At 40.0% G+C, this 72089-nt stretch overlaps 4 protein-coding genes across 4 annotated transcripts; 3 read left to right on the forward strand and 1 right to left on the reverse strand.

The window, feature by feature from the left end:
• Window positions 1–4145: 4145 nt before the first annotated feature.
• On the reverse strand, window positions 4146–11580 carry LOC104214465 (digalactosyldiacylglycerol synthase 2, chloroplastic-like). Its single transcript, XM_009764125.2, has 5 exons — window positions 11448–11580; window positions 9679–10048; window positions 8190–8453; window positions 7050–7399; window positions 4146–4922 (listed from the first exon to the last, which is right to left on the reverse strand). Exons 2-5 carry the CDS (start codon window positions 9958–9960, stop codon window positions 4433–4435), a joined length of 1386 nt encoding a protein of 461 aa, XP_009762427.1. The 5' UTR covers window positions 9961–10048; window positions 11448–11580; the 3' UTR covers window positions 4146–4432.
• Window positions 11581–44401: 32821 nt separating this feature from the next.
• On the forward strand, window positions 44402–44779 carry LOC138874927 (uncharacterized). The gene has a single exon (XM_070153727.1). The coding sequence runs from the start codon at window positions 44402–44404 to the stop codon at window positions 44777–44779; it is 378 nt and encodes a 125-aa protein (XP_070009828.1).
• Window positions 44780–48810: 4031 nt separating this feature from the next.
• On the forward strand, window positions 48811–49182 carry LOC138874928 (secreted RxLR effector protein 161-like). Its single transcript, XM_070153728.1, has one exon. It carries the CDS (start codon window positions 48811–48813, stop codon window positions 49180–49182), a length of 372 nt encoding a protein of 123 aa, XP_070009829.1.
• A 1482-nt stretch (window positions 49183–50664) lies between these two features.
• Window positions 50665–51496, forward strand: LOC138874929 (protein gar2-like). Its single transcript, XM_070153729.1, has 3 exons — window positions 50665–50685; window positions 50746–50954; window positions 51004–51496. Exons 1-3 carry the CDS (start codon window positions 50665–50667, stop codon window positions 51494–51496), a joined length of 723 nt encoding a protein of 240 aa, XP_070009830.1.
• The last annotated feature ends 20593 nt before the right edge of the window (window positions 51497–72089 follow it).

Genomic DNA, 72089 nt, shown 5'->3' on the forward strand with positions numbered 1-72089 from the left:
CATCCCGCGACGTTAAATCAGGCGCTTGTTGAGAGGCAACCCATCTTTACTGTTTTCTTTTATTTTTATTTTTTTTCTTATTGTTATTGTAGTATTTATTTTTGTTTTGTAGGATTATAAGAATAGGAAGCGCAACCATTGGAAGAGTGCAAAAACGAGTTAGATGGTGAGAACTAAGTGTGGGGTGCCACACAAAGGACGATGCCTGGGGGAAGTCTGAGTACCTCGTGAGCCGCAATTGCTTTGGCCTTTAACCTACCAGGGAATCTCTTTTACCCTCTTATTATTTATAAGGTGCATTGAGGACATTGCATAATTTTAAGTGTGGGGTGAGGAGATTGTTTGGGTGAGTTTCTGTGCTATTTTAGCTTAGTTGTAGTACTCGTTCTTAGTGTAGAGTTTTTGTTAAAAAAAATAATATATATATATATATAAAGGATTGAAATTTTCCCGATGATGGATATTCTAGACAACTTTTTTGAGGGATTTAAGCCTAAAAAAAGATTTTCTTTGTAGGTAGTGTATCAATTCCCCCTTAGTTTTTCTTTGTGCCGCGGTTCTTTTCCAAGAGTTTTGTTTGAACCGGGTGTAGTTTTTTTTATTTTTTTTAGAAGTAGGAAACCTTGTGCTATGTTTTGAATTGAAGCAATACCTTTTAACTTTGTCATGCCTTGAGAATAGTGAGTACTTTGGTTGTGACGCTTAGGCTCAGTTTTTGACTCTTGTATAATTACCTTAAATTGTATGATCTTAACTTTGCTAAACTTCTTTGACTAGAGTGTCTTGATGAGTCCAATCCTAAGTGAGTTATGTGTCATGTGTATGTAAGGTTTTGTGTTATTCCGTGCATTACATTTGATGTGTAGAACTTGCCCCGTGTGTTTGCAAAGTAAAATAGTAGTTTTGTTCAGTCTTGGAAGCGATATAGGCATTTCTTTGTTGAGCCATACATATATTTTACCTGCCTAATTGTTATGTATCATAGTTAACCCATTTAGCCTGTAATCCTGTTTCTTTGGCAACCACATTACAAACCTTACCCACTTGTTTGAATTAACCATCTATTTGAACCTTTTCACCTCTCATGAGTACTTGAATTGCTATGAACTTTGTAAAAGTTAAAGTGTGGGGTGGTTGGTATGGCTTTTGAGTGGAACTAATGAAATAAGGAGAAAGGTGAAGTGTTTTGACAAAAAAGTAAGAGCCACTTGAAAAGAGAAAAAAATAGTTGTATTGCTTTGAAAAATATTCTTTGATAGTGGTGACTCTTGATGTAATTGTGTTTAAAGAAGTGGGGAGTTAATATATATTGATGTGAAGGTGGAGTTCTGGTTTGACATAAGTGTGGGGTTTTCAATATTAAAGTGTATGTATTAAAGTGCTTAGGGAGGTGTAGTCACTATTATATCTAAATGTATCTGCAGCCTACATTACAACCAAAAAAAGTCCTACTTGATCCTAGACCGAATGAGCTCGATTAGTAGAGTAATACACTACGGACAACCCTATGGTGCATCTTTTGTGGCATATGAATGTTATTTCTGAGAGTGAGTGAATTCTTTCTATCTTGAGTTCCTAATTGTTCTTAATTTGTATTGTATGTGGAACTACTCTCTTTTGTTGTGTGAGGGCACTTGATTCATGAAGGAAAGGTAATTTCAGTGGCCTCTATGTTAGAGTAAGTGGGTGAGTTGTGAATAATGCGTGGTACTTGTGAGTCAAATCTTGAGGTGAAGATGCTACACTCTTGTGCTTAGTCTATTTTAAATATTCTTGGTGTGATGAGTTAGGAGAATTGTTTAAAAAGGTCGTGTCTATATAAATGTAGTTTGGTTGCTTGAGGACGAGTAATGGTTTAAGTGTGGGGTGTTGATGATAGGCTATAATTGCGTATTTTAGTCGCTTATTACACTCTAATTTACTGCACTTTAATTGAGTTTGATCTTTAATCGCTAGTGTTCTTCACTAATTGTGTATTTTATGCCTTGTAGGAGTGATTCCGATCTATGTAGGCGTTATGGAATGAATTCAAGTGATTTAGAGCTTTGAAGTCTGAGTAAAAACCCAATACATTAAGTCGGGATCTTGTTCGGAGGTCGTGTACCAAGTTTCGATGTCAAAAGAGGATGAAATAATTTCAATCTGAGAAAATTACACTGTCGCACCGCACAGTGCGGCGCAGCGTGCGCCACGCCTTTGGAATTCTTCTGTCGTCTGTCAGAATCAGCTCTCTGAACTTCCCCACAAGCACACCGCACACTGCAGCGTAGCGTGCGGCGCGCCTGTACAAATTTTACAGAGCCAGAGTCCTATTTCGCGTAGGAAAGGGTGATTCGTCTAGGCTCGACCCTACTTGGTATAAATACATATAAAAATACTATTTTGAGGACTTTTGACACAGCTGAGACCTAGGGATGCCACTTTGGAGAGAGAATACACACAAGAAACATCGAGGAGCAAGAACATCTCAGATTTCTTCATCTTTTCTTAGTATTTTCAATTATCCAAACTTATAAAATTATTTTCTAATATCAGGAGTGGCTAAACCCACTGTTCTGGGGTTGTGATTTAGCCATAAATATTGTTTTTTAATGTTGACTTAAAGTTGATATCAATTCATTAATATATGGTTGTTTCTTCAATTCTGTGATTAATTGCTTAATTGTCTGGCTAACAGTTAGGTTCTATTTACTATATGTGCTATGCTTGGGAAAGCCATGTTTAGATTAGACAAAAATTGAAGAGAGCATGATCTTAACCCTTAGGGGGGCGAATTTGTGATTAGGATAGGAATATACCTAGTCACCGTGCTTTATTAAATATCGTAATCTTAATGCGTTCATAATAGATTGATTTCACAGGAATATCGGCGTTAATCTATTTTGAATAGGCGAGTAGTACTTCGGGAGAAGGTTATGAGAGCAATTATCGATTAATTAGCAATCATGAATGAATTGTGTGAGAGGGAGAGTTAACTAGAACACAATAGGATTGGTGAATCGATCAAAATCCTAGAATATTTGTCTCTATTCAATACTTAACAATCATTTACTGCTTGATAATTTAGTTAATACTCAGAATTATAGTTTAGTATAATCACAATCTTGAACTCGAATTTAGCTTGACTGAATAACAATATTGGTGAATTAGTGGGTAGTTGATATAAGTCTCTGTGGGTTCGACACTCGACTTATCATTTTATTACTTGTACGACCATGTATACTTGCGTGTGCGTTTGAGAGTAACAATTATATAGCTTCAAGAACATTCAGTTACTACAAACGACAAACTCCTAACGCATTATAATTTAGGGCTTGTTGGCTTGTTTAATTCACAAGTTATACTACAAAATTCAAATAAGAAAACAAAAAAAAAGAGATAGACGCAATGCTGACACGCTCTTAGGGTTGGGCATAATACCGATAAAACCGTCCGAATCGAAATTTCGATTTATTCAATCTCGATTTTCCGGTTTATTCTGTCGGTTTACGGTTTATATATTTAAAAAGTTCGGTGCTCGGTTCGGTTATTGATTTTAAGGGTTCGGTTTTCGGTGTAAGTTTACTGATAGTGAGTACTTTTTAGTGGTGTGCAGTCCAAGACTCCAAGCAAATTAGATAGTTTTAACTAATATAAGAAGTATTGTCAGTTGCAACAAAGCAAAAAAGGCAAGAGCTTCGGGAGTAATTAACTAATAATGCATTTATGACAAATTCTCATCCAACAATATTACATCAAAACTAAGTTTTAAAGGAGAGACACAGCCTGCACAATCTTCGATACCAGAAGTATTACATATTAACGCAGATAATGTAATCCCTGTATTGTCAATTAACATATCATTTGTTTGGTTACAATTTTTGTCATGGCTTGAAAATCGAAACCGAAGCGATTAAAATCGAACCAAACATGAATAAACTGAATTGAACCGAAATTATTACGGTTCGATTTTGATTATTAAAATCATAAGTCGAAAACCGAAAATCAAATAAACCAAACCGAACTTCTGCAAACTTCTGCAAAATCGGACCGACCGACTCCCACCCCTACTATGCTCTCGTGAATTTGCAGTTCTGGGACAAAAGAACGTTCAAATACATTGTCACACAGGGGGAACAATAAATAACATCCTTAACTATGCATGATTGGACCAATAAATTGCACTGATTAATGTAAAGTCTTCATTACACTGTCAGTGGATATAAGTTACATCCTATATACAAGGAGTTGATTTGTCCTTTCTAAAAAACAAAGCTCATTTGGGAGCCAAAAGAGTCTGTACAACAACAACCAAACAAATAAAAACCCATCCTTGCAATAGAACAGCAAAATTCCATGATTGTCAACAGAAAGAAACTCAAATATTGTTGGCTGTCAAAAAGTAGAGATGTTAACAGTATTAATAGAGAACACAGCCTGCAGAGTATGCGCCTCAGATCCATCTTCCAGAAGAAAATCCCTTTTTCTTTGAAGGAATAGACAATCCCAGCTCCTTACATTGCTCTTCATCCGGTTGTGAACTCAGAAATCCAGTCCCCACAAAATGTACCCCCGCTGATGCATCCTCAAGTTTTTTCTTTAAACTTAAGGATGTCGATAGAAAAGACTTTGAAGTAGTCTTTGATTGTTTCCTTACTGGCGTGACGTCCAGCTGTGCTACTTCCAGAAATCGCTCGGTTGCTGCTTCCCAAGAAAGTTCATGCCTTTGTTTATCAGCCAGTGGAGCAGGCTCGTCAGACAATGCCTTAAGTGTCGCTTTAACAAACCCTTCACTGTCATCATATGTTCTGCAATTTGGGAACTGCATAAAGAATTCGTTTGACGGATGGTTGGTGCATACAACTATTTTACCCATCGCTAGTGCTTCAGCTGTGGTTGTACAAACTACATCCGTGGTGCTTGGATTAAGAAGCACTTTATAGCTGAAGTCAAAACAACAAAACGAATTGTCATTTATTGATGATATGAGAATGAAATACAATACCTACAGTCAAGGTACATAAATACACTGTCTCCAACGCTTCATTCAGCAAACTTTAATTATGTGCTAAAAGTAACTCAAATTGCCAAGGTACATAGAACATGTAAAGAAAGAACAAGAATTGATGCAGTAGGAACAAGAATTCGTTAGGTTCCCTACTTGCTACTATGCACACTGAGGATAGTAGGAGGCACTTTGGTAATCCTCTGCATCCTAAAAGTGAAAGTGATTTAAATTGGGAAGTTTCATGGGTCTACTTATGGTGTTAGCTATTCTGCAGCTTCCACCATTTATACGTTCGTGTAGCTTAAGACGTACTGCGTTCTAGAAGTTATTCCGAGTTCCCACAAGTTATCCCCTGTGGTTAAATTGCAATGTTTTCAAGTCGATGAATGTTGCACCTTCTGTTATGCTTTTGTCAATTTAACAGTGCAGCGGTGTTGTTCCATCAACCCTATTACACAAAAGAAGCCAAAAACCAGGATAAATTTGTTGTCCCAATACTTTCACATCAACCCTCAAACCAGTCCCCAACCTTCTTCCTTCTTCAGAATTTCCTGGGTAACGACCTGTTAGCTCATAAGCTGATGAAGCAGCTGTTGCGTCATACGACATGATCGTCACGAGGTCACAGTTCATCCAACACAATTATCTGCAGTGAAAAAGCATCTATGCAGGGTGAAATTCTGCCAATAGCAGAGATGTTAAGTCAACTCCTTGCCAGTTGTGGGGTCACGACCCATATCAGAGAGTATTAAGGAGGAGGAAGAAGTCATTTACAATGCCTTATAGACTTTTGGGGCTTCAGCTTTCTGAACGGAGATCCTACCATTCCAACAATCGACAAGAAGCATCTCAGAATACAATCAAAAGTAGCAGCAAAAGTTGCCCGTGATTCAATAGTTTTGTTGTTCGCTTATACAAGACGATTGGAATCCGAACAGTCAAACCACAGAGGTCATTCCTCATCCTCATTCCAATTAAATCTATCGAAGGTGTCCGGAGACGAAAGAAGAATTAAGGGATCAATCGACTAACTTGAATAGATCCATAACCTGATTCCATCTGTCCTAAGTGACGGACTTTTTTTTCATAGAACACAAGGAAAACAGCTTTAAAGAAAGCTCAAGTTTTTGAAACTTGTTCTATTCACTTGCCTTCAACTTGTGTTATTTTTTCAAGAGTGTTAACAATGTCTGATGAGAGTTGGGATTGGGTGGTGCAAGAGGACACCACTGTAACTGCCAAATTTCTTAAATTGTTATAGTGAAAAAATAACCGAAGAATCAAAAAGTACTAAGATATATATATACACACACACACACACATCTCAGGTATCTCAAAAATTATGTATAGACTAATTCTTTTTACGTGTTGAAAACATAAAGCAGAGGCATTAAGGATGATAAGATACTGGGAAAGCATAGCCACAGCCACGTCTAAAGCTCCTAATAGGTATGATAAGTCCACATAGAAAGATCATTATCTCCTCCTTCCTTGTTTATTACTCCCTCTGTCTCAAATTAGATGAGGTACTTTCCTTTTTAGTCTATTCCAAAATAAATGACACATTTCTAAATTTGGAAATAATTCAACTTTAAACTCTTCATTTTACCCTTAATGAGAAGTTTTTATAACCACACAAATGTCATGACCCCATAAAGCTTTTACCCCTTAAGCTTTTAAGATCACAAGTTTCAAAAGTTATCTTTTTTTTTTTTCTTAAACTCCGTACCGAATCAAACTACCTCATCTAAATTGAAACGGATAGAGTAAATTTTTTATTATATAAATCAATTTTATATCATTACTAACATACCAACAGTGTCAAAAGTATTTACAAAGTGACTGAGTGGCTCAAAAACATCTATTAATCAAGTCGTTTCGATCATCGATACGTAATGGTTCCTCCCGTTACACCAAAAGAATAAGTGAAAAAGAAAGATGTTTAAGTAGATACAGTAGATGCACACCCGTAAGTTGGGAAATCACCCCCCGGAACCCCTAGATATATAACAAGAGTGAAGAAAAAGCTTGATAGTAGTTGTTAGCTTTTGGAGGCACTTACTCGTGAAATAAAGGATCTGCATGGTCACGTGCAGGATGTACCTTAACTGCCAATTCCAACTTCTTAAAAGCTGCCTCAATTTGAGCAGAATCCTCACCACTACCGTGTAAATTGATCTCCAATCCAGTAAGTTCCTTTTGATGATCACGTAAGAGTCTAAGTAGCTCCTTGTATCCTTTACTCCACAACATTTTTCCAATGTAGTAGACACCTTTGCTGAAAGCTTGGTTATCCTTTTGCTGTTTTTCTCTTGTTTTCATCCCAATCTGAAGGAATTTTGGATTGACTCCATGCACATTACAGACCAGAGATCTTGGGAGATCCTGGGTGGCAGCAGATAACCTGATGACCTGCCATTTAGAGCAAGTAATTATAACTATTTGAGCCATTCCACATCAAGTACGATAAAATTATGATACATAGTTATAACCATAAGTAAGGCCATTAAGTCTCACAAAAGTAATTTCAGATTCGTAAAAGAGTTTGAATTTATCCATCAAGGTAAAACCAATATGTTTGCCACCATCCTATACCATATACTGGTAGAAGAGCATTAATTTCTCAATACCACTACATGTAGGCTGCATAAAAGCAAAACGCTAAGATGCAGATAGATGGATGACAATGACCAATTTTACGTATTAATATTAGGAACAATGTATGTGCTGCTTTTCCTTTGTTCTAGTGGCCTATCTGAGGAACTTTAAAGAAGATGACAGTTGTTTGGTGGCCTTCAACTTAACCAGCATTTCTAGCAGTTAAGTGGCCTATTTCTGGATGTGATCATATTTCAAGCGAAAACAAGGCATTACCATGTTGCCCTGTGCAAATGACAAATTAAAGCAGAGGCTTTTTGAACTCTCTCTAGGTTAAGAACTCTGTTTCTTTACCTTAAGAACTCCTTTCCTAGATAAAGGAAGTTTGCTCAGAACTCCAAAGTGGTATCTGAAACTCAAGGTAGTTAACCAAAAGAAAGAACATAAATAATCCCACATTAAAGTGATCTCAAAGAGTTACATTTCACCTAAATTAGCTAAAACCAATTCATACCAGTTACTGCCTTCCCCCCCCCCCTCCCCACACGAAATCTAGATCATCATAACCAACAAATGAGATAACTAAAATGAACTAGATTCATACCTTGTGACAATAAATATCGACAACCCAGCTATTTATCTGTTTTAAGAAAAATGCCTGCACGGCATTCCTTTCTCTCCTTACATATTCCAGGTAATTGGTGTGAACAATTCCTACAACCAAACGAAATTTCTTTTTCCATCTCTTTCCGTGATGAAACCATGTAAGATGCTCGGGCTCCTCAAGGACTGCAACATCTGCTTCATCATCTGGAATGATTACTGTGATGTCCCCTAAAGCAAGAATGCTCCTTTTTTCCAGAGAAAACTGCAGTGCAGAAATCCCAGTTTTTCCTCAACAAGTTTGCCAGAAATTATCATTGCAAAAGTACAAATACAGATAAATGAAAACAGATTGAATAGAATAATTTGCAATATGAAATGATCTTCCATGATTTCATATCAAAACATTATTATTGATGAAATAGCACTAATTTTAGAAGAAAATAAAAGCAGGAGGTTGGAAGAGATAACATAATGATTTGTTGCTATACAAAGTGAATACCAAATGCAACAGACAGTCAGTTGAGATAACAACAAAATTATCACGATGGATATTGTCAAGACTCAAGAACCAAATGATTTTAAAGCTAAAAAGCCCCTCTTTACCTATTCCAGAAATATGCACAAAAGGGAACTCAAATTTTCTTGCAGCAGTCTAAATTAACTATTCTCATACTACAGACATCATTAAATTACAAAAATTAAAAGAAAACTGGAAAAAATACAAAACAAATTTTAAAAAGGAAAAAATCATCAAGTTACAAAACTTCAATTTCTCCATTCCCCTAAGTACTCGAAAGAGAAACAATTGAAGATCAGAAGCTTGCAGTTTGTGTGCAACTTTCAAAGGCAAGGAAACACTAGGATGTTTTCTAAGAACTAACTGGGGGCAAATTGTAATTCTTAGAGAAACTTAAAATTTCCAGAAGGAAAAATATGACATGTTAAACGCTTTTAAAGCCGCTTCCTCACTCCCAATCTAAATCTGCTAGGGATGAGGGGAAGAAAAAGAGTAAACGGTAGAACAGAAGAAAGAAAAAGTGGCATGTTAAATAATTTGGTTGACCTCTACAAATATGCCAAATTAAACATCAGTGCAATTATCATTGAATAAATTCAGTAATTCCCAGTACTACATTGTATGATACGGACACACAAATATACCTATATATGTCACAAGCTGAAGTCCGTTTGGAAATTAATCGACATATTCTAAGAGCTCGGTGTTTTTGGTATTATAAGCTAGATTCATTCTCAATCATATTTCAGACTTTAGAAAATAAAAAACTACAGCCAAACCTCTCTATAACAGCCTCATTCGTTCCAAATTGTTTTGGTTGTTATAGTGAAGTGTTAGTTATAGAGATTGGTTCCATAAAACTTGGCTTTTATAGTGAATGGTTGTTCCTTGTTATATAGCGATGCTGTTATAGAGAGGTATGACCGTAAATGTTTTTTTTTTCGATAAGTTGAAATAAATCTGGATTTACCTTTCCAGGGTAAAAACGTATGCTAAAATTTGATGCAAAACCAGTCCTCTCTTCCACCCACTGATGGACACACTTTTCTTGCTCCAAGTGTGAACTAAATTTGATACCGTTCGGAAACACATGTTCCTGATCTTTCAATGGCAGCCAAGGAACCACCAAGGTAACCTTTTGCGCACCATCTTTCGCAAGATATGCAGCACGAAAGAGAGGATTGACGGAAGTTCCAGTTAGCCAAGGAATGCTTGCAGTAGTATATATGGCAATGTGATGTTTTTTATCCATTTATTGAGGTAGAGTCAGATTATTTCTGGCTTCTTCACATGCCACTTAGAGTCAGGAAAGGGAAATTTCATACGACTGACCTGCACAGCTGAATTTAAAGATACTAATCAGTACTTTATCAAATACATAAGGACTCATACATGTTGTAAATAAAGGATATTTGGAAGATATCGAAATAAATAGAGAAGTTTTTGAAAAGAAGAAGTACGCTATAAGATCTATATCAAATGCCAAAGACTTAAAAACATTATGAATGATGATTTCTTAAGCATAAAAAAGAAGATGGTGCAAAAGAAACGTGGTACAAAAGAGATTCAAATCATATATACTTTGTACCAAGCAGTAGTTGTTCTATCACCACTGACTTATGCTCCAATTTTAGGAAAATAGTTAGTTTCACCTTAGTTATTCAAACTACTGCATATTTTAGGTGAAATGATCTACGAGCAGAGGCGGATCAAGAATTTAAATTTGATGAGTTTAGCCTCTAAATTCTTAGCATTGAACTTATTGTGCTTTTGAAATTGTGGATTCAGAATTTAATCGTTGTTGAAGATTTAGTGAGTTTTCACATGTATATCTATATTCCATGTTGAAAATAATGGCTCAGTTGAACTCATTGCATAAACACTCCATCCCCTCTGACTAAGAGCACAAAACTAAAACCTCTATACTTCCATTTCTACCTTCCTAGTAAGTGTAAAGTTTTCTGATACACAACGCAATCTCAAACACATTGCTTCAACAAGAAACATCTCAAATCCTAACAATACTTGTTTGTACTTGCCATATTGAAGGGAAAAAAAGGTAAGATTCATAGTTAAAAAGAACTAAAGAAAGTGCAAAACTTCAGATAGAAATGTGTCATTGTGAGCAAGATAAAGCCAGCATACACTAACACCCATTAAAAGAAACCAAATCCTCTCTTTTCTCCAAAGATAAAATGCAGAGCTAGCACTTGCCATATTGAAAAAAAGCAAAATAATTCATACCATAAAATTTTTGAAAGAACGTTTAAACCTTCAGTTAGAAATGTTTCATAATACCAAAAACAAAGTCAATATATACAAAACCTCATTTAAAGAAGCTAAATTCTCTCTTTTCTACAAAGAAAATAGTCGAGGTGCGTGCAAAAAACACTAGGTGATTTCATCTGATTCTGCCTAACCCTTGGCCGGCAGAGTTACCCGGTACATGTGCTAGCTGGAAGCAACATGTGCAAGGTGAAATAGTGGAGGTGCACACAAGATGGCCGGACATCAACCTAGTCAAACGATTAAATATTTCTAGATAAAATGATAACCAAAAATTACACGCATATATATGTATAAACTTGAACCAATATGAACGAAAGGGGCAGGGAATAGAACAGAAGAAAACAGACACAACCCACATCATATTATTGCATTATAAGTTGTTGGTAAGCTGAAAACACCACAACAAAAGATATCCATGAAAATCTTGAACATGTTTTTTTAGAAAATTACCTTAATTTTCTCCAACACCAAGGTTGAAGAATTCTGCAGGTCAGGAAAATTTTGTTCAAGAACAATTAGAGGTGGGAGGTGGGGAAATGAATAAATTAAGATGTATACAATGAAAAGGAGAGACAATAATACTGATTTAAGAGGTAGGATCAGCTGAAAAGATGCGAATAAATAGGAGGAATAAAGGAAGTGGCAATAGTTGTACGAATACTAAATAAATTTTTTAACAAATTAAGGAAATAATGACGCACGCGCTTGGCACGTGGAGTGATGAAGGAAATGAAAGGGAAGTTAGCAAAAAGCATAACTAGGCAAAATTGTAGGAAAATTTCCGCACATATAGCAGCATTATGTCTTTTACACATCAGGCAAGCAAATATTTATATTCCTAGCCAAAACTCTTTAAACATGGTAACTTCAATCACGCATTTCAGTTACCTACTACTACTTAATTAAGATAATTAGTCATTATTGTCAGCAAATCTTATTATTTGTAACTGCCGCATTCCATAAGCCCTATAGTATTACTTAAACAGATGAGCAGCAACGAATAGGTAGCAAACAACTGAAAAATCTCATATACTTCTTCTGCCATGGATAACAGAATCACAATTTTGGTTCAACATAGCGGTGAATGGGATATGCAACACAAGTTTAAGAATTTTAGCGTCGATGGGGTATTGATCAGTATGGATTGGGATTTTAAATCGATTCGTTCGGAGATATCAAAGATACTTGGAGTCGACGCAAATACTGATATGATGGATATTCAATATTCCGTGAAAGAGTATTTTCCACCCATGAAATTATACGACGAAAGGAGTTTGGGCTTGTACTTGGAGTTGAAAAGCAAAAAGTTATCTTTCACGGATTATCCATTGTGTATAACGTTTAAAGGGCAGGGTAATGACGCTACATGCTCGATTCCTGTTGTTAACAAGGCAAACTCCAGTCATTTTCAGAATTTACCAATGGTTGACATTAATATGGAACCGGTTGAATGGAATAATTCCGGAAATAGAGAGGACAATGATGTTATGCATATCGTTGAAGAGTGTATAATCGGCATCAGTACACATCAAGAGGTTAATGAAGGGCAGTTGTACAAAAATAAGGATGTACTGCAAAATGCTATGAAACATCTTGCAATCCGAGAGAAGTTCCAGTTCAAGGTTGATCGTTCAAATAAAACAAGGTAAATGTAAAGTTATCGAATAATCTTATATAAATTTCACTCATTATCTACATATGGCCGGCTGAAGATACGTGTATATAGCTAATTGTAGAAAGTGTACTTCATGTCTTGTAAATTTAGTATCTAGCAATGGTATATTCCCATATACTACTGTTAAATGGTATAAATTTAGTATAATATTTGGGTAAAAAGATTAAATTGATGGTTTAGAGCATATGCACGAAATATATATGGAATGGTATATGTATGATTTATATGTGCCAGTATATATAATTCGAGTTTTTAACCAAGTTACTAATTTAATTTTTGTATTTGAAACCAAAAAAGTAACTAATGTATTTATACTGTAGGTATTATCTTGTATGTGTGGATGATCAATGCTCATGGAATCTTAAGGCATCAAGCCTAAACACCTCGAATATATTCAAGGTGAGAAAGTTTAAGAAAGTTCACACACGTGGAAATAATTCCAGATTATCTTCACAGCGGCAGGCTACCTCTAATCTCGTTGGAAGTTTGATAATGAACAAGTTAGATGATCCAAAGTTGGAGTATACTCCAGCAGAAATAAAACGTGGCCTCAAGAGGGATTATGAAGTTGATTTGAACTATATGAAAGCATGGAGGTCGAGGGAAAAATCGTTTGAACTGTTGAGAGGTAAACCAAGCGATTCGTATAATAAGCTGCCGAGGTTTTTGTATATGTTAATGCATACAAATCCTGGGTCAGTGACAAGGTTAGAAAGATCAGATGACGAGTGCTTCTTGTATGTATATGTAACACTCTACTCATCAATTAAAGGGTGAGAGTACTGCATGCCTAATGTTGTTGTCGATGGTAGCTTTCTAAAATCAACACACAGAGGGACCTATAACGGCTTGCACCCAAGATGCTACAGGTGAGTTGAAGTAAACATTCATTGAATATAATAATCATAATGGAAATTATTTCATGTATAATACATTTCATGTGTAACGTGTATAAATTATCCGACTATTTTGATGCTATAGCAGCTTTACATTTAGTATAACATGTATCTTTTTATTATATATCATGTATAATGTATCATATCGGCATACCTTTACAACAAATCTGCTTTGTTTGATATGTTGTATAATTTAAGTTTTAAACAAAGTTAATTTTTGCTATGTTCAATAAGGTAAAATATTCCCGCTCGTGTATGTTGTGGTTAATTCGAAGAATGATGCATCATAGGAGTGGTTCTTCCAGAATTTGTGAGAAACATATGGTATAAGGGAAGGAATGTGCATCGTATTTGACAGGAATAAAAGCATTTTGAAGGCAACGTCAGTTGTGTATCCAGAAGTGCCTCACTGTGTATGCATATTCCATCTATGGAACAACATAAAGTTGAGGTTCAAGAAAAGCCAAAAGAAAATAAGGCCCTTATTTTTTGCTATGGTTAAAGCATACACAAATGAGGAATTCAACCAATACATGTCAGAAATATGTAATATTGATGGGAGAGTTAAACCGTACTTATTCAACATTGGATATGATAGGTGGTCGGTAGCGCATTCAATCGTTAACAGGTCCATGGTGATGACCTCAAATATTGTGGAATCCATGAATTCTGCGAATAAGGCAGCGAGGGATCTACCTATCTACGATATGCTTGACTACTTGATGAAGCTGGTTGGGGCTTGGAATAATACAAACAGAAACGCAACACTGGCAACTGATACAACGCTTAGCACAAAGTATGAAATAATGCTGAGGGAAAAAATCATTGCGTCGAGAAGCATGACTGGAAGTTAAATTGACATACAAGGTACAATCTTAGAATATATAATGAAATTAGAGTGTACTGATAAAAACGTTACACTATTTGTGAAATCTTTGTGAATTTTTGGAATGATTGAGCAAAATTTCGTGATTTTTCTGAACAATTTGGGCGAATTCCGAAAATCCATATTATGGTACCATGGCAAAATTCCAAATATTTTGATAGATTGAGTGATTGGAGAAAAGAAGATGCTGGAAGGAGATACTATGAAGCGAGAGTGCATCTGATTTCTTTTAACGATGAGAGAGAATGTGAAATTGCAAAGATCCCATGATTTGTGCCTTTTGCCATGGTAATTAAAATGTAAAAAAATCTTTCCTTTATGTAATAAATAAAGATTGCTAACATTTTCTTAAATATTTTTTAAAAAGTGACGTGCCATGTATATTTCTCTAGTTTTATTTCCGTTGAGAAAGAAAGAGACAAATAACGAAGAGAAGGGGGCCGAAGAGACATGGGGTTACGGGTTCGGTGGAATCCAATAACTTTGGTCCTTATTCTATATTTGTCTAATGAAATTCATTGAATAAGTAGAAATTGTTAATTTAAAACGCGGTAACTTAAAGGAAATAAAATGTTGAACTCGTAAACTTCAAACTCTCACTCCGCCTCTGCCAAAGAAAGTATAAATTTATCCACCTTTAATATTTATATCAAATCTATGAATGAAAAATATGTATTTTTATACAGATATTTATTATTTAATTATAATAAAATAAAATTATTATATTAAATTATTTGATTTGATGTAAATGCGACTAAAAAATATTTTGTGACAATGAGCATATAAGCATTCGGTTGGTTAGTTGGTTTTATTTACCCGGTGTCCTACATCCACGCTAGTACCAGCGCAAAAAACAAAGTTGTACTGTGGCCCGCTGAGGTGCTGGATTTGTTTTCGGATGGACAAAATTGATTAATTTAGCTCATAAAGAGTAGGCGTAATGGCTTCCTGGCCACTTAAACTTGTATCGGTTTGTAAAGCCGATACATGAACTTATATTTTTCTCATTTAAACACTTCAACTTGACGAAATGAATACTAATAAACACATTTGACCATTGACCAAGCCTATGAGGAAGTGACACAGCTGACATGGCTAAATTGTGTGCAAATCACGCTGTCAAAGCGCGTGAATAATTTTATTTTTATTAAAACAATATTAGAAATAGAATAAAATATAAATAAGAAAGGGAAAAAAGATCTTTCTCTCCCCCCTTCTCTTTTCCCCTCCCCTCCCACCTCTCTCATCTTCCCAAGCAACTCCCCCGTCCGGTAAATATTTTTCATTTTCTATCCTACTTCCCCCCCCCTTCCCCGTTTCTTTTTCTCTTTCTCTTCCACATTCACTAAATGGCTCATGAACAAGGATGACAAACACAAATCTAAAAATAGTCCAAATTGTTATGCGATGATTAACTAGAAAAAGAAATGTAAGACCGGATATCTGATTCATTAGCATCATTATCATCTGGTTCTTCTTGGCCGTCACTGAGCTCTTCCATATCGGACTAGAGCTGTTTTGGGAAAATCTAGGGTTTGCAGGTGGGGCTTAGCGAAGAAGCCATCAATATGAGGAGGGCAGGGTTTGGAATCAAAGTCGAGTAGTTCTCGGGAGGGACTATCCATGTCCCATTGTATATTGGTGAGGTTTGGAGTTTGGACGAAGCTTTCTTATAGGAGGAAGAAGATGATGGTGGTTGAAAATGGCTAAGGTTTAGAGTTGTTGGATAGGCTGTGTATGGTGGAGAAAAAAGAGAACGAAAAAGAAATTAAAATTTTTAAAGATTAATTTTTTTTTCCTAATAATATAGGACCCATAAATTCACATGTCATATAATAAAGACCAAACATGTGACATGACATTCATGTCAGAGCGATTGGCGAACATGTTCAATAGAAAGTATTTATTAGTATTCATTCCGTCACGTTGAAGTGTCCAAATGAGAAAAATATAAGTTCATATATCGGCTTTACAAACCGATACAAGTTTAAGTGGCCAGAAAGCCATTTCGCCTGAAGAGTATATTCCGATGCATATACATTCATAGGAATTAGGATATCAGTATGCACATTTCTCATGTGGTATTTCCACTTTATTAGGAGCTGAATTTAAGATAAAAATTGTTACCCATCTTGTCTAATGGTTAATGACATCTATTGAGGATTTTAAATAGGAAACTTTACCTCCCATAGTGAAGGTTGACACCTTATACTCCTTTTAAAAAATTATCTCTTACAGCTATCTTTTAATTTTTATAGCAAAATATTTATTTATAGCCATTTCCTACCGTTAAGTCATTAAATACGCTGTATATTATTTTTCTCACTCCTTTTTCTATTTTTTTCTCTCACAAAATTACCAGTAAATTTCTCTCTCCACGATCTCTCTCTCCAATTTCTCTCAGCGCAATTCTCTTCTCCATTCCCACTATCCACGATTCTCCACTGATTCATCTTCATTGTCTCTCTCAATTTTCAATTTTTTTGCTCTAAAGAGTTGTGGTAAGTATGAAAGTTGTTAGATTTTCACTGGTACTGTGCTTCTTCTGTTTCTCTCTAAATTTTCAAAGTAGAAATTAGAAATTCACTACTTGGACGACCCAGAGGGTGCTAGTACCGGCGGCAACGCCCCATATGACGGCGGTCTAGATATCGATGGATTGGGGACGGAGTTTGGGGCTGAGGAACTTGAAGAGTCAGTTACCTGTCACGACCCCAAAACCGACCCGATCGTGATGGCGCCTATGGTAAAACTAGGTCAGCCGACACATTTCCAAGATAATTCAACATTTCATTTAAAGCTTAAATAATAAAATTTTCAACTGAAATTCCATAAAAGATTTAAAGTCAAAACTAAAATAAAAGCGAAAAATAAAACTCCCGACCTTGGGTGTCACTAAGTCGTGATCTATTCCGAAACATAACTAGACCAAAATAGTCTGAAAATATCCAACATATACTAGAGGGTAGATAAATAAGAAGAAAGGCGGGACTGCGAACATCAGGCAGCTACCTCGTTAACTCTGGTGAAATCCGCGTCTGGAACAGTCAACAGCCGCTACCGTGCCTTGAGATACCTGAATTTGCACACAAGGTGCAGGAGGTAACGTGAGTACACCAACTCAGTAAGTAACAAGTCCAAACTATGGACTGACAAGTAGTGACAAATTAAACCTCAACAGGTAACACAGTTAAACTATACAGTAAAGTAGACATGCTTGCAGTTCAAGTATTCAGCTCAACAGTAAGTAAATACAAATCTGAACAGTGTGAAGAATAAAGCTCAGCAAATCTCTATGTACCAATGCACACAAAGCATAAAGATGTACCATATATCTCCACTCTCTAGTGCTTAATCACTCGGAACTGTATATGGCCATCCGGCCCAGGGAAGATCCATCCCGGAATATATACTCATTACTGACAACAGTCACCCAGTACCGAGGAAGGCCATTCCAGCCCTATGGAGAAGATCCATCTTCTGGTATAAGTACTTCGGACAAGATCCATGTCCAGGAAAGATCCATCCCTTAATAATATAAACTCCGCTCACTGGGGGTGCGTAGACTACGGAGGGGTTCCTTTCATCCCAAGCGCTATAGCAAGCCAACGAAGGCATAATCAATATTCCGCTGCGGCGTGTAGCCCGATCCCATACTGTCACTCATAATTAGGCTCTCGACCTCACTCAGTCATCACTCTCCAGTCTCACACACACACGCTCACAATGCCATAACACTAGCCCGAAACAATGATATGATATGTCAAATGATAACAATCGAGACTGAGACATAATATGGTATGCATGAACAAGACTGAGTACAGAGTATCAATGAAACTAATGGTATGCCAGCAAGAAACGACCATTAGGGTCTTAACAGTATCGGCGTGAAGCCCTAACATGGTGATTAGCATGATTTACAGCTTATTAACTTATTCACATAATCACAACACATATATCAGCAAGAAAGAGTCACTAAGCGGTGCCATGGAATGATCCAGGCCGCAATTCTCACGGTGCACGCCCACACGCCCATCACTTGGCATTTGCGTCACCTCCATATTAATCATAGAACACATAGTTCGGGGTTTCGAACCCTCAGAACTAAGTTTGGAAGCGTTACTTACCTTAAACCAAGCCAAAACTCTAACTCGTGATGCCCTTACATCTCGATTCGGTCTCCAAATGCCCCGAATCTAACCAAAATCAGTATATTAACATTAATATATGCTAAAGGAATGAACCCACACGAAAATTATCAAATTAGACCCAAAATCCTGAATTTGGCTCAAACCCAGCCCCCGGTCCCACATCTCAGAATCTGATAAAAATTACAAAACTAGAAACTCATTTCACTCCCGAGTCTATACATTTGAAAACCATTAAAATCCGACGTCAAATGACCCCTCAAATCCTCAAATTAAACTCTCCAATTTCAAGCCCTAATCCCCCAAATTTCTTCCCTAATTTTCACTAATTTCATCATTAAACAATGAAAAAATCGTCAGAAGCACAAGTAATAAAGCTTAAGTATCTTACCCAACTGATAACCCTTGATCCCTCTTGAGAAATCACTGCCCAAGCTCAACACCCATTTTCAAAAATGGAGAAATTAGGCAAAATTCGTGAAGGAGACCATTTTATACTTTCTACCCAGCGTTTTCTGCATCTGCGATCACCATGTCTCTTCTGCGATGCTGCACATGCGGAAATTCCATTGCAGGTGCTATTTTTACTTAACCTCCAGATCCCGCTTCTGCGGTCGAACACCCGCATCTGCGGTATCGCAGGTGTGGTCCCTTGTACGTACCTGCAGCTTTCCTCGGCTTCCCAATTCTCCGCATCTGCAGTCTAATCTCGCTTCTGCGAGTCTCGCACCTGCGGTCCCCAATCCGCAGGTGCGGAAATGAAAGAAGTAGCAGCTTCAGCTACTCAAACCAAGTTCCAATCTTTCCATTAACCATCCGAATTCATCCCGAGGTCCTCGGGACCTCAACCAAAAATACCAACAAGTCATATACCACTATTCAAACCTTCGGATCACTCCAAACAACATCAAAACACCAAATCACCCTCAGATTTAAGCCTAAGAACTTCTAAACTTCCGAATCCCGCAAACGATGTTTAAACCTTTCAAACCTCGTCCAAATAACCTAAAATTTTGCACACACATAAAAAATGACACTATGAACCTACCCCAATTTCCAGAATTCTATTCTGACCTTGATATGAAAAATCCCACTGTCGACCGAGAAACGCCAAATTTACAATTTCGCCAATTCAATCCTAAATCTACCACGGACCTCCAAATTACCTTCCGAACACACTCCTAAGTCCAAAATTGCCAAACGGAGCTATTCGAATCATCAGAATTCACATCTGAGATCTTCTACACATAAGTCAACATCCGGTTGACTTTTCCAACTTAAGCTTCGAAAATAGAGACTAAGTGCTTCATTCCACTCCAAGACCACTCTGAACCCGAACGAACCAACACGATACGATGAAATACAACTGAACAACACATAAATAAGAAGAAATGGGGAAAACAGGGCTATAACTCATGAAACGACCGGTCGGGTCGTTACATCCTCCCCTTCGTAAACAAACGTTGGTCCTTGAACGAGTCTAGAAACATACCTGAAGCCTCAAACAGGTGTGGATATCTGCTCCGCATCTCCGATCGGTCTCCCAAGTGGCCTCCTCTATGGGCCGACCTCTCAACTGCACTTTCACTGACGTTATATCCTTTGATCTCATCTTTCAGACCTGCCGCTCCAAAATAGACAATGGCTCCACGTCGTAAGTCAAATCACCGTCTAACTGAACCGTGCTAAAATCTAAAACATGAGACGGATCACCAATATACTTCCAGAGCATAGAACACATGAAATACCGGATGTACGATCGACAAGCTAGGCACCAAAGCAAGCTCAAAAGCCGCCTCCCCAATCCGCTGAAGCACCTCAAAAGGCCCAATGAACCGAGGGCTCAATTTGTCCTTCTTCCCAAATCTCATAACACCCTTCATGGGTGAAACCTTCAGTAGAACCTTATCCCCTACCATATAAGACACATCTCGAACCTTCCTGTCAGCATAACTCTTTTGTCTTGACTACGCCGTACGAAGCTGCTCCTGAATCACTTTCACCTTGTACAAAGCATCTTGTACCAGGTCTGTACCCAAAAGCCTAGCCTCGCCCGGCTCAAACCAACCTGTTGGAGATCTATACTATCTACCATATAAAGCCTCATATGGAGCCATCTGAATACTCGACAGATAACTGTTGTTGTAATCAAACTCCCCGAGCTGTAGAAACTGGTCCCATGAACCCCCAAAATTAATGACACAAGCGCGCAACATGTCCTCCAATATATGAATAGTGCGCTCGGATTGCCCGTCCTTTTGAGGGTGAAAAGTTGTGCTCAACTCAACATGAGTACCCAACTCTTGTTGTACGGCTCTCCAAACTGCGATGTGAAATGAGTACCTCTATCTAAAATGACGGAAACTGGGACAAAATGCAGGAAAACAATCTTTCAGATATAAATCTTAGCTAACCGCTCTAAAGAATAGGTAGTACCACAGGAATAAGGGTCGCGGACTTGGTTAGTCGATCCACAATCACCCAAATAGCATCGAACTTCTTCAAAGTCCGTGGAAGTCCAACTACGAAATCCATGATTATCCGTTCCCACTTATAATCTAGAATATCTATCTACTGAAGTAAGCCACCCGGTCTCTGATGCTCATATTTCACCAGCTGACAACTGAGGCACCGAGCTACAAATTCTACTATATATTTCTTCATTCTTCTCCACCAGTAGTGCTGTCTCAAATCATGATACATCTTTGTGGCACCCCAGATGGATGGAATACCATGAGCTGTGGGCCTCCTCCAGAATCAACTCCCGAAGCCCATCTACATTGGGCACACATATTCGACCCTGCATCTTTAATACGCCATTATCACCAATAGTCACATCTCTGGTATCGTCGTGCTGGACTCTATCCTTGAGGACAAGCAAATGAGGATCATCATACTGGCGCTCTCTAATGTGATCAAACAAGGAAGACCGAGAAACCACACAAGCTAAGATCCGATTGGGCTCCGAAATATCTAACCTCACCAACCGATTGGCTAAAGCCTGAACATCAACTGAAAGAGGTCTCCCCCTAACAGGAATAAGTGCCAAACTGCCCATACTCACCGTCTTCCTACTCAAGGCACCTGCCACTACATTGGTCTTCCCCAGATGGTACAAAATAGTAATATCATAATCCTTTAGTAGCTCCAATCATCTCCGCTAGCTCAAATTGAGATCCTTCTGCTTGAACAAGTGTTGGAGGCTACGATGATCAGTAAACACCTCACAAGACACACCGTAGAGATAATGCCTCCAAATCTTCAACGCGTGAATAATGGAAGCCAACTCCAAATCATGAACAGGGTAGTTCTTCTCTTGGGGTTTCAACTGTCGAGAAGCATAAGCAATCACTCTATCCTCCTGCATCAACACATACCCAATACCGATCCGATAAACATCACAATATACTGTATAAGAACCTGAAGTTGATGGCAAAACTAACACTGGAGTTGTGGTCAAGGCAATATTGAGCTTTTGAAAGATCGCCTCACACTCATCCGACCATATGAAACGAGCACTCTTTTGAATCAATCTGGTCAAGGGTGATGCTATAGATGAAAATCCCTGAATGAACCGATGGTAATAACCCGCCAACCTAAGAAAGCTACGAATTTTTATGGCTGAGGACGGTCTGGGCCAACTCTGAACCGCCTCTATCTTCTTCGAATCAACCTGAATACCCTCACTGGACATTACGTGCCACAAGAAAGCCACTGAGCTGAGCCAAAACTCACACTTGGAGATCTTTGCATAAAGTTTCTCCTCCCTCAACTGCTACAATACAACTCTCAAATGCTCACCGTGCTCCTCCTGACTACGTGAGTATACTAGAACATCATCAATGAATACAATAATAAACGAGTCGAGATAAGGCCGAAACACGTTGTTCATCAAATGCATGAACACTGCTAGGGCATTGGTCAGCCCAAAAGACATCACAAGGAACTCATAATGACCATATCGGGTCCTGAAAGTTGTCTTAAGAATATCCGAGTCCTTGATCTTCAACTGGTGATACCCTGACCGGAGATCAATCTTGGAGAACATTCTCGCTCCTTGAAGCTGGTCGAATAAATCATCAATACGGGGCAAATGATACTTGTTCTTGATTGTGACTTTATTCAACTACCTGTAATCAATGCACATCCTCATAGTGCTATCCTTCTTTTTCACAAATAGGACATGCGCACCCCACAGTGACACACTAGGCCGAATAAACCCCTTATCAAGGAGTTCCTAAAGCTGCTCCTTCAACTCCACCAGTGCCATACGATACGGTGGAATAGAAATGGACTGAGTGCCCGACACCAAATCAATACCGAAGTCAATATCCCTGTCTGGTGGTATGCCGGATAGGTCTACAGGAGATACATCCGAAAAGTCCCTCACTACTGGAACTGAATCGATACTAGGAGTCTCTGCACTGACATCACTCACAAAGGCCAATAAGAAAGACAAACCTTCCTAACCATCCGCCGGGCTTTCAAAAATGAAATCACTCTACTCGGAACATAATCCGACGAACCTTGCCACTCAATCCGTAAAACACACCGCATAACCAATGTTATTTTCTTAGCATGACAGTCCAAAATAGCGTGACACAGAGATAACCAATCCATGCCCAATATCATATCAAAATCGATCATACTAAGCAACAAAAGGTCCACTCGAGTATCCAAACCCCCAGTAGTCACCACACAAGACCGATATACGTGGTCCACAACAACAATATCGCCCACCGGAGTAGATACATAAACAGATGAAACAAGAGACTCACGGGGCGTATCCAAATAATGAGCAAAATATGATGACACATATGAAAAAGTGGAACCAGGGTCAAATAATACAGAGGCATCTTTGTGGAAGACTGATACAATACATGTAATCACAACATCTGAAGCAATAACATCTGGTCTGGCTGGGAGGGCATAGAAATGGGCTTGTCCATCACCTGATCGACCTCCCGAGCTGATTGGGCGGGTGGAGAAGTAACTGGGGCTAAAGCCGAAGGCTGACTCCTCTACTGGGATGAACCTCCCATAAGATGGGATAGAATCTCTTGATATGATCCAAATCTCCACACTCGAAGCAACCTCTCCCGGCAAATGGCGGAGGGGACTGAAGGGAGCCCCGAGCATCGGGATACCCACTAGAAGAACTAGGCATAGATGAGCCCTGAACTGATGGTGTGTGAGTCGAACTCTGAGTTGGAAAGGCACTAAGAGATGAGTGACCCTAATGTGAACTGTGATAACCATGGCCAGACGATCCGCCACGGTGACCCGAACGAGCTGGTTGAGCATGTCTGAATGGACGACCTCTGTTGTGCTAAAACTGACCTCCAGAAGGAACACCACCAAAACTACCAGATCTCCGAGGCCTCTTGGCCTCCCTCTCAACTCGCTCCTAGCGGTGAACTGACTCTATCTCTCTGGCAATGTCAACTACTTCCTCAAAAGAAGCGCCAGATACCCTCTCTTTGGTCAAAAAAATCCGTAGCTAATAAGGGAGGCCATTAACGGACCTCCTTATCCTCTCCCTGTCCGTGGGAACTAGCTAGATATAATGAAGGGCCAAATCGGAGAATCTCATCTCATACTGCATCACGGTCATATCCTCCTGACGCAACTGCTCGAACTGCCTGCGTAGCTCCTCTCTGATGGAATGCGGTACATACTTCTCTAGGAAGAGAATGGAGAACTGATTCCAGGTAAGGGGCACTGTATCAACAGGACTACGCCTCTCATAAGCCTCCCACCAAGTGAAGGTAGCTCCAGAAAACTGAGAAGTAGTAAATAAGACCCTACTGGTCTCCAGAATACCCGTTGTACATAGCATCCTCTGAAACTTGTCCAAGAAACCCTGGGCATTCTCGCCCTCTACACCACTAAAAGTTGGAGGCTAAAGTCTACCCAACCTCTCCAATCGACGCTGCTCGTCATCAGGTATAACTGGTACCACGTAATCCTGAGCAGGTGCAATTGGCTGGGCTAGTGGTACCTCCGGTCTTTGTAGTCCCTAACCAACTTGCTCGAGTGTACGAGCGACGGGAGTCTTAGTGCCTCCCCCGGCCTGAGAAGTAGATGCTATAGTAGAACCTGCGGCTGCCTGAGCAATATTAGTGCACACGGTCAAGATCTGAGCCAAGGTCTCCTGAAGGCCTAGAATAACAATAGGCACAATCGGTGCCTGAGCTGGTCCTATTGGAGCATCCCCTGCTGGAACCTGATCATGAACTAGGGCAGTTGGTGGATCTGCAGGTATTGCCCTAGCTGCTGTGCTGGTTATACCTCTGCCCCTACCACAGCCTCGACTGCGATCTCGGTCTTTAGTGGCCCCAATTGGTGGTACTGGTGGTCATCTGTCCTGACCGATAGCATGTGTAGTCACCATCTATGAGAGAATAGAATAACAGAAGTTTAGTTACTAGAATCAACAGATTCGCACGACAAGAATTCAAGAATATGAAGTTTTTCCTAAAGGCTCTACAGCCTCTCGAAGATAAGTACAGACGTCTCTGTACCGATCCGTGAGACTCTACTAAACCTGCTCATGACCCGTAAAACCTATGTAACCTAGGCTCTGATACTAACTTGTCACGACCCCAAAACCGACACGGTCGTGATGACACTTATCGTGAAACTAGGCCAGCCGACACATTTCCAAGATAGTTCAATATTTTATTTAAAGCTTAAATAATACCATTTCCAACTGAAATTCCATAAAAGATGTAAAGTCAAAACCAAAATAAAAGCGAAAAATAAAACTCCCGACCTCGGGTGTCACTAAGTTATGAGCAATACTACATCTGTTCCGAAACATAACTAGACCAAAATATTCTGAAAATATCTAGCATGTACTAGAGGGTAGATAAAGAAGAAGAAAGGCGGGACTATGAACTTCAGGCAGCTACCTCGCTAACTCTGGTGAAATCCGCATCTGGAACAGTCAACAACTACTACTGTTCCCTGAGATACCTAGATCTGCACACAAGATGTAGGGGATAACGTGAGTATACCAACTCAGTAAGTAACAAGTCCAAACTATGGACTGATAAGTAATGATGAACTAAACCTCAATAGGTAACATAGTTAAACTATACAGTAAAGTAGACATGCTTGCAGTTCAAGTATTCAACTCAACAGTAAGTAAATACAAAACTGAACAGTGTGAAGAATAAAGCTCAGCAAATCTCTATGTACCAATGCACAGAAAGCATAAAGATGTACCATATATCTCCACTCTCAAGTGCTTAATCACTCGAACCTGTATATGGCCATCCGGCCCAGGGAAGATCCATCCCGAAATATATACTCATTACTGACAACAGTCACCCAGTACCGAGGAAGGCCATTCCAGCCCTATGGAGAAGATCCATCTTCAGGTATAAGTACTTCGGACAAGATCCATGTCCAGGAAAGATCCATCCCTTAATAATATCAACTCCGCTCACTGGGGGTGCGTAGACTACGGAGGGGTTCCTTTCATCCCAAGCGCTATAGCAAGCCAACGAAGGCATAATCAATATTCCGCTGCGGCGTGTAGCCCGATCCCATACTGTCACTCATAATTAGGCTCTCGACCTCACTCAGTCATCACTCTCCAGTCTCACACACACGCGCTCACAATGCCATAACACTAGCCCGAAACAATGATATGATATGTCAAATGATAACAATCGAGACTGAGACATAATATGGTATGCATGAACAAGACAGAGTACAGAGTATCAATGAAACTAATGGTATGACAGCAAGAAACGACCATTCGGGTCTTAACAGTATCGGCGTGAAGCCCTAACATGGTGATTAGCATGATTTAAAGCTTATTAACTTATTCACATAATCACAACACATATATCAGCAAGAAAGAGTCACTAAGCGGTGCCATGGAATGATCCAGGCCGCAATTCTCACGGTGCACGCCCACACGCCCATCACTTGGCATTTGCGTCACCTCCATATTAATCATAGAACACATAGTTCGGGGTTTCGAACCCTCAGAACCAAGTTTGGAAGCGTTACTTACCTTAAACCAAGCCAAAACTCTAACTCGTGATGCCCTTACATCTCGATTCAGTCTCCAAATGCCCCGAATCTAACCAAAATCAGTATATTAACATTAATATATGCTAAAGGAATGAAACCCACACGAAAATTATCAAATTAGACCCAAAATCCTGAATTTGGCTCAAACCCAGCCCCCGGTCCCACATCTCAGAATCTGATAAAAATTACAAAACTAGAAACTCATTTCACTCCCGAGTCTATACATTTGAAAACCAATAAAATCCGACGTCAAATGACCTCTCAAATCCTCAAATTAAACTCTCCAATTTCAAGCCCTAATCCCCCAAATTTCTTCCCTAATTTTCACTAATTTCATCATTAAACAATGAAAAAATCGTCAGAAGCACAAGTAATAAAGCTTAAGTATCTTACCCAACTGATAACCCTTGATCCCTCTTGAGAAATCACTGCCCAAGCTCAACACCCATTTTCAAAAATGGAGAAATTAGGCAAAATTCGCGAAGGAGACCATTTTATACTTTCTACCCAGCGTTTTCTGCATCTGCGGTCACCATGTCTCTTCTGCGATGCCGCACATGCGGAAATTCCATCGCAGTTGCTATTTTTACTTAACCTCCAGATCCCGCTTCTGCGGTCGAACACCCGCATCTGCGGTATCGCAGGTGTGGTCCCTTGTACGCACCTGCAGCTTTCCTCGGCTTCCCAATTCTCCGCATCTGCAGTCTAATCTCGCTTCTGCGAGTCTCGCACCTGCGGTCCCCAATCCGCAGGTGCGGAAATGAAAGAAGCAGCAGCTTCAGCTACTCAAACCAAGTTCCAATCTTTCCATTAACCATCCGAATTCATCCCGAGGACCTCGGGACCTCAACCAAAAATACCAACAAGTCATATACCACTATTCAAACCTTCGGATCACTCCAAACAACATCAAAACACCAAATCACCCTCAGATTTATGCCTAAGAACTTCTAAACTTCCGAATCCCGCAAACGATGTTTAAACCTTTCAAACCTCGTCCGAATAACCTAAAATTTTGCACACACATAAAAAATGACACTATGAACCTACCCCAATTTCCAGAATTCTATTCTGACCTTGATATGAAAAATCCCACTGTCGACCGAGAAACGCCAAATTTACAATTTCGCCAATTCAATCCTAAATCTACCACGGACCTCCAAATTACCTTCCGAACACACTCCTAAGTCCAAAATTGCCAAACGGAGCTATTCGAATCATCAGAATTCACATCTGAGATCTTCTACACATAAGTCAACATCCGGTTGACTTTTCCAACTTAAGCTTCGAAAATAGAGACTAAGTGCTTCATTCCACTCCAAGACCACTCTGAACCCGAACGAACCAACACGATACGATGAAATACAACTGAACAACACATAAATAAGAAGAAATGGGGAAAACAGGGCTATAACTCATGAAACGACCGGTCGGGTCGTTACATCCTCCCCTCGTAAACAAACGTTGGTCCTTGAACGAGTCTAGAAACATACCTGAAGCCTCAAACAGGTGTGGATATCTGCTCCGCATATCCGATCGGTCTCCCAAGTGGCCTCCTCTATGGGCCGACCTCTCAACTGCACTTTCACTGACGTTATATCCTTTGATCTCATCTTTCAGACCTGCCGCTCCAAAATAGCCAATGGCTCCACGTCGTAAGTCAAATCACCGTCTAACTGAACCGTGCTAAAATCTAAAACATGAGACGGATCACCAATATACTTCCAGAGCATAGAACACATGAAATACCGGATGTACGATCGACAAGCTAGGCACCAAAGCAAGCTCAAAAGCCGCCTCCCCAATCCGCTGAAGCACCTCAAAAGGCCCAATGAACCGAGGGCTCAATTTGTCCTTCTTCCCAAATCTCATAACACCCTTCATGGGTGAAACCTTCAGTAGAACCTTATCCCCTACCATATAAGACACATCTCGAACCTTCCTGTCAGCATAACTCTTTTGTCTTGACTACGCCGTACGAAGCTGCTCCTGAATCACTTTCACCTTGTACAAAGCATCTTGTACCAGGTCTGTACCCAAAAGCCTAGCCTCGCCCGGCTCAAACCAACCTGTTGGAGATCTATACTATCTACCATATAAAGCCTCATATGGAGCCATCTGAATACTCGACAGATAACTGTTGTTGTAATCAAACTCCCCGAGCTGTAGAAACTGGTCCCATGAACCCCCAAAATTAATGACACAAGCGCGCAACATGTCCTCCAATATATGAATAGTGCGCTCGGATTGCCCGTCCATCTAAGGGTGAAAAGATATACTCAACTCAACCTGAGTACCCAACTCTCGCTGCACAGACCTCCAAACTGCGATGTGAAATGAGTACCTCTATCTAAAATGACGGAAACTGGGACAAAATGCAGGAAAACAATCTCTCAGATATAAATCTTAGCTAATCGCTCTAAAGAATAGGTAGTACCACAGGAATGTGGTGCGCGGACTTGGTTAGTCGATCCACAATCACCCAAATAGCATCGAACTTCTTCAAAGTCCGTGGAAGTCCAACTACGAAATCCATGATTATCCGCTCCCACTTATACTCTAGACTATCCATCTACTGAAGTAAGCCACCCGGTCTCTGATGCTCATATTTCACCAGCTGACAAATGAGGCACCGAGCTACAAATTCTACTATATATTTCTTCATTCTTCTCCACCAGTAGTGCTGTCTCAAATCATGATACATCTTTGGGGCACCCCAGATGGATGGAATACCATGAGCTGTGGGCCTCCTCCAGAATCAACTCCCGAAGCCCATCTACATTGGGCACACATATTCGACCCTGCATCTTTAATACGCCATTATCACCAATAGTCACATCTCTGGTATCGTCGTGCTGAACTCTATCCTTGAGGACAAGCAAATGAGGATCATCATACTGGCGCTCTCTGATGTGATCAAACAAGGAAGACCGAGAAACCACACAAGCTAAGATCCGATTGGGCTCCGAAATATCCAACCTCACCAACCGATTGGCTAAAGCCTGAACATCAACTGAAAGAGGTCTCCCCCTAACAGGAATAAGTGCCAAACTGCCCATACTCACCGTCTTCCTACTCAAGGCACCTGCCACTACATTGGTCTTCCCCAGATGGTACAAAATAGTAATATCATAATCCTTTAGTATCTCCAATCATCTCCGCTAGCTCAAATTGAGATCCTTCTGCTTGAACAAGTGTTGGAGGCTACGATGATCAGTAAACACCTCACAAGACACACCGTGGAGATAATGCCTCCAAATCTTCAACGCGTGAACAATGGAAGCCAACTCCAAATCATGAACAGGGTAGTTCTTCTCTTGGGGTTTCAACTGTCGAGAAGCATAAGCAATCACTCTATCCTCCTGCATCAACACATACCCAATGAAAGGAGCACCCTTTTGAATCAATCTGGTCAAGGGTGATGCTATAGATGAAAATCCCTGAATGAACCGATGGTAATAATCCGCCAACCTAAGAAAGCTACGAATTTTTGTGGCTGAGGACGGTCTGGGCCAACTCTGAACCGCCTCTATCTTCTTCGAATCAACCTGAATACCCTCACTGGACACTACGTGCCCCAAGAAAGCCACTGAACTGAGCCAAAACTCACACTTGGAGATCTTTGCATAAAGTTTCTCCTCCCTCAACTGCTACAATACAACTCTCAAATGCTCACCGTGCTCCTCCTGACTACGTGAGTATACTAGAACATCATCAATGAATACAATAATAAACGAGTCGAGATAAGGCCGAAACACGTTGTTCATCAAATGTATGAACACTGCTAGGGCATTGGTCAGCCCAAAAGACATCACAAGGAACTCATAATGACCATATCGGGTCCTGAAAGTTGTCTTAAGAATATCCGAGTCCTTGATCTTCAACTGGTGATACCCTGACCGGAGATCAATCTTGGAGAACACTCTCGCTCCTTGAAGCTGGTCGAATAAATCATCAATATGGGGCAAATGATACTTGTTCTTGATTGTGACTTTATTCAACTACCTGTAATCAATGCACATCCTCATAGTGCTATCCTTCTTTTTCACAAATAGGACATGCGCACCCCACAGTGACACACTAGGCCGAATAAACCCCTTATCAAGGAGTTCCTGAAGCTGCTCCTTCAACTCCACCTGTGCCATACGATACGGTGAAATAGAAATGGACTGAGTGCCCGACACCAAATCAGTACCGAAGTCAATATCCCTGTCCGGTGGTATGCCGGATAGGTCTACAGGAGATACATCCGAAAAGTCCCTCACTACTGGAACTGAATCGATACTAGGAGTCTCTGCACTGACATCCCTCACAAAGGCCAATAAGAAAGACAAACCTTCCTAACCATCCGCCGGGCTTTCAAAAATGAAATCACTCTACTCGGAACATAATCCGACGAACCTCGCCACTCAATCCGTAAAACACACCGCATAGCCAATGTTATTGTCTTAGCATAACAGTCCAAAATAGCGTGACACAGAGATAACCAATCCATGCCCAATATCATATCAAAATCGATCATACTAAGCAACAAAAGGTCCACTCGAGTATCCAAACCCCCAGTAGTCACCACACAAGACCGATATACGTGGTCCACAACAACAATATCGTCCACCGGAGTAGATACATAAACAGATGAAACAAGAGACTCACGGGGTGTATCCAAATAATGAGCAAAATTTGATGACACATATGAAAAAGTGGAACCAGGGTCAAATAATACAGAGGCATCTTTGTGGCAGACTGAGACAATACCTGTAATCACAACATCTGAAGCAATAACATCTGGTCTGGCTGGGAGGGCATAGAAATGGGCTTGTCCATCACCTGATCGACCTCCCCCTCTAGGGCGACCCCTAGCTGACTGACCTCTACCCCGAGCTGATTGGGCGGGTGGAGAAGTAACTGGGGCTAAAGCCGAAGGCTGACTCCTCTACTGGGATGAACCTCCCATAAGATGGGATAGAATCTCTTGATATGATCCAAATCTCCACACTCGAAGCAACCTCTCCCGGCAAATGGAGGAGGGGACTGAAGGGAGCCCTGAGCATCGGGATACCCACTAGAAGAACTAGGCATAGATGAGCCCTGAACTGATGGTGTGTGAGTCGAACTCTGAGTTGGAAGGGCACTAAGAGATGAGTGACCCTAATGTGAACTGTGATAACCATGGCCAGACGATCCGCCACGGTGACCCGAACGAGTTGGTTGAGCATGTCTGAATGGACGACCTCTGTTGTGCTAAAACTGACCTCCAGAAGGAACACCACCAAAACTACCAGATCTCCGAGGCCTCTTAGCCTCCCTCTCAACTCTCTCCTAGCGGTGAACTGACTCTATATCTCTGGCAATGTCAACTACTTCCTCAAAAGAAGCGCCAGATACCCTCTCTTTGGTCAAAAGAATCCGTAGCTAATAAGGGAGGCCATTAACGGACCTCCTTATCCTCTCCCTGTCCGTGGGAACTAGCTAGATAGCATGAAGGGCCAAATCGGAGAATCTCATCTCATACTGCATCACGATCATATCCTCCTGACGCAACTGCTCGAACTGCCTGCGTAGCTCCTCTCTGCAGGAATACGATACATACTTCTCTAGGAAGAGAATGGAGAACTAATTCCAGGTAAGGGGCGCTGTATCAATAGGACTACACCTCTCATAAGCCTCCCACCAAGTGAAGGTAGCTCCAGAAAACTGAGAAGTAGTAAATAAGACCCTACTGGTCTCCAGAATACCCGTTGTACATAGCATCCTCTTAAACTTGTCCATGAAACTCTGGGCATTCTCGCCCTCTACACCACTAAAAGTTGGAGGCTAAAGTCTACCCAACCTCTCCAATCGACGCTTCTCGTCATCAGGTATAACTGGTACCACGTAATCCTGAGCAGGTGCAATCGGCTGGGCTAGTGGTACCTCCGGTCTCTGTAGTCCCTAACCAACTTGCTCGAGTGTACGAGCGACGGGAGTCTTAGTGCCTCCCCCGGCCTGAGAAGTTGATGCTATAGTAGAACCTGCGGCTGCCTGAGCAATATTAGTGCACACGGTCAAGATCTGAGCCAAGGTCTCCTGAAGGCCTAGAATAACAATAGGCACAATCGGTGCCTGAGCTGGTCCTATTGGAGCATCCCCTGCTGGAACCTGATCATGAACTAGGGCAGCTGGTGGATCTGCAGGTATTGCCCTAGTTGCTGTGCTGGTTATACCTCTGCCCCTACCACAGCCTCGACTGCGATCTCGGTCTTTAGTGGCCCCAATTGGTGGTACTGGTGGTCATCTGTCCTGACCGGTAGCATGTGTAGTCACCATCTATGAGAGAATAGAATAACAGAAGTTTAGTTACTAGAATCAACAGATTCGCACGACAAGAATTCAAGAATATGAAGTTTTTCCAAAAGGCTCTACAGCCTCTCGAAGATAAGTACAGACGTCTCTGTACCGATCCGTGAGACTCTACTAAACCTGCTCATGACCCGTAAAACCTATGTAACCTAGGCTCTGATACTAACTTGTCACGACCCCAAAACCGACACGGTCGTGATGACACTTATCGTGAAACTAGGCCAGCCGACACATTTCCAAGATAGTTCAATATTTTATTTAAAGCTTAAATAATACCATTTCCAACTGAAATTCCATAAAAGATGTAAAGTCAAAACCAAAATAAAAGCGAAAAATAAAACTCCCGACCTCGGGTGTCACTAAGTTATGAGCAATACTACATCTGTTCCGAAACATAACTAGACCAAAATATTCTGAAAATATCTAGCATGTACTAGAGGGTAGATAAAGAAGAAGAAAGGCGGGACTATGAACTTCAGGCAGCTACCTCGCTAACTCTGGTGAAATCCGCATCTGGAACAGTCAACAACTACTACTGTTCCCTGAGATACCTAGATCTGCACACAAGATGCAGGGGATAACGTGAGTATACCAACTCAGTAAGTAACAAGTCCAAACTATGGACTGACAAGTAATGATGAACTAAACCTCAATAGGTAACATAGTTAAACTATACAGTAAAGTAGACATGCTTGCAGTTCAAGTATTCAACTCAACAGTAAGTAAATACAAAACTGAACAGTGTGAAGATTAAAGCTCATCAAATCTCTACGTACCAATGTATAGAAAGCATGAAGATGTACCATATATCTCCACTCTCAAGTGCTTAATCACTCGGAACTGTATATGGCCATCCGGCCCAGGGAAGATCCATCCCGGAATATATACTCATTACTGACAACAGTCACCCAGTACCGAGGAAGGCCATTCCAGCCCTATGGAGAAGATCCATCTTCAGGTATAAGTACTTCGGACAAGATCCATGTCCAGGAAAGATCCATCCCTTAATAATATCAACTGCGCTCACTGGGGGTGCATAGACTCCAGTGGGACTCCTTTAAGCCCAAGCGCTATAACAAGCCAACGAAGGCATAATCAATATTCCTCTACGACGTGTAGCCCGATCCCATATTGTCACTCATAATCAGGCTCCCTGCCTCACTCAGTAATCACTCTCTAGTCCCCACACACGGGCTCGCAATGCGATAATACTAGCCCGAAATAATGATATGATATGTCAAATGATAACAATCGAGACTGAGACATAATAGGGTATGCATGAACAAGACTGAGTACATAGTATCAATGAAACTAATGATATGACTGTAAGAAATGACCACTCGGGTCTCAACAGTATCGACATGAAGCCCTAACATGGTGATTAACATGATTTACAGCTCATTAACTTACTCACATAATCACAACATAGATATCAGCAAGAAAGAGTCACTAAGCGGTGCCATAGAATGATCCAGGCCGCATTTCTCACGGCGTACGCCCACACGCCCGTCACTTGGCATTTGCGTCACCTCAATATTAATCATAGAACACATAGTTCCGGGTTTCGAGCCCTCAGAACCAAGTTTGGAAGCGTTACTTACCTTAAACGAAGCCAAAACTCTAACTTGCGATGCTCTTGCCTCTCGATTCGGCCTCTAAATACTTCGAATCTAACCAAAATCAATATATTAACATTATTATGCACTAAAGGAATGAAACCCACACAAAAATGATCAAATTAGACCCAAAATTCCGAATTTGGCTCAAACACGGCCCCGGACCCACGTCTCGAAATCTGATAAAAATTACAAAACTAGAAACTCCTTTCACTCTCGAGTCTATACATATGAAAACTATCAAAATCCGACGTCAAATGACCCCTCAAATCCTCAAATTAAACTCTCCAATTTCAAGTCCTAATTCTCCAAATTTCATCCCATTTCCACTAATATCATGATTAAATAATGGAAAAATCATCATAAACACAAGTAATAAAGCTTAAGTAGCTTACCCAACTGATAACCCTTGATCCCTCTTGAGAAATCACTGCCCAAGCTCAACACCCATCTTCAAAAATGGAGAAATTAGGCAAAATTCTCGAAGGAGACCCTTTTATACTTTCTGTCCAGTGTTTTCCGCATATGCGGTCACCATGTCACTTCTGTGATGCTGCATCTACGGAAATTCCATCGCAGGTGCGGTTTTCACTTAACCTCCAGATCCCGCTTTTGAGGTCGAACACCCATATCTGCGGTATCGCAGGGGCGGTCCCTTGTGCGCACCTGCGGCTTTCCTCATCTTCCCAATTCTCCACATTTGCGGTCTAATATTGCTTCTGCGAGTCTCGCACCTGTGGTCCCCAATCCGTAGGTGCGGAAATGACATAAACAGCAGCTTCAACTGCTCAAACCAAGTTCCAATCTTTCCGTTAACCATCCGAATTCATACCGAGGCCCTCGGGACCTCAACCAAAAATATCAATAAGTCATATACCACTATTCAAACTTATTCAAACCTTCGGATCACTCCAAACAACATCAAAACACCAAATCACCCTCGGATTCAAGCCTAAAAACTTCTAAACTTCTGAATCCCGCAAACGATGTTTAATACTTTCAAACCTCATCCGAATGAACTGAAATTTTGCACACGCGTCAAAAATGACACTACGAACCTACCCCAATTTATAGAATTCCATTCCGACCTTGATATCAAAAATTTCACTGCCGATCGAGAAACGCCAAATTTCCAATTTCCCCAATTCAAGCCTAAATCTACTATGGACCTCCAAATTACCTTCCGAACACGCTCCTAAGTTCAAAATAACCAAAGGGAGCTATCGGAACCATCAGAATTCACATCTGAGATCTTCTACACATAAGTCAACATCCGGTTGACTTTTTCCAACTTAAGCTTCGAAAAATAGAGACTAAGTGTCTTATTCCACTCCAAGACCACTTCGAACCCGAACCAACCAACACGATACGATGAAATACAACTGAACAAAACATAAAGAAGAAGAAATGGGGAAAACAGGGCTATAACTCCTGAAACGACCGGCCAGGTTATTACATTACCGTTATTTTTATTGTATTTCAATGTATCTCCTGTATTTCATGTATTTCATTGTATTCATTGTCTTTAGTTTTTTTTCTACTTTTTCAATGTATTCACTATATTTAAATGTATTCAACAATATGTATTCAATATATTGTAGAATGCATTTATATATTTTTAATTAATATAATTTATATATTCAGATGCATATTTGTATTCAAATATATTTGCAGTATGTATTCATATATTTTGCACTATAGATGACCTTCTATATTTTATGTATTCAATGCATTTTTATGTATTTAACTGTATTCAATGTAATTATATAATTTCAATATATAAATCTATTTATAAAGATACCACAAAAATATATTTTAGTAAAGATACCACTAAAAAAAGAAAAGATGGATTAAAAGTCTGAAGATTGCTCTATTTTGGGGTGTTTTTCGGCTGAGAATCTTTTCTATAATTGGAAATACAAATTTGTGTGTTATAATTGAGTTTGTTGAGTTGTATTAGTAGTCTATCGCGTTAATTAATTCACTTACCGTTTTAAACTGTTGAAGACCTTTTTTTCGCATGTTTCCTTACTGTATTCACGAATACAACTCGCGAATACATATGAATATAGTCTATGTTTAGATAGACTTCCTTATTTTTTGCTGAGTTTTGCTACTGTATTCATGAATACAGTAGCTTGAATACATCGAATACACTCTATAACAAGTGAAACATAGCTATATGAAGCAATTAAGTAAATGGTAGCTATAGCAAGTTAATAGCCACTAAACAATAGTCATTTCTAAAAATTCCTCTTTTAAATATATCAAAAACTCTTTCCTTTACTACCTCTCGTTGCCTTTTAATTCATGCTAGGAACGTCAAAAGGCATAAATGATGAAAGGTTCAAGTTGAATTGAACCAACAAACATGTAATTATTACTCCATCCATTTCAATTTATGTGAATATATTTTTTTTAATCCGTGCCAAAAAGAATGATTCCTTTGCCTATTTGGAAATAATTTATCTTTATGCAATAATTTATAGGCGCACAAAATATATGCGTCTCATTTTACACTACAAGTTTAAAAGTCTTCTCTCTTTTCTTAAACTCCGTACCCAGTCAAATGGGTTCACATAAATTAAAATGGAGGGAGAAACTTTAGATACATAGATAATTTCTGAAATTTGTCACAAAGTTATTTAAAAATCTCAATTAAAAGGATGACCTATTGGGACTTGTTATAATCTAGCCCTAAGTTCCGCCAGTAATGAGCTTGAGCGAGAGAGAAGAGGAGATAAACACAGAGGGGCAGATAGATGAGAAAGACTTTCTCTATTAGCTGCCTTAAACTGAAAATGATTTGTACACCACCTATTTATCCTAACCAACTTAATCGATTATGTATAAGAAAAACTAACAACTAACTTCTTAACTAACTACCTTCTAGAAGCGTGCTACATAAATACATAAATGTACAACCACTTACAACTCTTCTAATATGAATACTCTCCGTCAAGTTAAGAATAAAAAAATATTTTTCATTCCCAACTTGACGATTAATGTCGCATGTTGTTGATGCCCAAGTGCTTTGGTTAGCACATCTGCTGGTTGTTCTTGACTGGCAATATAAAATGTCTTGATCAGCCTTTCTTGATTTTTTTCTCAAATGAAATGGCAGTCTATTTCTATGTATTTTGTCTTCTTATGATACATACAATTTTCAGCAATTTGCAATGTTGTTTTATTATCATTGAACAACTTTATGGGCAGTTTCAAATTCAGATTTAACTTTTCTAGCAGACCATTCAACCACACAAGTTCAGCCACTGTATGTGCCATGCTTCTGTACTTAGCTTCAGCTGAGTTTCTAGATAGTGTGCTGCTTCTTGGCTTTCCAGGATATGGTTGAACTTTCAAGCTTAATGCAGTATCCAGTGATGACTTTCTTGACATAGGGCATGAGGCCTAGTTAAAGTCACATAATGCTTCTATTTCTTCATTGCTATCACTTGACATTAACATCCCCATCCCTAGTTGCTTCTTGATGTACCTTACTATATGAAGCGCTGCTTCATAGTGAGATTTCTTAGGTGCATGCATAAATTGACTTAAGTATTCCACTGCATATGAAATATCAGGACTTGTTATTTTGAGATACAAAAGCTTCTCTATGAGCCTCTGATAACTCCCCTATCCTCCAATAATTCATCTCCATTATTTGTGTTTGTGCAAGTATCAAACTCAGTGCTTGTTAACTTCAAGTTTTGCTCCATTGGTGTCTCTTTAGGTTTAGAGCCTACTAGTCCTGCATCAGATATCATCTCTACTGCATATTTTCTCTAAGACATGAGGATGCCCGCCTTTGATCCAGCAAACTCTATGCCTAAGAAGTATCTAACTTCTCCAAGTTCTTTTATCTTAAAGTGTTGATGTAGGGATTCCTGAGCAAGTTTATTTTCCTGCAGATCATGTCCTGTAACAAGAAGATCATCTACATAGACCAATATCAAAACAAACTTTTTATCCACATTTTTAGTAAACAAAGAATAATCATGCTTGCTTTGCTTAAAACAAGACATAGACAAGGCTTGAGACAATTTTAAATTCCATTGTCTACATGACTACTTTAGCCAATATAGGGATTTAAGTAACCTACACACCTTATGCTTTCCCTGGCTACTAAATCCTTGAGGCAAAGTCATGTAAGCTTCCTCTTCAAGATCTCCATTCAAAAAAGCATTCTGAATATCCATTTGAAATATAGGTCGGTGCTTGAGAGCAGCAGTGACAATGACAGCCCTCACAATGGTTAGCTTGTCAACAGGAGAGAATGTATCATGAAAATTCAATCCTTCCTATTTTGTAAAGCCTTTAGCAACCAATCTTGCCTTCAATCTTTCTACAGTGCCACATACATTGTACTTTATTTTATACACCCATTTGCAATCAATGGGTGCTTTACCAATAGGTAAGTCAACTACAGACCAAGTATTGTTCTGTTCTAAGGCCTCAATTACAATTTTCATAGCTTCAACCAACCCGTCATTCTTACTATCTTGATGAAAAGAGGATGGTTCAATAACAGTATAAAATAAGGTAAGAAATGTTTTAGAAGGAGGAGAGAGTGAGTATAAGAAACGAACTATTGGATAGGATGAGAGGTAGAAGAATTAGATTGTAGGGGTGGATTAACATAGTCAGTCAAAAAAATTGGTGGCTTACTAGTTCTCCCTAACTTTCTAGGTTGAGAAAGGTCAGGTAAGGCAGGAGGACCAAGCTTAGCAGAAGTAGCAAGGTCCATGGGAAAAGAGGAAGGCAAAATGTCTGATGGAATTGATTTTGCAGAAGGAAATGAGTTGGTAGTGAGTAGGGGACTGTTAGGTTCTGAAGGTGAAGCTGGTAAGTTGGTGATTGGATATGAAGGTAGTGAGGCATGTGGTTCTAGCGTAGATGAGACTGACACATGATCCAGTGTTGGAAAAGGAGAGAATGTATCAGAAGTAGTTGCAGGAATGGATGTTGAGGAACCATGCTATGATGAAAGAAATTTCCCTTTTGGGAATTTGAAAGGAAAGATATTTCCCTCAAATATAACATCCTGACTGATAAAAGGTTTTTCCAAAATCAAGGTCATATAGTTTATAGCCTTTATATGTAGAAGCATAACCTAGAAGTACAACAGGAATGAATTTTAGTTGAAATTTGTCATGAAAGTTAGGTCTGGTAGCATAATAAAGACATACAATTGTCCTTAGGTGATCCATTTTAGAGGGACAAACATGAAAAAGCTCATAAGGATTCTTTCCATGTAGGACAGTATTGGGTAGCCTATTGATGATATAGGTGGTTGCTAGAATGCATTCACCCCAAAATTTTAAAGGTAATGCAGCTTGAAACCTCAAAGTTCTGCCTACATCAAGTAAGTGTCTATGCTTCCTTTCTGCAACTCCATTTTGTTTGGGAGTATAGACACAACTACTTTGATGAACAATTCCTTTGGTTTGAAACATATTAGAACAATAGTTGAAAAATTCATAGCCATTATCAGACCTGAAAATTTTGACAGTAGAAGAAAATTGGTTCTCTACCAAATGAAGAAAATTTGATAGAATCACATATACACCACTTTTCAGTCTTAAGAGAAAGGTCCAAGTCATTCTTGAAAAAACATCAACAAGAGTTAGGAAATACCTATAACCATTGTAAGTATTTACTCTATAAGGACCCCACACATATATATGAACAAGTTCAAATGAACATTTAGATCTTGAAGTACTAGCAGGAAAAGGCAGCCTAGTCTGTTTAGCTAATGGACAAACATGATAGTTACAAGAAGTAGAATTAGACAACAAGGTATTTATTGTAGGTATTTTTTGGAGAACTGAATGGGAAGCATGACCAAGTGTTTGATGCCACAACATAGTTGAGGGGGAAGTCTGGATAGTGGTCATACAGGTGGAAGTGGGTGATGCAGCAGGCTTTGAAGGATTAAGGATGTAAAGTTCATCCTTGAGGATACTAATCCCACTCACCTTGACATTGAAGAGGTCATGAAAGAGATAAAGATCAGGATACAAAGAGGCTACACAATTTAATTCCTTGGTATATCTAGACACAGATAACAGATTATACTGAAACTTAGGCACATAAAGTACATCATGTAGAGTTTGAGTGTTAGACAAGGCATATGATCATGTATGTGTAATATGAGTACTTTCTCTATTTAGTAAATGTACTGAAGTAGATTTTGAATAGGGAACATGCTTGGGACAGGATAACAGATCTAGGGATGAAACTATGTGATTTGAAGCACCAGTGTTAATGATCTGCTTAACTTGGTTAGTAATTGAATTACCTGCCATATTTGGTGTTTTTCTTCTACTGGTCCCTTTTCCTTGCTCAACATTTTGAGTATTTGTAGATACTGCTCAGGTGTGAAAATTGGAGTTGTTTCATTGATCATGCCATTTATCATACCAATTTCATCACTTCATGTGTGTTTAGTCTCCTCCATTGCACTCACATCGTGTGCCACTAATGTGTAATTATCATTACCACCCTTCTTTTGTTGTTGAACTTAAAACTTGGTGGATAACCTACCAACTTATTATAAGTGTCTCTTGTGTGTCCCTTCATCTTACAATAGTCACAAAATAGATTTATGCTCTTATACTTCACATTTGAGTTGTTTGCTGACACAAAAGAGTTGCTCTCAATATTCATAGGTCCACTTTCCAAAATTCCACTTTGTACACCATATCCACTACTTAGTCTTTAACTTTTTTCCTGAACTATCATCGAGTATGCTTGATAAAGAGAAGGTGTTGGTCGCATCATTAGTATTTGGCTCTTTGAGGTGCATAAGTGTCATTCAGTCCCATTAAAGACTTCATAATTTCTGTTGGCAAAGAAACTCAACAAATATTTTGTACTTCTCATAGTCACATGGTTCAGGTATTATCGACTCAAACTCATCCCAGAGGTTATTGAGATTAGAGAAGTAAATTGATACACTAGAAATCCCTTGTGTTAAGCAATTGATTTCCCTGTTCATATGGTACACTTTAGTAATGTTAACTTTGTCAAAATGATCCTTAAGTTCATTATAAACCTTTTATGCATTCGAAGAATACACAATTTCTTTTCTGAGTTCCTTAGGCACAGAGCTTAGAATCCATGACTGCACTATGGCATTACCGCGATCCCACTGCCTCAATTGGAAGACTTTCTATTCGTATAGCTCTTTAGTGCAAGTTCCATCAACAAATCCAAGTTTATTCTTCACAAGAAGTGACATCTCCATAGATCGTCCCCATTCTGAGTAATTCTCAGTTCCAATTAGGAGTTGAGGAACAAGCGATGTTCCTGGTGTGTCTGAAGGATGAACATATAGTGGATCATTGCAATCGATCTGTTGATTGCCTGCATGTAAAGATCCAGCTGTGATTTGAGGTGAATCAAGCGTCACTTGAGTAGAGGATTGACAAAAAATGTCAGATTTAGAGAAATCCAAGACGACGAAAAAAGGATATCAAAGAGCAGGTGAAATAGGAGAAAAACGTAGGAAATTGATGTATCTAGAAAGCTTGTTGCTCACTCACAAAGAACCATGGCTCTAATACCATGTTAAAATCTAGCTCTAAGTTCTGCCATTAACGAGCTTGAGCGAGAGAGAAGAGGAGATAGACAGAGAATGGAAGATAGATGAGAAAGACTTTCTCTATTAGCTGCCTTAAACTGAAAATGAATTGTACACAACCTATTTATCCGAACCAACTTAACCGACTATGTGTAAGAAAAACTAACAAATAACTTCTTAAGTAACTACCTTCTAGAAGCATACTACATAAATACAGAAATGTACAACCATTTACAACTCTTCTAATTTCAACACGACTAATCTTCAAGATATACCTATAAAATACTTCGCATGGACATGGCATAAAGTGTGAAACTCGCTTGAGTTTAAGTGTACGAAGGGGCTAAATAATGCTCAAATGGATGAAAGAATATCCAACACCTTCTTTTCGCTATACATCTATCTTTTCCCTCTTTACATTTTCTCTTAGTTCTACCATTTTTCACTATCTTATTGTCAAATTTTTAGAATTGAAAATGGAGTTGACCACCAAATTTTTACACAATTGACACCCAAAAGTCATGTTGGTGTAGTTAGTGATTGAAGAGAAGAGATGATAACAACCAATTTCAATAATAGGAAATTAAAATAGGAAAACAATAGAAGAGATAGAAGCTATACATAGGTATGCAATTATAGACAATAATTAGATAGATAAAGAATTAATTACCTTTTATTAGGGTTCAAGACCAAGCACCTAGACTATTTGAATCCTAAAGAGTAAATCTCTGTCTTGCAAATCCAAGGATAGAGTAATCAAGGAAACCAAAAGTTCACCCACACTCTCAAAAGTAATCACAATATTCATCCAAGTCTATCTCTAACAATAAAGACATAAGAACTATATATGCTAAAGTTTTATGCTCCAAAGAAAAATACTAAAATACCCTCTATAGTAGGGCCTTCTTGACATGTTTTTGTATTTGGGCCTCTATTGAATACAATTGGGCTCCTAGATGTTAGCTTTGATCCCTTCCTTTTATACATCTACTTTAGCACATTATAGACCTTCAAGTTTTCTTGAATTATTCTATTAAGAGTAAGCTTTTGCAAATTGTTAGGAAGCTAACAAATTCAAGATGGCTATATTGGGATTCATTCGTTCTTCAAAAAGAATTCGTCCTTAAATTTGTAATTCCTTTATCTTGGAAGTACTCACTCTCCCCTTCTTCAAAAGAATTCATCTACGAATTTAGACCTTGCAAAATAAAAACTAGAATAAGAATTAATATGTATGTTGAGTATTGAGATTTGATGATTAACAAAGTTTGTTCAGAAGAAATATCTAAAGAACTACGTCCTCAATGTCGCTGCTTAACTGCTTTAAGAACCAGCTCCTCAGGGTTAAGGACCAGCTCCTTATGGTTGATGATTGTATGTGTTTGCAAGACAGTAACTTTATCTCAAAGTTATCCTGGTCCGAGTTTGGTGGAAGAAGGTTGCTACACATGATAAGGGTCGTTGCCCAAGAAGATACGCATAAATAAGTGAGAGACAAGAGTCTCAAGACTTTGGAGTCCTTGAAACTATAGGAGTCCTATCAAACAAGAAGTTGATTATGCACAGGACTCCTAGAAGATCTTGGAGTCTAGGCATTTAAATACTATCCATCTGGACTACTGAGATTATGCCTTTGCACATCAACTGAAGAACTGCATTTTACACACTGTAGTCGAGCACCAGTATTTTGTTCTTCTTGAGTTAATGCAGTGAATGTGTTTTAGGTAATCAAGCTATAATTAAAGTGTCACAAACAATTAGTGAGTTGGCTGAGTATTTGCTTTACAAGTTAGAGTAACTTGTAAATCAAATAGTTGTAGCAGGAGTACTGAGAGTATTGATTTACAGTCTTGTAATCGATACATTTTGGCTCATTGTTATGGTGGAATTGAAGTTAACAATCCTACGCAGTATGTCGTGATTTTTGTACCTTTTGAGCCGGGTGATTTTTCACGTAAAATTGTTGTTTTTACTTTACTGCTTATTTTACTTTACATTTAAGAAGTACGGTAAAGAGCCAAATTCTTTAGTAATTCATAAGGGCACTCAAACTAACAATTGGTATCAGAACAGGTTCTCTCACACACATGGCTAACACCTAGAGAGATCTTGAAAGCAAAACGAGTGCTCCACCCGTAATTAATGAAGGACAATCAACTACCAGACCACCCATGTTCAATGAAAAATATTACAATTGGTGAAAAGCAAGAATGAAAGATTTCTTGACAGCTAAAGTCTATGAACTATGGATCATAGTGAACCAAGGTCCATTAACTCCTACTAATCATAAATCACAAAATGAAATAGTTCCTAAGGACCCCTCAGAATTTGTGGCAACAGATTTTAGAATGATGGAGAAGAATGCAAAGGTTAAGAAAATCCTTACCTGTGGACTTGGTCCTGGTGAGTACAATAGAATATCTGCTTGCTCCAATGCAAAGGAGATCTGGGATGCACTCCAAACTGCTCATGAAGGAACAAATCAAGGGAAGAGATCAAGGATAGAATTGCTTATGAGAAACTATGAGATCTTTTTCATGACGGAGTCTGAGCCCATCCAGGAGATGATGACTAGGTTTACTTCATAACTACTACTCTTACTACAGGATGCTTACCTAGGCAAACTTAGATTCAGCTCTACCTAAACTTTTCTAGTTCACCCCTAATATTCCTCACTTGTCCGACTGTTGCTGAGCAGTTTTTGGATATCAAACGGACCTCCCCAGAAGGTAATTTTAATATGATTTCCCCCTTATGTAATCGACCAGCCCTTAAGAAAGAGGCTTAAGTCATCGATGGAAATCTGATAACACTTTTCTTTTTGCTCCGCGAGCAAGGAGCGAGCTAAGTAAATCTTACTTGAAAATGAGTGAGATTCGATTATTTTGCCTATGTAGTTTTGTTTTGTCATTTTTTTCCTTATTCTCTATGATCCCAAAAATTTACATAATACGTATCATTACATTTTCATCTCAATTTTTTAGAAATTAACTAATGAATTGATGTTACTTGGAAAGGTGTTCACCTTAGAAGATTTGGTTAGCAAAGTTCTAAGGATCCTTCCAGCTTCATGGGAATCGAAAGTCACAACTATTCAGAAAGCCACAAAGCTGGACAAGATCTCACTTGATGAGTTGGTTGGAAACTTAAAGACTCATGGAATGAGAAAAATAGAACTGCGTAAGGAAGAACCAAAAAGGGATAAGGTCTTGTTCCTTAAAGCGTCGGAAGAAGATGAATTTGACAGTGATGATCCTGACCTAGCAATGTTTGCTAAGTTCAAGAAGTTCATGAAGAACTCCAAAAATTCATCTAAGAGACAGACTAGCGGTAAGCCTAAGCAGATCGAAAAAGCTATATTATGATGGGTGCTACAAGTATAGCAAGCTAGACCACATGGTCAAGGACTGCCCAATGTGAAAAATTGAGTGGAGAAAAAACAAGCTGAAAAGGAGAAACAGTAAAAGATGAGAGAAAAGGGTCCCAACAAAGAAAAAATTCTAGGTAAAGGATTAACTGAAGCAATGAAGCAGGCATTTCTAGTAGTATATGAGGATAGTGGAAGTGATAAAAAGGAAGAGAAGGAGGATGAGGCCATAAGTCTCTATGGTGTAATTGATGAACAATATGCAGTGGAGACAGAACCTCCAGTACAACTTGGAATACACATTGGAAGGCCTCCTCTATTTGATGGACATCACTATGATGAATGGAAGATTCGTATGGAAATGTTCCTTCAGGCCACTGACTTTGACCTATGAGTGATCAATAGGATAAGCTTGAAAATGAACTAAGAAGGGCTAAAGATAATCTTTGTGATGCTGAATGTAGGAATAAAGTCTGCAAGAAAAATCTAGGAAAGGCTAGTTATGAACTATCTAGGCTAAGAAAATGGCATAGATCCATAGATGCTTTGAATTGGCTGAATGAAAACTGCAACACTAACAAATCAGGAATTGGCTACAGAAAAACCTGTTCCCAAATTTGATCCAAAGTATATAGGAATTTCTGATAACAAAATGTGCACTCATTATGGAAAGGTAGGACGCTTTAGAGATACTTGTCCTGCCTTAATACATGCTTAGTTTAAGAAAACCTTTGGTCTTGCTAAAAATGTGAAGAAGGAGGAGGAACCAAAAGCCAAGCCTCTTGTCCATACTAACTGGAATATGGTTAACAAGAATATAGTTATTAATCCTCTTCCCTTCTGGGCAAGAGGAGATCTAATTCATTCTTTTTCAAATAAAAAGGGACCCAAGCTAGTTTGGGTTCCTAAGAAAAACTTGTGATTTCTAGTGCAGGCTAAAGTGAGAGGTAACAATCAAGACTAGTATCTGAACAGTGGATACTCAAGGCATATGACTGGAGAAAAGAAAAACTTTCTCTCACTGACAGCCTTCCATGGAAGGAGTGTGTCATTTGGAAATGGGAAAAAAGGCCAGATAACAAGTATTGATAAGGTCGGTAAATCACTCTCTCATGCTATAAAAGATGTATATAATATCGTAGGTCACAAACATAATCTTCTTAGCATCTCTTAAATGTGTGATAAAGGAAATAAAATAAAATTCAATTCCAAAGTCTACATTTTCACTAAGCTTGATACTGATGAAGTTGTGTTAAAAGGTAAGAGACAAAACAATGTTTACAAGATATCCATTATGTCTCTTCTTCAGAGTGAGCACACATGCTTAAGTGTAGTTGAGGATGATCCACTTTTATGGCATAGAAGATCGGGTCATGCCAATCTTTCTCAACTTAACAAGTTGGCAACAAAAGACTTGGTCCTTGGCCTACCAAAAGTTTAGTTCTCCTCAAAAAAGGTTTTTGATGCATGTGTTAGAGGGAAACATGTAAGGTCACCTTTTAAATCTAAAAAAGGTTGTCAGCAACTCCAAACCTCTGGAACTCCTTCACATAGAACTATGTGGACCAATGAAAATGAGGAGCAGAGGAGGTAAGAGGTATGTTTTTGTCTGTAAAACGCAACAAAATGGTGTTGTAGAAAGAAAGAATAGATCTCTAGAAGATATGGAGAGGACCATGTTGATTGATAGTGGACTGCCTAAGAGCTTCTAGGCTGAGACAGTCAATACTTCTTGCTACTTGCTAAACGGATGCATGGTCAGATCTATTCTTGAGAAAACTCCCTATGAGTTACTTCGAGTGAGGGAGCCCAATATCACTTACCTGAGAGCATTTGAGTGCAATACTTTGTGCACAATAATGACAAAGAAGCTCTAGGTAAGTTTACTGGCAGGAGTGATGAGGGAATTTTCTTGGGTTACTCTCCACATAGTAAGACCTACAAGTTTTTTAATAAAAGAACTATGTGTGTAGAAGAAAATGTTAATGTTATTTTTTATGAATCTAACAATTTGGCTTAGAAAGGTTTGCAGGATGATGATTATAATATAGGACTCACTAGTGAAGGAGCTCCTAAGGAACCTGAACTTCAACCTGAAGATGGATTCGGAGATCACAAGGCAGTTGACAATGATCATGAGCAACAAGAAAAAGACAAAACTACTCTGACTGCTAACTAGGATGATGAATCTATACTTGTTGAACCTGTTCCTTTGGGTCACTCCTTGACTGAACCATTTCTAGGAATACAAATTAGGCCATGGAAACATCAAAGTTCACATCCTCTTGAGAACATTATCTTTGATCCTAATGCAGGAGTGCAAACCAGGTTATCTCTGAGAAATCTATGTTCACTCACAGCATTTCTCTCACAGGTTGAACCTAAGAACATCAAGGAAGCTCTAAAGGATCCAAATTGGTTTCTAGCCATACAAGAGGAGCTAAATCAGTTTGAAAGAAGCAAGGTCTAGCACTTGGTACAAAGACCCAAGAACAGAACTATCATAGGTACCGGATGGGTGTTCAAAAATAAGTTGGATGAATAAGAAAATATCACAAGGAACAAGGCCAAACTAGTGGTTCAGGGATACAATCAAGAAGAAGGCATCGGTTATGATGAGACATTTGCACATGTATCTAGAATGGAAGCTATAAGAATGTTAATAGCTTTTGTTGCATACATGGAGTTTACCTTGTATCAGATGGATGTAAAGAGTGCATTCTTGAATGGTTATCTAAAGAAGGAAGTGTTTGTTAAACAACCTCCTGGGTTTGAGGGTGAAGAAATTCCTAACTATGTGTTCAAGTTAGACAAAGCACTGTATGGACTGAAACATGCTCCAAGAGCTTGGTATAAAAGACTCTCAAAATTCCTCTTAACCAACAACTTTGTAAGAGGAAAGGTGGACAACACTCTATTTTTTAGGAGCAATGACAAGAATGTCCTAATTGTACAAGTATATGTGGGTGCCATTATCTTTGGAGTTACTAATGAAACAATGTGCAAGGAATTTGCTGAGATGATGGGGAATGAGTTTGAAATGAGCATGATGGGTGAATTGAACTTCTTTCTGGGGTTGCAAATCAAGCAAACACTTACTGGAACCATGATATATCAGCAAACATACATTAAGGAACTATTGAAGAAATTAAACATAGACACATTTAAGTACGTAGACACTCCATTGCCATTGCAACAAAGCTAGACCTTGATGAAGAAGGGAAAAGTGTTTGACAAAAGTTATATAGAGGAATGATTTGGTCACTGTTGTACCTCACAACAAGCAAGCCTGATATTATATTCAATGTGGGACTGCGTGCAATATTTCAGGCAAATCCAAAAGAGTCTCATATGAAGGCTGTCAAGAGGATACTCAGATATCTTAAAGGGACTCATAATCTATGCCTATGGTATCCTAGAGGGTATAGCTTTGATTTAGTTGGTTATGATGATACTGACTATGCAAGTTTTCATATTGACAGGAAAAGCACTTCAGGAACAACACATTTTCTAGGTTCTTGTCTGGTGTCTTGGGAAAAAAAAAGCAGAACTCAGTGGCTTTATTCACAGCTGAAGCTGAATATGTGGCAGCAACATCTTGTTGTGCTCAGTTGCTGTGGATAAGATAATTAAGGGACTATGGTGTTTTTGTTGATTGTGTTCCTATTTTCTGTGACGACACTAGTTCCATAAACATTGCTAAAAATCCATGTCAACACAAGAGAACCAAACAGTCAAAGTAACTGTATTAGAGTCCCATTAGTAGGGATGTTTATCGAGCGGATCAGGCGGATATTTACGCTTAACGGTTCGGTTTATTAGTTATCGATTATCAGTTTATAAATATAATAATCTGCTATCCATCCAATAAGACATCGGGCGAATTGGTATTGAATTAACAATTATTGGAGGGTTATCGGGCGGTTTATCGGATAAATCAAAACAATAAAAAAGAAGTAGAGAACTAAAGAATTTTTCCGTCTTCAGACTTTTAACCGTAGTGGATTTCAATAAATTCAGCTGGACATTCATTTTCTTAAAATCACTCTTAAGGACGCTGCCAAGTTCTAATAAAACATTTAACCCTACCAAAATATGTTAAATGTTGGTAACAGATCCATGGTCCACTACAAAATAGGGATGACTTTGAGATAGAACCAGGAATATAGTCCACCCCATTAATCATTATGTTTATTTACAAACATTTGTGTGACGAGGACTTTTCATTTCTCTAGATTTACCAAGCCGAATGGGTGTAATATAAGTATGGATATATTGTGTCGATTATGCAATCTATAACTAGGGGATAAGAGTGTAAATATATAAAAATTTAACGGGTTAACGGTATATCCAATAAGGAAATTGAGTAATCCGCCCCCGATCTGTTAAGTCTTTAATTATAAAATTTTGATATGTTTACCAATCATTACCCCTAATTACCCAATACCAATAAGCCAATAAGCCATTTTTCGGTTCGGTTAACGGTTACGATTTGATTTTGAATAGCCCTACCCGCTCAAATTTGGTCTCTCTCTCTCTCTCTTTCTCTCTCTTTCTCTCTCTTTCTCTCTCTCTCTTTCTCTCTCTTTCTCTCTCTCTCTTCCAGTCAAATCAGGAGTAACGTCTTTAAAAGAACCTTAATATGATTAGTTTCTCAAACCCTACTGTTTCTCTCAATCCCTAAGTAAGAATCAATAAATAATTCTCTCTTTCCCTTCATCTCTTACCAACATGCCTAAATCCAAGCCAAACCTGCAAAATTATCATCCAAGACTGAAGCCAAATCCAAGAACATGAAGCTAAAATCAAATAAAAATGTCAACTATCAAGTGAACATGCACCCACCTTGATCCTTCTCCATCGATATCCTCTACTGAACCTACACCATCTTCCCATGTTCCTAGTTCTCTCACCATCCCCACCTCTACTGGACCTTCACTTTTAAAACCAGCAACCCACGCATTTGTGCCTACTTCATAAAACACTTCTAAGCCAACCAAGATCAAGGCTACTCCAAGAAAATCTGTCAATAGTGGCAAGGTAGTGGCTAATGTTGCTGCTAAAGTAGGCACATTGGTTAAGGAAGTTGTGTTTCATGGGGAATCAATGTCAATTACCATAAGTCAGGTAAAACTCCTCCCTCGAAATTAGATGTTCTGGTATTTTCTATAGATGTTTCACCCTTAGATATTATCCTCACCTATAAATGATAAACCACAAGTGGAGGAATCTACTGTAGAAACGAATATAGAAACTCTGGATAAAAGGGTAGATGCCACTAATGTTATGCCTATGGTTGAGGGGGAAGGTAATAAAGAACCAGTACAAAAGGAGGCATTTGATGGTCTTTCCTTTCGGAGGATGAGAATGATAATAAAGGTGAAAAAGAAGAAGGAGTAATAGGCAGTCATGAGGAACATCCGACTCAGGACAATGCTAATGAAGAAAAAAAAGTAAGAATGAAGAAGATTATGGTGAAGATAAGGAGAGTGAGACAGAAGATAGGATAGATGAACAAGTGGATGATTTTGCAGAAGAAGAAAACAACAGTGAAGAAGAAGGTGATTATGAGAGTGAAGGTGGGGATCAAGAAAAAGCAAGTGAGAGTGAAGGAGAGGATGAAGAAAGTGAGGAAGAGAATGAGAATTCAAATGGGGAATCTGAAGGCTCTATGACTATTGGGAACACTGTCATAGCCCCTTCAGAAGAAGTAAGTGGAGAGAAACGGACAGAAGAAATTTGGCCCTTGTTAACTCCTTCCACTGGAGATAAGGAGGTCAGTAGTGATAAAGATAACTTGCCCTTGTATGAACTAGGAAAGAAAACTAGGAAGACTCATATAAAAGCCACAAAGTCTGATGTCCCTACAAGGAAAGAAGTGGCTCCTCCTGCCAGGACTCCTCTCACAAGGAGTAAAATAAAGGCTATTGATAAATAAATCATTAAGAAGTCCAGAGGTGCCAAGAAACCAAGGAAATAAGTTTTTGTTGTGGAACCTGTTGTTGAGTTGGATGGAGAATATGAGTCTGATTCTGCTCTGCCAAAAAAGTCATCAACACAAAAGAGAAAAGTTGTCAAAGCTAGAAATACTACTACCCCATCTCCAATGGCTAGAAAGAAGAGAAAGAGTGCACCTGTTGTGGTTGAAAAACTCACTGAGTTCAGGAATATAAAAGTGCTTAATGGGAAGATTCTTGCAAATACTGATGAAAAAGGGATGGCTCAACTAGTTGAAAAACTTGAGCTACAAGTATGGAAACACATGTTTGTTAAGGCCTTTCCTCTTGTGTATGTGCCTGTTGTGGTGGAGTTCTATGTGAACTTTTAGTTTAATGGAAAGGTGGTCCAGAGTAATGTAAGGGGATTTGAGATGGAGTTTGATGTTGAGGAGCTGGAGACGCTTCTAAATATTCCTTCTTTAGGTTTTGACAATTACTTGAAAAAAAGGTTACCAGTCATAGACAATGATGTGGACACAGGAATTGTGGTCACAAGGAAGTTCTCTCAAAAGTTTGAACTGGATGCTCCCCAGAAGGTGTACAAGACTGATATGACCCCCTTCCACAAGCTGATGTGTCACTTTTTCAATTCCTGCATTCTACAGAGGTCTGAGAGAAGGCATGAGGCTACCTTGTTGGACATGGCTATGATGGAACTGTTGATACTTGTAAACCTATCAATCTTCCGAGCCTGATGATTTAGCATATGGTAAGAGTTGTAGACACCTCCAAGCCTAAATATGCTATGCCTTATGGATTCATGTTGGCTGAGCTGTTTGACAAGCTCAACATTGCCTTGCCTGAGCTTAAGTATGGAAATCTGGCCCTTGTTAACTCCTTCCACTGGAGATAAGGAGGTTAGTAGTGATAAAGATAACTTGCCCTTGTCTGAACTAGGAAAGAAAACTAGGAAGACTCATATAAAAGCAACAAAGTCTGATGTCCCTACAAGGAAAGAAGTGGATCCTCCTGCCAGGACTCCTCTCACAAGGAGTAAAATAAAGGCTATTGATGAATAAATCATTAAGAAGTCCAGAAGTGCCAAGAAGCCAAGGAAATAAGTTTTTGTTGTGGAACCTGTTGTTGAGTTGGATGGAGAATATGAGTCTGATTCTGCTTTGCCAAAAAAGTCATCAACACAAAAGAGAAAAGTTGTCAAAGCTAGAAATACTACTACCCCATCTCCAATGGCTAGAAAGAAGAGAAAGAGTGCGCTTGTTGTGGTTGAAAAACTCACTGAGTTCAGGAATATAAAAGTGCTTAATGGGAAGATTCTTGCAAATACTGATGAAAAAGGGATGGCTCAACTAGTTGAAAAACCTGAGCTACAAATATGGAAACACATGTTTGTTAAGGCTTTTCCTCTTGTGTATGTGCCTGTTGTGGTGGAGTTCTATGTGAACTTTTAGTTTAATGGAAAGGTGGTCCAGAGTAATGTAAGGGGATTTGAGATGGAGTTTGATGTTGATGAGCTGGAGATGCTTCTAAATATTCATTCTTTAGGTTTTGACAATTACTTGAAACAAAAGTTACCTGCCATAGACAATGATGTGGACACAGGAATTGTGGTCACAAGGAAGTTCTCTCAAAAGTTTGAACTGGATGCTCCCCAGAAGGTGTACAAGACTGATATAACCCCCTTCCACAAGCTGATGTGTCACTTTTTCAATTCTTGCATTCTACAGAGGTCTGAGAGAAGGCATGAGGCTACCTTGTTGGACATGGCTATGATGGAACTATTGATACTGGTAGACCAATCAATCTTCCGAGCCTGATGATTTAGCATATGGTAAGAGTTGTAGACACCTCCAAGCCTAAATATGCTATGCCTTATGGATTCATGTTGGCTGAGCTGTTTGACAAGCTCAACATTGCCTTGCCTGAGCTTAAGTATGGAAATCTGGCCCTTGTTAACTCCTTCCACTGGAGATAAGGAGGTCAGTAGTGATAAAGATAACTTGCCCTTGTCTGAACTAGGAAAGAAAACAATGAAGACTCATATAAAAGCAACAAAGTCTGATGTCCCTACAAGGAAAGAAGTGGATCCTCCTACCAGGACTCCTCTCACAAGGAGTAAAATAAAGGCTATTGATGAATAAATCATTAAGAAGTCCAGAGGTGCCAAGAAGCCAAGGAAATAAGTTTTTGTTGTGGAACCTGTTGTTGAGTTGGATGGAGAATATGAGTCTGATTCTGCTCTGCCAAAAAAGTCATCAACACAAAAGAGAAAAGTTGTCAAAGCTAGAAATACTACTACCCCATCTCCAATGGCTAGAAAGAAGAGAAAGAGTGCGCCTGTTGTGGTTGAAAAACTCCCTGAGTTTAGGAATATAAAAGTGCTTAATGGGAAGATTCTTGCAAATACTGATGAAAAAGGGATAGCTCAACTAGTTGAAAAACTTGAGCTACAAGTATGGAAACACATGTTTTTTAAGGCTTTTCCTCTTGTGTATGTGCCCGTTGTGGTGGAGTTCTATGTGAACTTTTAGTTTAATGGAAAGGTGGTCCAGAGTAATGTAAGGGGATTTGAGATGGAGTTTCATGTTGAGGAGCTGGAGATGCTTCTAAATATTCCTTCTTTAGGTTTTGACAATTACTTGAAACAAAAGTTACCAGTCATAGACAATGATGTGGACACAGGAATTGTGGTCACAAGGAAGTTCTCTCAAAAGTTTGAACTAGATGCTCCCCAAAAGGTGTATAAGACTGATATGACCCCCTTCCACAAGCTGATGTGTCACTTTTTCAATTCCTGCATTCTACAGAGGTTTGAGAGAAGGCATGAGGCTACCTTGTTGGACATGGCTATGATGGAACTGTTGATACTGGTAGACCTATCAATCTTCCGAGCCTGATGATTTAGCATGGCGAAATGAGACGAGAAAATGTTCATGCGCTCTTTTACCCCTATTCTTCCTAGATAACATAAAGTCTCCTCTAAAAGGTAAATACATATCATCATCAGATGGAGTCTGTCATGCAGTTTCTCAAGTACGCACAAATACAACACTCGTAAGGTTGTTAAACAAGGAGAATAATTTAGGTAGACCAAAATTATAAGCATACCACTTGTACAAAACCATATTTTTTCCTACCAACTCTCTTATCTTTTGAATGTACTTCATGTAAAATATTATAGTAATCAAGCTTAAGGTTCCATTAAGGTTTCTTAGCACAAAGAAGTAAAGTGATAATCCAACCATAATAATTTTTTATATTCTTAGCACAAAGGTTTTTAATATTCTTCCCAAAATGAATACACTTATGATAAATCCAAGCACTAAGAATTGGTTTCTTAGCACAAAGAAGCAAAATGATAATCCAACCATAATAATTTTTGATATTCTTAGCACAAAGGTTTTTAATATCCTTCCAAAATGAATACTCTCATGATAAATCCAAGCATCATAATATCCACTAAGGATTATTCTTTTAAGCATATTATTACTTGCTTGGCACATAAGAAGACAATAGACACGAGAGAATTCAAAAATACTAAAATTCCTAAGAATTGAAACCATCATGTCCAAATTGGTATTATCAACGAAGTATTCCAATCATTCTTTCAATCAAGAGTACAAATTGAGCATGTCAAGCAAACTACATGATATTCACTAAGCATCTATTTAGCCCAATATCTTTACAACATGTATCAAATTGAACACTTTGATGATAGAGTCAAGCATCCCGCAAAATAGCAAATGTCCACTTTTCAAATAAAGCATCAAGAACATCAATCAAAAGGAGATCATAAACATAGAATGAGTCAAAAAAACTAGCAAAAAAATAAACTTGAATATCATACTTAGTTTCTTCAACAACTCCAAATGAGTAATCCCTTAAACCACACTAGGTATATATTCTCTTAAGAGTAAGGTCAAGAGATGTAGCACGGATATCAATAATACCTAAGGATAAGTATTTATCTTTGGAATCTGTCACGATCCCAAACTCGAACCCGGTCGTGATGACGCCTTTCGTGAAGACAAGGCCAACCGACACATTTCCAATTCAGTTTTAAGCAATTAAACAATAAGTATTTAGTCTTAAACGTGATATAAATCCAAAAGTAAGCAGTGACAATACAAAACAATTTGCGGAATACAACCCAACACAGCCCGATACCGGGGTGTCACTAGTCATGAGCATTTATTAGTACGCTACAAGTATGAAATGCCTACTAAACTATTACAGAATAACTGATAAAGAGATAGAAATGAGATAAAGGGGGAGAAACACGGGACTGCGGATGCCAAACAGCTACCTCGTGGACTCCGAAGTCTGCCGAGAGCTCTCAACTCGCGTTGGCATAATCAATAACGCCTGAATCTGCACACAAGGTGCAGGGAGTAAAACGAGTACTCCAACTCAGTGAGTAATAATCATAAATAAACGAATGAGAGATATGAAAACACGTAAGACACATTACAGGCTATAACGAAGCAGTAAAACCAGTAGAAATAGTGGAACAATTATAATGTGTAAAGTCATTTTTAATTCAGTTCAAACTTCATGAAATGCCTTTTTAATAATTAAGCAGGTAAATGATAGACAAATAAGATAGATAAGCACATAAAGGATTTCCCCTCGGGCACAATGTCAATAATACCAGCCCCTCGGGCTATATCTCACATCACAATGGGTACCCGCACTCATGGGGGGTGAGTAGACTCCTAGAGGGGTCCCTTACGGCCCAAGCGCAATATCAAGTCATCTCGTGGCACCATAACTAGGCCTTTGGTCTTATATCAACAAGCCACCTCGTGGCGTACAAATCTCAGGCCCTCGGCCTCAAAATCATAATTAGTGTTTCCTCACAACATAGGCCCTCAGCCTTACTCAGTCAGAATCTCACAAGCCAGTCGGGCAACAGTAAAATATGATGCTCAGCCCAGAATATTATTTGAAATATCATTTAAGTGTTAATTGAAACAGAGTAAACATGGCTTAGTTATGAAAACAGTAGAATATAGCATGACTGAGTTCAAGTATAAAGTCAAACAGTGAGAAAATATCAATAAAAATCCCGTAAGGGTTCAAATAGTTGGAACGAGGCTCAAATATGGCATTCAGCCCAAAACTTGATGATAGCAAATAGTTTTCAGTCAAATACGTGGTAAAACAATCACTCCAGATGGACTAAGTCACAATCCCCAATAGTGCACGACCCCACGCTTATCATCTAGAGTGTGCATCACCTCAATATAGCACAACGATATGCAATCCGGGGTTTCATACCCTCAAGACATCATTTACACTCATTACTTACCTCAATCCAGTCCAAACTCTAGCCAGCGATGCCTTTGCCCCTCGAATCGGCCTCCACTCACGTCGAATCTATCCAAAATTAGAATCATGACGACAAAATATGCTAAGGGAATGAAGCCCAAGCAAAAATAATCAGTTTACAACATAAATCCTGAAATTACCAAAACCCGACCCTTTGCCCACGTCTCGAAATTCGATAATTTTTACATCAATAGATTCTTTATCTCGCCACGAGTTCATACATATCAAAAGTTCTGAAATCCGACCTCAAATGGTCCTTCAAATCCTCAATCAAAGGTCTAAGTTTCTAAGCTCTAGTTTCCCCAAACTTTGATCCTTAAATTCCATTAAATATAGCTCTAATCCGTGAAATAATACCATAGGAACGAGTTTTAGGTCCAAAATTCTTACCTCTATGAAGTTCCCTTGAAATCCTTCTTCAAATCGCCCAAAAAGCTCCAAAACCCGACTTAAAAATGGTGGAATAGCTCAAAAATCGTGAAGGAATGAATTTATATGTTCTGGCCCAGGCATTTCGCATCTGCGGCCCAATTCCCGCATCTGTGGTACTGCATTTGCGGTCCATGAACCGCTTCTGCGGTTTCTCACTTAAGTCGCCCAAAAACCACTTCTATGATGCATTTCCCGCACCTACGCCATTGCAGGTGCGGCTCCAGCCTTCCCAGGCCCTTTCCGCTTCTGCGGCTTCTCCCTCACATCTGTGGCATCGCACCTGCGGTCCCCAATCCGCAGGTGCGGAAATACCAGAAGAAGAAAATTTGCAGCTCACCAAAATTCCAAACTTCTCCGTCAACCATCCAAAATCACCCCGAGGCCCTCAAGACCTCAAACAAAAGTACAAACATATCCCATACCCTTATTCAAACTTATACTAGTCTTCAAAACACCTCAAACAACATCGAATCAACCAAAACACATCAGATTCAAGCCAGTTTTCAAGATCTTCCGAATTCCGCTTTTGATAAAAAAGTATACCAAACCACGTCCAAATGACCTGAAATTTTGCACACACATCCCAAATGACCAACAACTGCAACTCTGGGAATTCCATTCCGACCCCTATATCAAAATCTCACCTATCAACCGGAAAACGCCAAAAATCCAATTTTGCCAATTCAAGCCTAAATCTACTCCAAACCTTCAAAACTCATTCCGATCACGCTCCCAAGTCCCAAATCACCTCCCGAAGCTATCCAAACCGTCAGAACTCACATCCGAACCCTCTAACAAATAAGTCAATATCCAGTTGACTTTTCCAACTTAAGCTTCCTCAAAAGAGACTAAGTGTCTCAAACCTTACCAAATCATTTCCAAACCCGAGCCAAACAACCCGATCACATATAGAAATGATAGACAAAGCAATAAGAAGCAGAAATGGGGGAAACAAAGCGGTAACTCATGAGACGACTGGCCGGGTCGTCACAGAATCAAACACAAATATCATTCTCAAAACTATCTTAAGTTTCTCATATACCAATTCACAACATGAATCAAATAGCAACATCAAAGATTTATTGTCCATCAACACATAGTTGCTACTACAAAAGTCAAAGGCATAACAATTTATCTTCATAGCTTTTGAAAGTCCAAATATAAATATGTTCACCGTGAAAGTGGTAATAACAATTAAATTTGATTATGGGACTCTAAAATACGTGATCTATTTTTATGCTAGTTGTTAAGTAGTTGATGCTATGAATGTGATACTTAGAAATGAAATAAGAGTCAAGAATAAAGTGATAACTGAACCGATGGGTTAACAATCGGGGCCTCGAGCTTGTCGATTCGGGGGCCTCGAGGTCGATTCCGGAGCTCGGCTATGAGCTATCGAAGGTAATATATGTACGACTAACAGTTATAGTAAACTCAATGAAGGCTCTTTATGGCCAATAATAGGCAATAAATGAAGAACAATAGTGAAGATAATAAATGAAAGCAATAATATCAAGAGAATATGAAAGAGCAAAGAGAATGTTCTTGTATATTTTGTGTGGAGCAACTGAAGCAACAGAGATTTACAAAATGACAAGGACCCCCTTTATATAGGAGGGGAATCCCAAAATAGTACAAAATACATTAATGACAAAGAAGCGGAGATGGGACAACTAGATGACACCCTGATTAAGGGTTAGGGTAGTCCATTAGGCTTTGCAGTCCAAGCCATGTCCCTTGGGAACTCCCCATTTCTACTATAGCTGAGATCATTACTGCCTTGAGGTCGAGTGTCGACGATCCTCGAGGGAGGATACTCAGCCGTGGCCTCGAGTGCCCCCTTTGAAGGCATCATTGCCTATCAGAGCATTAAATTCCATGCCCAAAAAACCGCGCAAGGGTTGCCGTCAAATGCGACTATCGAGAAGCCCACAAACTACTTATTAGTTCGTCCCTTCCGCTGCCTATTCGGCTCCTATAAATGCACCAATTGTTTGATAATTCTTACTTTCTCAACATCTTCAAATTTGCAAAGCTAGATCCATCCCCTTTCACATCCTTTCTTCTTACTTTCTTAGAGAAATTTCATCATTATCATGGCTAGAACTTCCAAGACGGTTCCTCAGAAAGACGAGGTTGCTTCTTCATCTCGAACATCTAAAGGGAAACCCAAAGTGATACCCACCTTAGGACAATGTACTCCCACCGAGCTTGGCATGTCGAAGGACTTTACCATCAATAACACTTCATCCACATCGGGTCAATGTGAACATGTGTCCCGATACATTAGTGTCGTGACCAACATAGGGACGGTGAAGAAAGACTACCGATGGAGGGAGGCAGTGGAGGTGGAGATTCCCAGCCCTGATGAGAATATAATGGATTACAAGGCTGGCTTCCTTCATGTATATACTTACCCATTCACTTTGGGTCTCGTCGATCCTTCTAAATCCCCTCCCCCGGAGATAGATCCAATTATCCTTGATTTTTGCGACAAATACCAAGTGACGCTCGGTCAAATCTATCCTTCTTTATAGAGGATAGTCTTGATGCTCCGTCATTTCTTTGATGGGGTTGCGGGCGAGACCTTTACCCTTAACCATTTGATTAGGTTGTACAGCCCTAGATTTTATCGAGGTTTGATTAGGCTTCACCACCAATCCAAGAAATCATTTTTCTCGAGCACCGACGAGGAGAAGGATCGAGGGTGGATGAGTAGGTTCGTCAGGGTGAAGACCTTGGACATCATTCCAGCCGGGAGGATGCCTTTCCCGGAGAAGTGGAACACACAACGTAAGCATTTTTTCCCTCGAACATGTTTTGTGATTTTCTTTCCTTTCTTCCAGAAAAGTGACCTCTTTTTGGTTTCTGCAGCTACCACTTGGTACCCTGAAGCGGTCTCGAATTTGCCGGGATGGATTGAACGGTTGGACACCGCGTTCCCATATCTTGTTCAGTCTTGACCCGACCTAGCTAAGAAGCGGTGGGTGGCCAATAATCATGGTAAGGCTTCCTTACCACCTATGTCTTAGATTTATGTTTCTCCCCGTATCCTTTGTGCTGATAAGTTACAGTCACTACGCTCTTACAGGCCTTGGTGAGAATATGCAAATGAGGCCGCCCCCTGGTAGAGAGATAAAGACTTTGGAGCCCGCCAAGGGCAAGAAAAGGAAAGGTAAGGCAGCTGCTGATCCTCTCGTGGCAAAGAAACCTAAGTCACGTGAGCCTCGAGCCGTTACTAGGACCTCGACTTCAACTTCCGGAGCAAGCCCCGACGCTGAGGATAAAGATGATGATGAGGGTGAGTGTCGGTTGGCACGGAGGATTAGGTAGGGCGTGGGAGCCTCATAGGTGCCTTGATCGGAGGCTGCTGAATCGAGAACAGCCGACATATGTCGGTCCCGTGAATCGAAGACCCTCGAGGAGGGTGTCAATATGGTCCCGGATCCCATGACTGGATTTGGTGCAGCTTCCGCTAGGGGGACCGTTATTGCTAATCCTGAAGGGTTGGGACCCGGAGCTTTTCAAGGGCAGGAGTTACCCATCGGAGACATCGATGATATATGTGATTTCAGTTTGGGCCCTCAGTTCTCGTCGGAGGAGCTTAAGGATGCTTAGGATGGGAATACCCCCAAAGCCGGGGTCCACTCAAGGGGGGAGGCGCGCTTGGAAACATTCTTGACGTTGTTATCAAGAACATCGATCTCAATGCTCCCGACATTGTCAAGGTAGAGTAGAGGTTCCAGCAGCAGGTGATAGCTGCTTCATGCATATTTTATTTAGTCTCGAGCATTTTTCTTCATTCTTCTAACTCTTTTATTTTGCCGTAGTGTAAGGAGATATATGATCATGCCTTCTCCAGGCTTCATGAGGAGCTTTCATATCATGAAAAGGAGCTTAAGAGGCTAACCTCGGGACTGCGAGAGTCAGAGGCTTACTCTGCTCGAAAGGAGAAAGAGTCACGCGAGCTCAAGGCCACTTTGGAGGGAGCACTCTAAGAAAAAAGCTGATCTTGCTGAGTAGGTATTTGCCATGCATGAATCGACCCTTTGTTCCCATAATCTGATACTAACTGGCTTACCTTTCCCCTCGCAGATCGGGCAAAAGAATGCGGAGATACTTGAGCTGAGGGAACGAAATGGGGTGGCAGCCTCAGAGTTGGCATCGACCCATTATCTTCTCCAAAATGCTCGAAAGGAGGTTGTTGCGCTGACTACAACCAAGTCCAAGATCGAAGGAAAAGTTGCTTCTTACCTGCAGGACGCAACCACGACGAATCAAATAGCCCGTAAGACATCGATAGAGGTTGAGCTAAAACTGGCTCGGGTTATCGAACATGCTAGATCGAAGGCGGGGAGGGAAGCCTTGGAGGGGGTCAGAACCAGAGGTGTCGATCTTTCAGCTGAGATTGAGGACACTCGAGAGTTGGAGAGAAAGTCGGCGCTTTTGATCGCTCCAGATGAGGATCCTGGAGATGGTTCGGAGGATAGTGGCAATGAAGAATAGACCTTGTGTTGCTTTGCCCCCCCTCCCCCCTTTTTGTGTATGTACTCCCGGGAAAATGAGTCTGGTAAAGACGCCCCTTGTAAATATATTTTTGGTAATGAAAAAGGGTTTTTCTACTCCAAGTCTTTCCATTCTTTGTATCTCGTTGCTTCTGCGGAGTTATTCTTTGATTTTTAATACTAACTCTTTGGAGCCCATTCTTGGAGTAATCGGAACCCTTAAAATCGGGTCCTGTCTGGAAGTTAGGTCGTCAGTTTCTTTGGTGCCAGTGCCTGCGGCATCGAGAAGACCCCGGGTCTTGATACCTTTCGACTTTGATGGGGTAGCAACATTCATGAGATCTGATAAAGGGATTCTTGGGGGTGATCCCGGGTGGTCCCGTCAGTACATTTCCCAAGGAAAAAGTAACGTTACCATGGCTAGAATTAATTGGCTTTCTGGGTGGGCGAGCAGCCACTGCTTTGCCCATATATATTCATTCACTTGCTTCTCCAGTGGAGATTTTGCTACTCTGAGTAACTATTTCTTCCATAGAACTTGTTGCTTTATGCTAGTTCTCCCATCGTTTCAACTCAAAATCTTTGCCCAAATCTATATCCTCCTCCTCTTATTTTATCGTAGCCATGATTGCTACGTCGACATCCGCTTATCAAGGAGAAGGGAGTTCTGTCTCTGTTCCGCGTCCGGTCGGTGGTACACCACCGGTGCCCGGTGAGCGGGCCTCGAGGTGCTTTGTCTCGAGGAGAGACTTTACGTTGGAGAGACCTCCTAACATTTAAGGATATCGGGAGCACGCATCGAGGTTCATCTCACCAGTAGGGGAGGAACACCTCGAGATGATCAAAAAAGATTGTGGATGGGGAGAAGGAGTGATACTGCAAGTACCTTCCTCTGAGGAGAGCATCATGACCCATGTCAAGGGAATTTTGAGCGTGTATACGTGTCCCTTTATGTCGGGTCCCCCCGACTGGGACATGCTTGAGTTCTGCCGGAGATACCAGGTTACTTTGGCACAGGTTCACCCATCCCTTTGGAAGATAGCGCAGACAATAAAGTACTTTGCAGATAACGTCGCACTCGACTTTACCCTCAGTCATCTCGTGAAGTTATATCGACCGCTGCGTTATTGAGGTTTGATCACTCTGCAACCTCGATCCACCCGGTCTCCTACTGTTGACAATGAAGAGAATGAAGACCAAGGATGGATGAGCCGATTTGTTCGAGCACGGACGATCGATATCATTCCTGGAGAGTTTCTGCCCTTTCTTGAGAAATGGAATTTCACACGTAAGTGTCATACCTGTATTTTTATCACTTTGTCTGGAGGCGGGCTCCATAACGACATTTTTCTGTTTCATTTTTTGTAGCGACTCCTTGGCTGCCAAACGAGGTCCCGGATTTGGCCGAGTGGTCTTGTAAGCTGGCCGCTTGTTCGACCTATGATAAGTGCAGGTGGTGAGACCTGTCCAAGGGGAGATGGGAGGCAAAGCCTCATGGTAGGCGCTTTGTGGCTTATTTCCCCAGAATGGTACTTTTCTTTTTAGCGTACTAACTTAGCCGCCACAGGTATTGGAGATCTTTTCGAGATGAGGCCATACCCTCTAGGGGAGGAGGAGAGAATGCTGACCTCGGGGTCGAGGGTCGATGATAAATGATAAGGGTCTCCGGGGTGCGAGGAGGCTCGCAACGGGGTAAGGCATTCTCAGTGGTTCAAAAGAGGCAATTCAACCGATCATTCAGTTTCGGAGGCCTCCGTTCTGGAGAGATCATTCCCCGTTTCCGCTATGGGTACTTCAAAGGGCGAGGAGCATATGGAGCCTTATTCCTTTCCTGCCAAAGGCGCTTTGGGGGACACTAAGCCATCAAACATTGGCTCGACCTTTGGTGAGGCTCAGCGGCTCGGCTTTATGGTAAGCTTCGGTAGCTAGCATAGGATTATTCTGATTTCACAGCCTTCCTTTCTTATTGAATTTTCTTTTGCAGGCCTTTGACATGCTTAAATCCGAGCTGCTTTGCTATGAAGCTAGGTTGTGGAAAGCTTCGGATAGGGAGAAATCCCTTAAGCTTATTTGTGCGAGAAAGGAAAGCAAGCTGGTATCTCTATGGTGTGAGGCAGATCGAAGCCGAAGCCGCGAGAGCTGCCTCGAGAGACAGGTATCTTGTATTTCATGTTGACATATGCTCCTCCTTTCATTTTTGAAGATTAATGTTTCAATATTTTAGTTGGAGAGCAAAACGGAGGAGCTGGAACGACTTTGGGGCGAAGTTGGTCGGGCCAAACATGAGTTTAACGAGCTGCAGGCCCATGTAGATGCCCAAGTTACGGCCAAGGAGAGTGCTTTGGCTAAAGCATCCACCTTTGAGATGCAAATCCGAACTGCTCATGCGAATGATTCTGCGCGAGCAAACATGATTGTAAGGCTCGAGTCCGAGCTTTCGAAGGCGAAGGCCGAGGTAGTGAATGCCCGGTCCGAGGTTGTGATGAGCGACACTAGGGCGAACTAGAAAGCAGCGGCCTATTTGAAGAGCGATGCCACTGCTAGAGATGAGCTGAGGAGAACCCTTGGTCGTGCGAGCAGTAGTAAAGAGTACGCGAAGTGCAAATCTCGGAGGGAAACTCTCTACTGCTCGAATATGATGCCAAATTCCTTCTGTGTATAGTGCTTGTATATAGTGCTTTCACAGTATGCCGTGAATGGAGCTTGTATTTTATTGTATATGTGTATAAAAGAAAACCTTGCGGCTTTATTTCTTTTGTATCTCTTTCTGTTTCGAATTTGGCAAGGTAAACCGGTATTTGAGTTGGTAAGAATCCTTGGATTCGTGATATGGCCCTAGGGCTCATTAGGCTGGCCCATAGGCTCTTACGCATTTGGTTGATGCGACCTTTTTAGTTAACTATTTTGGGTTCAGTCTTCGAGTCGGGTTTCGACTCGAGCTCATTAGACCCTCAAGTTTTGTATTTGTGCGGGTTGGCGATAGTGGCTCTTACGCCTTGGGTCGAAGCGACCTTTTATGCGTGTGGCCTTGAGGCTCATTAGGCTGGCGACAATGGCTCTCACGCTTCACTCTTAGGCATATTTAGTTAATTATTTTGGGTTCAGTCTCTGAATCGGGTTTCGACTCGAGCTCATTTGACCCTCAAGTTTTGTATTTGTGCAGGCTGGCGACAGTGGTTCTTATGCCTTGGGTCGAAGCGACCTTTTATGCGTGTGGCCTTGAGGCCCTTTAGGCTGGCGACAATGGCTCTAACACTTCACTTTTAGGTGTATTTAGTTAACTATTTTGGGTTCAGTATACGAATAGGGCTTCAACTCGAGCTTATTTGACCCTCAAGTTTTGTATTTGTGTGGGCTGGCGATAGTGGCTCTTATACCTTGGGCCAATGCGGCCTTTTAGTGTGGGCTGGTGATAATGGCTCTTATGCCTTGGGTCGAAGCGACCTTTTACTGCTTTATTTTTCCCTCATTAAGGACTTTTGAAATAGTTTTTGCCTGACTCTTCGACGGTTTGATAAAAACCTCTATTACAAGTCGTTATATGACGATAATCGAGCACCTCGGGAGGTTTGGCTCGGAGGTTGAGTATCTCAAAGCCTATGATTTGGAGCTGACATGGTCGAAGCTCTTTTGCCTTTGTCATGGGTAGCCTTTTAACCGGTTCTTTTCGAAGTAGATTCGAAGTAATTGAAGGCCTGTGATTTTGTAGCGACGATCGGGCATCCCCAAGTCGCGTTAGTTCGTCCGGTACAACCTTGTGATCGGAGTGATTTGTGTTAGGCCGGAGCCTTTAAGTCCCGAGTGAAGTAGTTTAGGCATCTATATCGAGGGTATGCCTTTTTAGGGGTTTCACAAGTTCGATATATAGCCGAAACTTTGAGATCGAGTTTATGCCTTTAGTAAGGTCTTACAAGTTTTACATGCCTTTGAGGTCTTACAGTTTTGGATACTTGGTACAAGTATTGTTCATGCCTTGCTTGAGGTCTTACAGATATTGTTGTTGCCTTAAGTAAGTCTTACGAGACCGAGTCTGCCCGCTCGGGGTCTTATGGCCTCGAAAGTTTCTTTAATGAATGGTGATTGACAATAGTCCCCGAGTTATCGAGGGTATCTTGGCTCGAAATCAGTTACTTGTAAACTTTGCATTGCCTCATTGAGGGCTTAAGATTTCGGATATTCCGACCCTGAGGTCGTGCATTTTTTGAGATTTTGACGCCAGCTCCCGAGTGTTCTGGGCACTTTCGGCCTTGGATACATTTTGTGATTTTCATGTTGCCTCGTTGAGGGCTTATGAGTTTGGAGTCCCGACCCGGAGGTCGTTCAGGTGTTGAATTGTTGACGTCAGTCCCCGAGTGTTGGGGACGTTTTCTGCGGAGGAATCATTTTTGTGAAGGTGTCGAGCTTCTTTTAGAGTGTCAGATGCTTTGATAAAAGATATTCTTCAATTACTTGGTACAAGTGTACATGTTTTCGCCGTCAGGGCCCCGGCTATACGGACATGGTTCGTTTGGCCTGGTACATTATTTTCCTATTGGGACCCAATTTGGCGTTTCTTGGCTTTTTCGAGCGGATGGCCTTCCAGGAGGGATGCCCCCAGTGTTCGAGGTTGATTGTGAAAGAAGCCTTGAATACCTGTCGAGTCGTCCTTAGGTAGCATGTGAAGGTTGCCTCACTAAAAACCTTACTGGTAAAACCCTTTTCGGAATAAAAACTCGGTCGAAGGAAAAGAGTCCAACGGATGCTTTAAAACCTTGAGGTCTTCGAGTTGGGTTAGCTCTTTGATTGCTTCGGGCGGGCGCCTGCATAAGGGTTAGCGTGAAATATAAAACGAAAAGGGAGATGGTTATACCTTAGTGGTGATGGCGCTTTTGAACCTTGGTATTCGTTTGGAGGACGTGGTACGATCCTTTATTCTGATATAGCCGAGGGCGTATCTTGTGGTTGCTATCTTATCGTCGATTTAATTTCTTAGTCCCTCCGCTAGAGGAGATTTTGGTGTTTCGGCTAGTGGTAGCTGTCTCAAAAGATCGTGTGGATGACATGTTGCGGCTCGTCTACTTTGTCCTTTTTTGGCTGTTTCCCTTTCTCAAAATCGATTTTTGGCTCGATCGTTGAGGAATTCCCGAAGGTGATAATTGTCGAGTAACCGGGTCACTTACTCCCGGAGTTGTCGACAATCCTCGGTCCTGTGCCCGTGCGCGTTGTGAAATTCTCACATTAAGTTATAGTTCCTTTGTGAAGGATTTGATTGTACAGGGCTGGGCCATCTGGCGTCTCTGATTTTGCTGATGGCGAACACGATGTCCGATACATCGACATTGATGTTATATTCTGATAAGTGAGGCGCCTTTGTTGGTCCTGCGTTCCTATCAAACCCGGCTCTGTTCATGAGTCCCCGAGGATTCTGTCCTCGGTCTGTCCTTCGATTGTTACGAGGCGGGTTGCACCTTGGGGAGTTCCTTCTGTCTTTGGTGTATGGCTGATATCTTTCTTTGTTTGGCTTTGGATCCTTTGCTAGGAGCCTACTTGGGTATACTAAGCCCGAGGGGGCTCCCAGCTGGTCATCTTCGACCCCAATTTTTGACTGGTATCGGTTGTGGACGTCCGACCAGGTTACAACAGGATATTCGACCAGATTCTCTTTCAGTTGCTTCGAAGCACAGAACTTCGCTGATTCAGACCTTGAGTGAAGGCCTGTACCGCCCAGTCATCAAAGACCGGTGGTATTTCCATTCGTTCCGTTTGAAAGCGAGATACAAAATCTCTCAGCATCTCGTTCACCCTTTTCTTGAATTTAAAGACGTCAGATTTCCTTGTTGCCACTTTGATGGCACCAGCATGTGCTTTTATGAAGGAGTTTTCCAGCATGGCAAATGAGTCTATGGAGTTAGGAGCTAGGTTGTGATACCACATCATGGCCCCCTTTGAGAGTGTTTCCCCGAATTTCTTTAGTAAGACAGACTCGATCTCGTCGTCCCTTATGTCGTTGCCCTTCACTGCGCAAGTGTAAGCAGTAACGTGCTCATTGGGGTCTGAGGTCCCAATATATTTTGGGAGGTCTGGCATTCTGAACTTCTTTGGAATGAGTTTCAGAGCCGCTTCCTCTAGGAACGGTCTTTGTATGAACTTCTTCGAATCCACAACTTTCAGGATCGGAGGCATGCCCGGAATGTGGTTGATCCTGGAGTTGTAGGTCTCGACCTTTTTGTCGTTGGCTTCTATTATTTTCTCGCCCAATTTGATCCTTCTGGTGTGGTCCTCGAGCATTTTTACGATGACGGGATCGGCCATTGACCCGTTATGGTTTGATCTCTCCGGTACCTATTCGACTGGGGGAGCTGCCCCTGGTGCTACCGTGCTAGGAGTTTTTTGGTGACTCTGCAGCTGAGCAATAGTCAGTTGTCGTGCCTGCAACATTTCGAAAATAACATGAAGGCTAACCTCCCATTATTCCCTAGTTGGGGTTTTCTGAGCTTCGTGTGGATCTCCTTGATGCACGCTCCTGTCAGTGTGCGAGCTTATATCGACCTGTTGGGCGTCACACAAGACCGCATCCACGGGGATCGGTTCTGGTGCGTTCTTAGGGTTCTGTGGCGGTACGCTAGCACCTGGAACATCTACGCCATTTTTTCTGTGGTTCTCCAAATTGTTGTTTATTGAGTCGGACATTTTGACCTGAAATCGAAGATCTTTGGACAAGAAAAAGCATGAAAGATAACTTGCGTTGTGTAGCTAAACCAGCAAGAAAATAATCACTATTATCTTTAAACCCACGGTGGGCGCCAAATTGTTTACCGTGAAAGTGGTAATAACAATTAAACTTGATCATGGGACTCTAAAAATACGTGATCTATTTTTATGCTAGTTGTTAAGCAGTTGATGCTATGTATGTGATACTTAGAAGCGAAATGAGAGTCAAGAATAAGGTGATAACTGAACCGATGGGTTAGCAATCGGGGCCTCGAGGTCAATTCCGGAGCTCGGCTGTGAGCTATCGAAGGTAATTGAAGTACGACTAACAGTTATTGTAAAATCAATGAAGGCTCTTTATGGCCAATAATAGGCAATAAATGAAGAACAATAATGAAAATAATAAATGAAAGCAATAATATCAAGAGAATATGCTAGAGAGCAAAGAGAATGTTCTTGTATATTTCGTGTGGAGCAACTGAAGTAACTTAGATTTACAAAATGACGAGGATCCCATTTATATAGGAGGGGAATCCCAATATAGTACAAAATACATTAATGATAAAGAAGTGGAGATGGGACAACTATATGACACCTTGATTAAGGGTTAGGGTCGTCCACTAGGCTCTGTCAGTCCTAGCCATGTCCCTTGAGAACTCCCCATTTCTACTATAGCTGAGATCATTACTATCCTGAGGTCGAGTGTCGACGATCCTCGAGGGAGAATACTCGGCCGTGGCCTCGAGTCGTCGAGGCGATCTCCCGATGTGCCTTAATGACGAGAAATTGAACCCTCCGATTTTACCGTATACAAAGTACTAAAAAATCAAGCATACCATTCTTGACTTTAGATAGCAATGATACATCTAACCCCTTTATAGCCCAATATGGTGATTCCAAGAACTTTTCTTCCTTAAAGTTTCTTTGATGATGAACCTTCACGGGCAGTTCAAGGAAATTAGTGCCATAAAAATTGTTATATTTAAGCTCAAATAATTCATTCTATAATTTGAAATGATTATTCTTGCATTTCTTCGTATAAGAATTAATAAAATCTAACCAAAATGCATCCTCAAATCTCAGAATAGAGCAAGTACTGAAATTAATACTAAAATTAGCATTAATTGTTTTACTTCCCTTGTCATCTAGAATCGCATATTTCTTGAGAATAGTATTAGGACTCTCATTTTTATAAATACAAAATAGCTCTTCATTGGAGTACATCACATCAAACAAAGAAGGAGGTAATTCATTTAAACTCACACAAAGAACATTTTCATTGCAAGCAAATTAATTCTCTTCTTTTTGGTTGCATTTATAAATTTTCAGACACAATTATCAATAAGTGCAAGCAATGTTACCATAAAGTATCTTTTAAAATAAAATCTTCGAAGGTGTCTAAACAATTAGCTTCACCTTCTAAAGTAGTGTCATATGTATGCTCAATATTAATGTTAGAACAACCCAAAGAAAGACTTACACCTTCAACACAAAGATAACATTTTACTAATTCGTGTTGCACAGTTGCACTAAACAAAGGATTACCTTACAATTAAAATTTGGACATAGCTTACGCTCAGAAAATAATATCATATACTCTTCAAAATAGGATGAGCTATATGTTGTGCAAGAAGCTTACTGAAGTGGAGCTTACAAGATGGTTGATGCAAATGGTATGAGAGTCGGTCCTATCGACGAATATTTTTTGAAGAAGTATTATCCTTGAAGAAGATAGGCTCCTCGATACACAAGCCTAAACTGCATATCATGAAGCTCTTCAAATTAGAGAAAAATCTTCAAGTTGGAAAGCTCCTCAAATATGAGCTCAAACCACAAGTCGCTACACTCCTTGATGTACGAGCATAAATTGCATGTTACCATGACATGTAAGAGTATAAACTAAACGCGGCTCAAAAAAATCTGCTAGGTTAAAAACCTCAAAGGTGACGACCTAGGAAAAAGTTAGGACTAAAAAATCTACTAGGTTGAAAACCTCGAAAGAGACGGCCTTGGCAAAAGTTAGAGTAAGAAAAGGTCTGTCAGGTTGAAAATTACGAAAGAGACAACCTAGTCAAAAATTTTAAAAAATACTCATTCTAAAATACGGTATGACTTGATCCTATTCACCGAGGCATGTAGGCACCTTAGAGTTCCATTCTGAATTTTTCATATGAGTTCAAAAATATATCACCCCTAACATTATTCGAATGAAGTACAATGGAATAGAGTTCACTTGATTGGTACTTGAAAATCGGGATACTTATATTCTTTCGTCGAACTTTATGTCTTATCATATATTGATGGGAGCAAGCTTCCATAACAAATTTAGTGTCTCCGACAGGATGGTTGTAATCCTTTAGCAAAAGACCAAATCTTCAACTTAGAAGTCTTCAATGTCAAGTCAAATTAAGGCTGTATTGTGGTCCGGGCCTGGGCCTAAACGGGCCGGGCCAAACCGGTCTGGGCTTTAGGTGGGCCGGGCCAAATGATCCCGAGCTTCACGGTCCCAATGTGTGGAACCGGCCGACGGTGGTCCTAAGCCCACATGGTCCCGGGCTAAATGGGCCGGGCCAAACCGGTCTGGGATTTAGGCGGGCCGAGCCAAATGATCCCGAGCTTCACGGTCCCAATGTGTGGAACCGGCCGACGGTGGTCCTAAGCCCACATGGTCCCGGGCTAAATGGGCCGGGCCTGCAGGCCTAACGGGCTTTATTCGTTCCGGGCTATTTTTTTAAATTTTTTTTAATCTAAGGCACTTTCTTGTAAACTATATATGTATATACTAGTATACATTGCTTATATATAGCTATATAAATATATAGTATATATAGTATGTATATATAAGGGTGTATTATGTGTATATATAATTATATATTGCCTTATGTAATATATATTGCCTTATATGTATGTATGTATATATATATATATATAGTTTATATATATTAGATATATTTATAGTTTATATGTATTAGAGATATATACAGTGCCTTATATATATGTGTATGTGTGTGTGTGTATATATATATATATAGGCTTTTTTTTATTTTTTTATCTCTAATGCAAAAATATCTACAACTGTGTTAGCAATAAACTTACCTGTGTGGCGTGAATTAATTATTCTATAAGCAATAATGCGCTTTTGCATTATCCACTCCTCATCTATCCAATGACTTGTAACAGTTAGATAATCACAGTCATTACCACTTCTATCAATATCAGTAGTAATAGCAATGCGACAATCTATATGAGTAAATAAATAGCGCAAATATTATTCAGATTCATGTTTATATTTATAAATATCGCTCTTTACGGTTGTGCGAGGCCATCCTTTATAAGTAGGATTAAAGACTCTTCTAATATAATGCACAAAATGAGGGTTAGAAGGAAAACTATAGGGTAAGCACATAACAGTAACCATTTTTACCAACTCTTCACGATCTTTATTTGGATCATAATATAAAATGTCACCGGTAACAGTGTTAATTCCCGGTTGAGCTAGATTTAAACTTGTACTAGGGTTAACTGTAGTATCTACACTTGTCCCCTCTTGCGCAGCTTTCATTTGTAAAAATCTAGCTTTATCTCTAGGGTGTTTCAATATGTGTCTAGTCAAACT

Source organism: Nicotiana sylvestris, chromosome 8 (genome assembly GCF_000393655.2).
Source record: "Nicotiana sylvestris chromosome 8, ASM39365v2, whole genome shotgun sequence".
Lineage (NCBI taxonomy): Eukaryota > Viridiplantae > Streptophyta > Magnoliopsida > Solanales > Solanaceae > Nicotiana > Nicotiana sylvestris.

Coding starts and splice junctions, on each gene's coding strand:
- LOC104214465 (XM_009764125.2), bottom strand. CDS start 9,960: ATGGATAAAAAACATCACATTGCCATATATACTACTGCAAGCATTCCT. Junction 8,454..9,678: donor TACGTTTTTACCCTGGAAAG/GTAAATCCAGAT, acceptor TCTGCACTGCAG/TTTTCTCTGGAAAAAAGGAG. Junction 4,923..7,049: donor GCAGATCCTTTATTTCACGA/GTAAGTGCCTCC, acceptor TTTTGACTTCAG/CTATAAAGTGCTTCTTAATC.
- LOC138874927 (XM_070153727.1), top strand. CDS start 44,402: ATGAAAGATTTCTTGACAGCTAAAGTCTATGAACTATGGATCATAGTG.
- LOC138874928 (XM_070153728.1), top strand. CDS start 48,811: ATGATTTGGTCACTGTTGTACCTCACAACAAGCAAGCCTGATATTATA.
- LOC138874929 (XM_070153729.1), top strand. CDS start 50,665: ATGTCAATTACCATAAGTCAG. Junction 50,686..50,745: donor TGTCAATTACCATAAGTCAG/GTAAAACTCCTC, acceptor TTTCACCCTTAG/ATATTATCCTCACCTATAAA. Junction 50,955..51,003: donor AAGGTGAAAAAGAAGAAGGA/GTAATAGGCAGT, acceptor ATGCTAATGAAG/AAAAAAAAGTAAGAATGAAG.